Here is a 72,089-nt window from a genome sequence, read left to right on the forward strand (position 1 = left end):
TTCATTCACCCCATAATCTCAGTGGAAATTGGGGAATATGTTGTGAAATAAAAATTCAGAAAACTGGAATGTGGGGAAAATGCCCAATTTTACATTTTCTTAGTTCAAACACATCTGTGGGCTCTCTCTCTCTCTGAACAGAAACAAGTCGCGATGCAGCCCCTCCCCCTCCCCCTTCACTTCACACACACACACACACACACACACACACACACACACACACACACGACTTTGTCCCTATAATGTGCACGGGCTACTGGCACCGTTCCACTTCCTCATATCACGCAACTTCGCAAGAGACGCCACACACCAGTATAGAAGAGAGATAGTCACAGGTCACTTTGACACTTACTCACTTGTTGTAACTTGTGGGGGCTATATTGTCTTCCATGAAAAATATTTCGAAGCGATGTTAAACTCCGCATGGCTCATTTCCATGCCATGCGTCACAGTCAGGGACCCTGCCGATGATTTGGTCCACTGTTTACCCTCCTACTGCTATCAGCGCTGCATGCAGATCGGCTATTTTACCGTTTGTATGAGCGCGCGTTATTACGCGGCGGAGCCGCGGAGAAAATTGTTATTTATAATGCGTGTGAAATGGCATGTGTGGCGTGGTGCGTGGTAAAGGGTTACATTGCGTGACTGTCACACTCAAAGGGTGAGACATGGCAGCCCTGGGTTACGTTCCTTGAGAGCAGTCAGTTTACTTTGTATGCTTGTTGGTTGTTTGTCAGCTCCGCTGCAACATAGGCCTACTTCAAATATACCAAGCTCAAGTAACTCTGGGTGTGTGATTGTTGTTTTCAGGTATTGACTTTAGGCCTATTACTACTAGGAAATTGCTCCGCTTCTACAGTAGGCTTCAGTGAGTACACTCCAAATTTGCTAGTGTTGCAGGATGGACGTGCGATGACACGGCCCATCTCCCACCCCTGTTGGTGGATGGATTCGTATCACAGCCACCCTCCTCCCACTGATTAGTGGTTTGATTAGTGGCAGCGGTGGCCGAACGTTTTGCGGAGCGGTCTTGATACCGGAATGTCGCCAGTTCGCATCCCCGGACCGGCACGTTAAAATTACCACCGCTGAAGTGCCCTTGAGCAAGGCATTGAACCCCTACCATGAAATGTTCTATGAGCAGGGTGTGGCTGTAAACAAGTCCTTGGCTTAGTCCACTTCCCTGGGTAAACAAAGAACTTTGCTTTGCTTTGCACGGTAGCGTTATAAGGCGGCATGTCTGAAGGGTGAATTCTAAGCTGCCCCATCGGGTGACAGCTTGTTGATGTGCACAGCCATGCAGGTACGTTCCTCCTCTTGCTGTTTAAACGATCAGCTGCATTTATTGTTGGTTGTTCTTGAACTTGACCGACTCTTGTCTCTTTAGCCTCGGGGCTACTGACTCTACCTACTCACTCCTTTTGGAGCCCGGTGTGCGGTGAAACTTCACCACGCCACCCCGTTGTCCTCTTACCTGGCCACCGCCGCAGTGAGCACAACGACGTATGCGTTGGCCTCATTAAAGCCGGTAAGTTTCATTGTGCCTCTCTGTTCTAGCCTCGGCGAACTGTAGTAGCTGAATACTATTCTAATACGGCCATTTGTGCTTTTAGGGCCAACACCACACCTGCTGCTTTGCTGGGGTTTACAATTGGGACAGAACATCATCTCCCGTATTATACTGCCTGTCGTGACGTGCCTTGGCTTAAGTTCACACCCTCCCACTTATGATCACCGTGTGAGAGAGTAATCACACGGCACGAGGAGTTCTCTCCCTGGGTTGCTTGGAGGGCTTGGTTTATTGTAACCCTCTGTTATTTGATTTCCTCAATTCGGCTCATTCTCTTCTACATTATTGTATTCTATGTTCTATTGCCTTATACCATAATATACATATATATGGTGTATTCTATATTATGGTATGGCTAACTTGGATGCAACAATAACCCGTCTGATCTAAAGAAAGGATACTGTCAGCCTATACCTTCTAGTGTGAAGTACTGGCCTGTATGTGAGATCTCTGTACTTATGCACTTTATAGTCTCCTGTAATTGTATCCCTGTTGACTGTATCTAGTTTAATGGTTGAATAATGAAATGTGTTAATTTTATAACGACTGCATACTTGCTGAAGGATTCATTTAATAAAGCCTTTTGTACTTTTGGTTACACACATTTCTGCCTGCCTATATATCTATATATTGTATAACGAATCTGTGTGGAGGTGTCATTTAAGTGCTCTGGGTGTTCAGTATTATATCTTAGTAAATATCTCCTGGGGCGCAACTCCCCAGGTGGCGTATAGTTGGCTATAATTCAGATCATCCTGTCACACTAGCAAATAATTATATTTTGTGCAGAAAATGTGCCACAGTGATACGACAGTCGTACGTATGTTCGGACCAAAATGGCACCAACGATATAGCCTGGTTAATAAACCAGACTAATATCGCACGGATCCGCGGGATATTAGTCTGGGGAGGCTCAGCTTGGATTTAATTTCCAGGGAAACATTTTCTCTTTGACGCAATTGGTCAGAGCTACTGTCAGTCAAAGGTCTCAAGCATTGAACGTCACTGTACCAAAGCCCGCCCATATTGCATACCGTGTCCCTATTGGGCGCACACGTTTTCGTGTGTAGAAAATGGGCGTACAATTGAGCCTCTCCAGACCAAAATCCGCCGGTAGGCAATTTTTTTTTGCCAACGGCTGATTCGGTCTGGTTTATTAACCAGGCTACCAACGATAGGCTTCTGCAGCACTATCTAGTTGCAGAGGGCGCTGTTTCCATTTTTTGCAGATGGGTTCCCACCCAGATTGAGTTGCGGTTGACACAGCATGAGTTGGCATCTCTTGGCATCAAGGCTCTTTGCTATAAATGTATGATCTGAACACTATTAGCGCTAGCAGTAACAGCTACAGCTGTGTCAAAGGGAGCCCAAAAGGCATTGTTGTAAAGTAACTAAGTCAATTTACTCAAGTAATGTACTTAAGTACAATTTGTACATACTTTTACTTTACTGGATTATTTCCAATTGTAATACTTTTGGTCAGAAAACCAGAATCTTAAAGATAACACACACACACACACACACACACACACACACACACACACACACACACACACACACACACACACACACACACACACACACACACACACACACACACACACGGCACATCATGTAACACACATAGATAAATGTGCTGGAAGCCACACAGTGGGAACAAATGTGTCTCAGCTGGTTTCACGGTTTCCACCTGATGGCTCCATGCATGTGCTTATCTTGACACTTTTACAACCATCTCTCATCTGTTTGTTGGCCTCGCATGGATGCTCATCTGGGCTCCTGACTACAGCAGGATATTTCCAGCAAACTCTACGTTTAAGCTGACAGTCAATGTGTTATTCTACTTATTCATGTTCTAGGCCTATAGAGCATAGCAGTGGGCATGGTTTTCTGGCCCCCTGAAATTTATTTTTTCCCATAGAGATTTACAGAAATCAATTATTTTAAGCCTATAATCAAGCCATCCAAGGAACCTGGTGAATCATGACCATAACACCTTTGATTCTGTGAAGAAAGAAAAATGAAAAGCGCTAAACAAAGGGTATTTATTAAATGTAGTATATCATATAATTATTAATTATTCAAACTTCAAAGGTTTCAGGAATCAAAAGGTTTTATGGTCATGATTCACCAGGATCCTGGATGGCTGGATTCTAGACTTTTTTAAGTCTAGAATTGATATAAATATTATTTGTAAATCTCTATGGGAAAAAAATAATGGGCGATTTTTCAGTGGTCCCAGAAAACCACGCCCACTTCTATGCCCTATTGCCCCAACATGTCCAACCTCATTCAGTAACAGTTGGCACTGAGCCCAGTAGCCCTGTGTCCTCATTAATGACTCAGAAACTGTATCAGAAACGTTTAAGCCACTAAGAAATTATACACAGCAGATATTTTATCCACATTAACATACCGAGAAATTAGGCTATAAGTGTGTGTGTGTGTGTGTGTGTGTGCGTGTGTGTGTGTGTGTGTGTGTGTGTGTGTGTGTGTGTGTGTGTGTGTGTGTGTGTGTGTGTGTGTGTGTGTGTGTGTGCGAGGGTGTGTGTGTGTGTGCGCGTGCGTGCGTGCGTGCCTGTGTGTCCAGACTTTGGTCAATGTCATGACTCATGTCCAAATACAATAATTATGAATTATAAATATGCATGAAACGCTTTTGGTAACAGCCTGGCGAGATAAGAGCTAGGAGAATGGTGTCACAGCGCCCTCAAGTGGACGTTAGCAAAACGGATTCTTTACTCCTTGTCCAGATTTATGATGATACCAAACCAACTCTATGTGATGAACCCATTGAAGTAGCTAGCCTAGGAGGATGCAGTGATGCACCTGATGTTGTCTTTGAAGGTTACATTTTAGTTGACAGGGAGTGGAGAGAAACAAAAGACTCCTGGATTTTTTACCTTGTAATTTACATTGTGTTATGCTGTGCTGAAAGCGATACTGTAGGCTTGTTGTCATAGTGCTATACTAAATAATAATAATAATAATAATAATAATAATAATAACAGGGAAATAATAATAACTATTGCAGTAAGACACCTGAGGGCGAGAAGCGGTCGCGTGCACACATCCGTCTCGTTGACGGCAGACTGCTGGGCGAGCGCTGGCGCAACATGGAATTAATTCTGTACTGGCCATATAAGCATGTCTTGAGTGTACAGGGTTTAATGAGGTCAGATCAACATAATTATGGAATGTCAGAACAGATGAGCTCCATACAGTATATGGAGATCTTAAGGGTGGTAGCGGGGACATTCTCTTGAGTATACAGGGTTTGTGGAGGCCCGTCTAGAGTTTGACATTTGAATGGACAGGTATAAGTGGAAAGGGAGACATCGAAGAGGAAGGGTGGATGGGGAAGGATCCATATATGGGGGTTTGAGGTCAGGTGTAGAGTTGCTGGCCGATATTGATGACATCAGGGATCTCCATATATGGGCTTAACTGGACAGCAGGTCGCATTTATGCACATCTCCATCCCTGATTGATGTCACATGATGTCACGAGACCTGGGCACCATATATGGTGCCCGACCAACACACTGATGGTACTCAACCAACACACTGACGGGAAATGAAGGATTCCATAGTTAACTGCGACCGTCGGTCGCAATTATTAATATATTTTTAATTGTGACTGATGTGTTAAATTTTGGATGCCAAAACATAATTATAGCCTGAACCATATTACACGAACCATATACTATATAGACCATATTATATACCCCCATTTTTTGAGATGGGAGCAGCCAAATACACATTAACTTAGAGGTCCTTGCATGAAAACGTTTGAGCACCACTATAGGCTACTTGCAAAATGTGTCTGATATACTACCAAATTGTTGTAGCCTATATAAGTGGTTCATGCAGGACCCCAAAAAAGATGTATTTTGCCGGTCACCCATCAGAAAATATTGTGTGCCAGGTTTTCCTAGATTATATATTTTAATAGCAGACTAGGCCGGAAACATATCACATTATAACTTATATTTCGGGTATTTTCAAATGTATAGGTTGAGGTGGTTAAACGGATTAACTAATTTAACTGGGGTCCCCGAGTCAGAAACCACTTTGAGTATCATGTCTATCAGTCTGTATGGTTAGCTCTCCTATGGGAAGTAGCCTTAAATGTCCAGCAGGGAGAAGTGTTGTACAATATTTTAGAGGCAACTTCAACAGAAGCCTGCAAGAGAAAATTGATCTTTAATGATGTTAAGCGCTTTAAATGTTGATTTAAACATATCTGAGAGCAGCTGCGTGGAGTGGTGGTATTCATGGTTTAACTTTTGTACACTTTACTTTTTTGGAAGCACAGTTTGCAATAAATATGTCTTGTTTAATTTGTTTAAGGAGACACACTTATTGATGGATGATGTACGAATCAGTTAAATTCTGCTGAACTAAGCACAGGTGGTGGTTGATAAAACATCGTTTCCATTATTGATGTAGATCGAAGTTTGTCCCAGAATGACTCACACCCCAGATTGTCCAACAGTGTAATCATCTATGTGGACACTCAGCAGCAGTGGCAGGGAGCGGAGAGGCAGCCTGTTTTTCTGGGTGGGAGCTCTTCAAAGAGAGCTAGAGATATAACTCCTCCGACAACTTGTGTTTATCTGCAGTTTTACATCATGCATCAAACATATATAGCCAAGCATGGCCATTAATCAGCAGATCTGAATAAAATCTAATCTATCTATTTATCTAGCTCTGGTCCATAGCCCTAATTCTGCCTAAATTTAACGGCATTATAGAGGCTATCTAGTATCTATCTGTCTGTCTGTCTGTCTGTCTGTCTGAAGCTAAGGTAAGACAGTCAAGACGGGCAGAAGACGGGCAGTGTCGGTAGGCCAATCAGAGGCAGGCGGGGCGTTACCATGCCTATGCTCGGACACAAACGAGATATAGGCGTCAATCACACCATAGCAGTCTCTCCGGGCTATGGGATACTGACTCTTAAATATTGCATTGAGAACTTTTCGCCTTATACAAAATAATATTAGACACCTTAACAGAGCGGCCTACAACCCAACCCACTTTGATATTCAACATTATTATTGCTCAGCTATTGTGGTGTTGGAAGTTTGAACTTTTGAAAAATATTTCTGGTAGACGACTGCAAAGTAAAACTAAATGTATGTGAAATTAACGAGGAAGTCCTGCCTTAAGGTTCAGGGCAAAATAAAATACCGCGTACAAAATCAGCATTGCTTCTGCGCGAACTTGAAACGAATGGCGGGGTCATGTTTGTTAACTTTGCTACATTTGATTTTACATCTTAGGCAGAAACATTGTTTTTAGAAGCTTTAAAAAAAATGGTGGAAGGTCCGGGGTGCACGTTAAACGGAGAGAAGATTCGTTCAAAGGTCCAGCAGGGACAGACATTGAAAGAGGTCCGAGGCACTTTGACATCGACGTCACAGCAGGTATTTGCCTATTTGGAAGCTATTTGTAATGTTAATTAATTCGTATGGAAATAACAATGCTAATTGCTAACACACACTGACACACACACACACACACACACACACACACACACGCACGCACGCACGCACGCACGCACACACACACACACACACACACACACACACACACACACACACACACACACACACACACACACACACACACACACACACACACACACACACACACACACACACACACACACACTTTATTTGGATCTGCACAAGAGGCGCAATACAATAGACCCAAACACTGATCAGAATTAGGTTACATTATATGGTCCAACCAGATATAACTGCTGCACATGCTTAACACACAGAGGGAAAATAAAATATATATAGCACATTGATGATATACTATTACTTGACACTACTAGACAGGATGTTTGTTTTGGGCTTGTTAAGCCACCTAGGGATAAATTAAACAACGCCTTGTCCACATAGACAAGACAGACTGCCCATAATAGCTGAGAGAACAGTATTTAGCCAGCTTTTTTGCATTTGTCTTTTGCAATCCACCCAATTGCAGACCCCTGAGCACAAGTTTATGGACATGGCCCAGACTTCCAAATACAAGAACTATAAGTTGACAGTTATATCCCAGATAATACGTTCCACCAGAAGCTGATATTTCATAAGTTTGGATGTAAAACAAGTGTCCATATAGTACAAATCAAAACACACACACACACACACACACACACACACACACACACACACACACACACACACACACACACACACACACACACCTAGTGTGTGTGTGTGTGTCATTTTTAATAAGCTGTGTGTTTTGAAATGTATGTCAGATCAGCCAATGCAGGGAAGCTGGAAGTACCTTCACAAAAAATGCAGGGACAGCGCTCCACACGTCCCAAACTTCTCTCTTCTGGCTCCAAAACTATGGAATGCACTTTCCATTGCAGTCAGAACTGCAGCATCACTCCCAATCTTCCGCCGTAGTCTGAAAACCCACCTTTTCAGAATCCATCATGGCCTGTAGGACTTAGATAGCACTTTATGTAGACATAGACTTGGATTGCATTTTATGTAATCATAGCACTTTATAGTACATATGTATAGTATAGTATATATATATATATATATATATATATATATATATATATATATATATATATAGTTTCATTATATAGATACTCCACTGTTACGCTCTTAGCTTACCCATGTTTCATGATTACTTTTTATGTATGTGATGTATTGCCATGCTCTTTTGTTATTGCTTAATGTAAATCGCTCTGGATTAAGAGCGTCTGCTAAATGCCTAAATTGTAAATTATGTGTAGCAGTGGCTCAGAGCCTCTGCCTGATGGCCTCAAAAGTCTAATATCTCCCCCAGTCCATAGGGATATCCCTTTGGTCTAGTGCAGGGGTGCCCACACTTTTATGACGTGATCGCTATTTTCAAAATGATCAGCTCAACAAGATCTACCCACCATTGCTGAAAATTGTTTAAATATGTACCTAAGGGTGCTTTAGAATAGTGGCGCTGGCATTACATATAGGACAAATGCACTTGGAATGGGAAATGGAGGGGGAGAAATATAATAGTTAGGGGGGGGTTTGTAATTTAATTTGTAATGCTACAGACATTTGTGCACCGCAACACTGTTGAAAACAAAATATTGCATTGAGTTTGAGCTTACAGGCCCCTTTTGTCAATCAATCAAGTCACCTTTAACTCAAGTGGCAGATATATTTAAATTAAATAAATATTCTTTAGGGACATGTCCTGTGATCTACCTGTACAGTTATCTACTGGTAGATCGCGATCTACCTTTTGGGCACCCCTGGTCTAGTGGTTAAGATATTGGACTTTCATGCAGGAGACCCCCATTACGTACATTTATTTATTTTTAGCAAGCAGAGCGCGCAAGTATTTTCGACCGCTGTAAACTGTGGAATCTCAGTATCTCTGTGAAGGAACGTTTGAAATGTCTAATTATTAGGTGTAACTATTTGCTACGTACCTATCTACTTTATGCATGTAAACACCTAGTATTATTAAGTATGGTTCAAGTTTCTATCTATATAAGAAATACACTTTTATCAATTTAGAAATATTCTAGATCCCTTTTTAGTTTTTAGAAAAATAAATCATTGATATGTGATGAAAAAAAGGTATATAAACTGAATTAAAATATGTTATACAGTATAATTATTTTATTATTTATTGTAAATTGTCAATTGTTTTAAATGTATTTCATCTTGGACTATAGTGATATTAATACTAAATCTATGTATACATACATATACTACAGTATATATAGAGTATGTAGTTGTAAGTTGATTAGCGGTATACTGTGGTTACTTTGCGCCAAAAACCGTGCCAGCATAAATGACCATAATATGGTCATTTATGCTGGCACGGTGCTGGCACGTAAGACATATTATGTCTTACGTCATCATTTAGAGCTAGTCATACATATACACACCATGTAATCTGGTCCCAGCAAACCAGGCACAGATTTGCTGTTTTATTCGCATACGCATCAAGTGGTGGGTCGGCTGGCACGGTGCACACAGACCGGGCGAAATTATTACTTGTGCGCTCTGCTTGAGCAAGTAACAAGTGAATACTGCTGGACAACCTTGACAAAAGCACAGACAGACAGACTGTCAGTCAGTCACACACACACACACACACACACACACGCGCGTGTACACACATACACTATTTATGTAGTGTAATGAAGTCATGTTGCCTAAGCCTTCCAGTTGCACTGTCAGTATCTCAGATGACCAACATTGTGTTGATCCTTTCCACAGAGCTTCCATATGTATGTGGGTTCTCAGTACAGCGGTGTTGAAACCTTAGGAAAGGAGCTGTTCATGTACTTTGGCCACAGAGCTCTAAGGTAACCTAATACTTTCTCTTGTATTTTTGTAAAGTGTGGTGCTGCTTGTTAAGATGGGTCCCGACTCCCAAACCACTGTTAGCGAAACAGTGCTTTACACAACAGACAGTACAGAACACACATTATAAAAAGATGGAATCTGGAAACAAACTAGCCGCAATTTGCAACTCTAGATTTTTTTATAATGGGATGAATCTAGAGTTGCAATACCCTCTACTGCCCATTCATCCAAATGCGATCTGCTTGTAGTAAACAACGTTAAACTCACCAACATTGCAGCTGTAGGGCAAGCTTGAATTATCCTGCAAAGCGTTTGTTTCATATATATTCACCATAGACATCTTATGACTATGAGCAACTTTCTGTCAAGAAATTCCGTGCAGGTGGTTCTTACTTCTTTTTCTAAATGTTGGAGTTTGGAAGCACTCGTTTTTATTAACGGGTCGTGCTGCTGCTTCCTGCATTGTGTGCAAATTCGAAACAAGTGGTACGCAAGCACCGGCGTCAGTTTAGAGCTGGCCCAGTCTAACTTCGAAGAGAGGGGGAGAAAAAAACAACATAGCCTACTTTGGCAGCCCGGCCCCTTGTGCATGCAAATTTCTGACCACAGCATGCAAGCCGGCTTTGTTTATTTTATTTTTAAGATATTCTTTTGGCGTTTTTTGCCTTTATTGATAGGGTAGAGTAATTAGTCAGTAAAGGGGGGGGAGAGAGATGGGGAGTGACACGTGCAAAGGCCGCCGGGCTCGGGAGTCGTACCCGCAGCACGCTGCTGGTTGAGCTAACCGTCCGGACCGCCACCTTTGTTTTAAATGGTCCCCCCGATCCACACTACGCGCCTGTACGCAAGGCCGTTCAGTGACTTCGACGAGCGCTTCAAAACTCTAACACTTACAAAAATCACCTGCACAGAATTTCATGACAGAAAGTAGCTGATAAGTCTACGGTGAATTTTTATTAAACAAACGCTTTGCAGTTTGAAAGAGGACAATTCAAGCTTTCCCTACAGCTGCAATGTTGATGAGTTTAACGTTGTTTAATACAAGCAGATCGGAAATGCAATTTGGATCAATGGGATGTCAACAGATTCATCTCATTATAAAAAAATCTAGTGTTGCAAATTGCGGCTAGGATGAATCTAGAGTTGCACTATTCTCCATTGACTGCCCAGTCATCCAATTTGCATCTGCTATCTGCTTGTATTAAACGACGTTAAACTCACCAACATTGCAGCTGTAGGCCAAGCTTGAATTATCCTCTTTCAATCTGCAAAGCCTTTGTTTCATAACAATTCACCATAGAAATGTTATGAGGTATATTCCGAGCTGCCATGTTTTCTTAATTTTGCTTGTTTCATAAAACGCTGTGCGTGACGGGGCGTCGCCTGTGTCAGCGCCTTTTTTGGGTGTTTTACCTGCTGCGAGTGCACTGCACACTGCACACCTGGTGCTCACGCAGGTAAAACAAGCGCTCTCCCACACGACTTGTTTGACGGCTGGTCACGCACACTTAGTAAACATTGAAGATCGGAATATTCTAGGAATATTTTGGACAGAAAGTATCTCATAACATGTCTGGTGGATTTTGATGAAACAAAAGCTTTGCAGATTGAAAGAGGATAATTCAAGCTTGGCCTACAGCTGCAATGTTGGTGAGTTGCAGTTAAGATTACACTATTTAGAGCTTACTGTACACCACTCTACACTGGCCACTTGTGGTCAAGCTACAAAAAAGCATTCAGAAACTTCAAGTAGCGTATAATGATGCCATGACAATTTTACTCAAAATGCCTAGATGGTGCAGTGCGAGTGAAATGTTTGTGGCTGCAAGAGTCAATACTTTTCAAGCTGTTCTCCGTAACTTAATATAGATGGCATAGATTATGTGTCTCTTGGATGAGTCTGTGAATAGTGTCATCGTCAGTTTAAATAACCCTGTCAAAGGTAATAGATACTACTCTAGCCTTAGAAGACATTGGCTTAAAAGCCTTTATTTATAACTGTCACAAATGCCCGTCTAACATGTACATTTGGACTGTTTTTTATTGGATGTCTATGTAAATATAGTGTTTTGTATGTTTTTCTATGGACCCTGAGTCTGCAGTAAAGGCATTCATTCATTAATTAATTTAATGTCGTTTAATACAAGCAGATCTGCAGATGCAAATTGGATGAATGGGAAGTCAATGGAGGGTATTGCAACTCTAGATTCATCCCATTATTAAAAACATCTAGAGGTTCAAATTGCGGCTAGAAACAAACCATTTCCACCCATTTCCGCCCTTTTTAAAAACCTTTTTATAGTTACTGTTTTGTATAATAAAGTTCTCAGTTGTCTCTGCCTCTCTCCCCCCCCTCTATCTCTCTACACGTGTTTCTGTGATTCAGAGTGCACTTCGGGATGAATGGATCGATGCGTATAAATCCTGCAGAGAGGAAAGATGGTAAAAGCTCTCCTCCGGCGCTGGTGGTCCACTTGACTAACGATGTCATCTGCTTCTTTGACAGCACTGTGGAAATCAGGTAACGGGGCCACCAGTCTGGGCTGGGCTATAGAAATGACACATGAAGGGTGGAGTGGGTTGGTCGAGGTGAGGTCTCATTCCATCGCTCAACACGCCATGAGTCCCCCCACCATCAGACTGGGACTTTAAAATGCCGTTGAGAGTGTTGTTGGGCCTTATTAACCGTTGCGTTTCTGACAGTAGATTTAGCTTTTCTGATCTCTTGTTTGGTTACAAGAGCAGATGGCACCCTCTCACCGTGTTGCATCATAATCAAATACAGTCTGTCTCGGCTTTCCTTACTGTCTGTCTCTCCTGCACTGTCTCCTTCTCGGCCTCCTGCTGCCTGTCTCTGTTACACTGTCTGTCTGTCTCTCAGCTGTCTCTATTTCCATGTCGCAGCATAATAAATATGGGAAAGTCATTTGCCAAAGCTTCTTCGTGCAGTGCGTGGTACAATGGCTGTCAATGTGAGGCTGCCATATAACGGCTAGATGGCTACAAACGTGTACAAAAAAAGTTGCTCTGGCAACTTTACTGGTTTCGTGATGAGTCAAGTCACACGGAATCAATTGCTATCTGCAACTTTATTATTATTTATTAATTCAGTGGTGTGTTATTCCTGGATAATGAGCCACCTCCGCTTCAATTATTATTATTATTATTATTATTATTATTATTATTATCTCCCATCAATGACCAGCTGGCCAGACATTATCCCTTTACTTATTTAATTCATTATGTGGAAAATGGCAGGAGATATTTCCAGCCCGTGTCGTCTTCTGCCAGGTAAAGACCGCTCTATTAACCCATTCTGACCTGAGATCAGATTCATACGAGGTTTCCACTGGACACACACTGGTCTGATGAACCCATTCTGACCTGAGATCAGATTGTAGAAATGTCAGTCGTTCTTCGATTCTTTCAAAAATAGCAGACCTACAAGCTCGTATCGCGCCACTCGGTGGCGCGATATGAGCTTGTAGATCTGCTATTTTTCAATAGCTAAAGCATAACATGATGCTGACACCAAAATGGGTGCCCGTTCAGAATGGGTTAAAAGTAGATTGTCGTTCAGTCGCACAGTTTGATAGCCAGAATCAGTTAAGCTCTCAGTGAGGATAATCAGACATTTTCACACGGTTTTAACCCATTCTGTACGGGAACCCCTTTTGGTGTTAGCATTATGTTATGCTTTAGCTATTGAAAAATAGCAGATCTACAAGCTCATAGCGCGCCACCGAGTGGCGCGCTACGAGCTTGTAGGTCTTCTATTTTTGAAAAATCGTGGAAATGTGGCGCAAATCTTTGAATATATATATATTCTTTCAGAGCGAACGTTTTCTGGGGGCGTCCCTCCCTGGAACGACATATTTTCAGATGGGGGTCGGCGGCCAAATACATATAGTTTTTGGGGTTCTTGACATGAAATATTGAGAAACACTGAAATAGAAACATGAGGTTTTTCAGAAAAAAATAAATACATTTCATAAATTTCGACATCAGGCCTAAATGGGTTAATGCAGCAGGTTCCCTATTTGCACAGACACACACACACACACACACGCGCGCGCACACGTACACGTGTAGACCATAATGGAAATATGTCTTTTTGATTTGAGAGTATAAATCACAGGCATCTGTCTGCACGTTCTAAAAAGCCGTGGTCGTCCTGGCAGGCTGACGGAGGACTGTGGGCAGAGGGTGAGGGCCATGGAGAGTCTGGACGTGTGCTCCTCCAAGTTCAGCGCCGCCCGCGCCGAGGAGGCCGTGAGGCGCCAGCACGGCAGGATGCTCTGCGACGTCCTCCTCGACCAGTCCGTGCTGCCGGGAGTGGGGAACATTATTAAGAACGAGGCCCTGTTGGACTGCGGCCTCCACCCAGCCGTGAAGGTACAAGCCAGCCGGTGATGGATGGCGTTTAGTTGGGAGGAACAGAGAGAAACAACAAGGAGGTTCCTTTCCCTGTGTGTAGAGGACGCCCCTACGTGTTGTTCTAGTGGCTAATGTGCTGCATCAGTCTGTAGTCCATGTCTGTGTAAAGCGCTGTACACGTCGCCTTTGCAGCTCCCTCCCTTTTGTCATGTGTCGCATGAATCCATTTAATTTCACGTGACTTTACTCGAGCATCATCAGTAATGCTTCAGTAGCAATCGGTGATCTTCTAAGATAAAAGATGAGCTGTTATAAAACATATACTTATATTATCCACTTTTTAATTGATGCCATGCGTCATCTTCATTTGTTCATGTACTTCATTGTTTGCGTTAAAAATGTAATGTATTTTATAACTGAAGACTTTCCAGTTAACCGCATGAACGGTCTGAAATCTGATTCTGACCTTCTAACTGTATATTACACACTCAGGCGGACCAGCTGACAGACGAACAGGTCCGCTACCTGGTGAAGATGACAAGAGATTTCACACTTCTCTTTTATAAGGTTGGACATTTTCTGTTAGCTCAACTATATATATATATATATATATATATATATATATATATATATATATATATATATAATGAATGCTGATTATTATTATTTTGGCAGTTTCATTTTAGCCATTTGTCCGTTTGTACTTTATTAGTTATGGTCGTAATTGATCACATGTACCGGTAATCCTCAACATAATGGAGATTAATCAATTATGAAAATACTATAGCTACTGTAGCCGCAGCCCTATTTCTGTATTCATGATTGCCATTGGGCAGACCTAAGGTTTTGACCTAAGATTTTGTATGGACGTAGTGTTGGGTGCTTGCACATATGCACACATGGCATCAACGCATGGTGTTGTGTGCAGGCACACTACACTTTGTCTTTCTTTTATCTGTATTGTATTGTGTTTTTGTATGGACGTAGTGTTGGGTGCTTGCACATATGCACACATGGCATCAACGCATGGTGTTGTGTGCAGGCACACTACACTTTGTCTTTCTTTTATCTGTATTGTATTGTGTTTTTGTATGGACGTAGTGTTGTGTGCTTGCACATATGCACACATGGCATCAACGCATGGTGTTGTGTGCAGGCACACTACACTTTGTCCTTCTTTTTATCATTCATTTTTTTAAGAGCCTGCCCAGGGACTACAGATGAAACTTAGCTTCGGCTAACTCTGGCCCATTTACATTGATGTGAAAACTGACATGTTGATTAATGAGCTTTGTCCCTGTCAAATAAATAAATAAATAAGTAAAGAAATGGTAGCAACATTTAGTTTGAAGAGGCTTTTCAAATAGTTTGTCTGTACCAAAGTTTTTCTCTCTCCTCCATCAGTGCCGTAAGTCCAGCGCTCCTCTGTACAAACAGTACAGAGTTTACAGGAGGCCTCGTTGTGGACGCTGCTCAGCGACGGTCACAGTCTGTCGTCTTGGAGACAACGGCAGGATGACCTACTTCTGTTCCCGCTGTCAGACCGACGAGCCCGGCCACGATGACACCAGGTATACATGGAAACTAGGGGTGCAACAGAACCCATTCTGACCTGAGATCAGATTCATACGAGGTTTCCACTGGACACACACTGGTCTGATCAACCCATTCTGACCTGAGATCAGATTCTAGAAATGTCAGTCGCTCTTCGATTTTTCAAAAATAGCAGACCTACAAGCTCGTATCGCGCCACTCGGTGGCGCGATATGAGCTTGTAGATCTGCTATTTTTCAATAGCTAAAGCATAACATGATGCCGACACCAAAATGGGTGCCCGTTCAGAATGGGTTAATAGAACTGATCAATTAGCCAGCTGTGTGTGTGTGTGTGTGTGTGTGTGTGTGTGTGGCTGCAGCAGCTGGATGTACATTTTGGATACTGTACCTGTGGCATGTCTCATCTAAAGACCACGTTATACAGACTGGGAGACTGGACTTCAACAGTCCTCTATACGGAGATAGATTATTCTTTTTTTTGTAGCAGGGTTTGAATCGAAATATTATCATCACCACAGCTACAGCATGTGAGGGATAAGATAAGATGGATAACTAGTGCAGGGGGGAGAAGTTGGGTCTGGAGAAACACAAAACGCGTTCTAGAAATCCAGCTAGTCAACTTTGGTCATGGTTGTACAATGGCATCTCGGACCAAAAATAGAAGATTTGCAAATCCGCTTATAGCTCAGCTATTTTCGGTTCCTGATGCCATTCTGCAACAAGGTAAGTATAAACGGGGCTTAAGGCATATTTGTGGAGGAAATATTATCGCAAATATTATCACAATGTGGCAAGAGATGTCACGCTCTCCGTTTCTCACCTCAACTTTGTGAGAGAATTGCAATGAGTGGAAATGAATGTGCATATTAGAGAGGCAGTGTGTGGCAGACGTGGTGTGAGCTCGCTGCCTGCTGGGCTGTGTTTGAGAAGAGCTTTGCAAAGCGTTAGCGCTCAAAGCCCCTACAAGGCGTCACACAGCTGAGTAGACAATCTGTGAAAGGGATGTTTTGTTTTTCCTTTTTCTCGCCCCCCCCCCATCCGTTTTTTTTATTTCTGGTGAGCCAATGCCGCTCTTCCTCTGCTCCATGTCGTCTGCTGACTTTTTTTCAGCTTTTGAGTACTTATTGTCTAGCAATTGTTTTATTCCCAATGCGTTAACCCATTCTGACCTGAGATCAGATTCATACGAGGTTTCCGCCGGACACACACTGGTCTGATGAACCCATTCTGACCTGAGATCAGATTCTAAAAATGTCAGTCGCTCTTCGATTTTTCAAAAATAGCAGACCTACAAGCTCGTATCGCGCCACTCGGTGGCGCGATACGAGCTTGTAGATCTGCTATTTTTCAATAGCTAAAGCATAACATGATGCCAACACCAAAATGGGTGCCCGGTCAGAATGCGTTAATCTCTTTACAGAGCACAGCTTTAGGTATTTATTTTTGAGTGGTGCAACCACTCCTATAGACCACTCCTCTATCTATCTATATATATATGAGAGAGAGATTAAAATAACTATAAACGCAGTTTATAGTTAAGGGACGAAATAAAACAAGGACCTCTGCATCCACGGGATGCACTACTGTACTCAGCATGTACAGTACAAATAATACACACACTAGCTTTAGTTATAATAATCATTTCTTCAGTTTTCTACATGAATATAACCATATACATTTAAATGGTAGTTAAATGCTGCAATTTGTGTGTGTGTGTGTGTGTGTGTGTGTGTATATATAATAAAATGTGCATAAATATTTAGAAAATGTATAGAACCAGGGATGCATGAATTATAAAAATCTTATATGAGAATGTAAGGAGTATTTTAATACAAAAGTGGGAGGACATCACTGCCATCACCAAGAAGGTCTTGACGGGGGATGTTCTTCCTGCTGAAGAAATTCAATCTGCCACAGAAAATGATGGTCCAATTCTACATGGCCAGCATTTGAGTTCATCCATCATCATCATCTGGTTCACAGTGGACTAGATGTGGATTGCTCCAGCACTGGGAAGTGCAACAAAGACGCAGTAAGATAACGATTCCATCTCATCACAGAACCACCATGTGGCAGGAGGTACCGGGTCTCTCACGACCACTATGGAACACCATCACAGTTTCTCTTAAATGTATTTTTGTGTGGCTTTCGCCTTTTATTTTATATATTTTTTTATGGAGGGACAGACGGTAGGCTGACAGGAAATGGGGAGAGAGATGGGGGGGAAGACGTGCAGTAAAGGCCGTCGGGATCGGGAGTCGAACCCGCGGCACACTGCCAGACTGGATTACCAGCCAAGGTGCCTGGACCGCTGAGCCACGGCCCAGGCCACCATCACAGTTTCTTCCCCATGGCAGTGGGGGCTCACAAACAAGCCTCCTGCCCATCACTGATCCCCCTTGGACTACCACCGCAATCCTGGTGTAATGCAATTCTCAACCGTTTTCATTTTAACCCATTATTTCTGACCTGAGATCAGATTCTGAAAATGTCTTCTACATCCTGACGGTTTTCTGAATAAGCTATGTTTCATGTGTCAGTCGTTCTTCGATTTTTCAAAAATAGCAGACCTACAAGCTCGTAGCGCGCCACTCGGTGGCGCGCTACGAGCTTGTGGATCTGCTATTTTTCAATAGCTAAAGCATAACGTAATGCTAACACCAAAAGGGGTTCCCGCCCAGAATGGGTTAATGACCCTCCGTTTATCATGTGCATCACCCTCTTTGATAGCAACTCCCCCCCCCCCCCCCCCCGTCCCCCGTCCCTGAACTGCTGTCTGTTTTGAATTGTTTACAAATGCAAAGGGAGCTCTACATTTTTAGAAACCGCAGCAGCGTGAAGAGGTGCTGAGCATTTCTTTTGCGTTCGCTTGTTCATGGATGCCGTTTGTCTTTGTCCTGCTGAGAACTGAGATATTTTCAAACCGGGTGGTTAGAAGCATTTATAGGTGAGAACCTTGGTGTTTTCAGCTGGTAAAAAAAAACTGCCTCTGTGGACATGACCCCTAATGCATCTATCCCACAGTGATACATTCCTTGTGTGTTTGTGTGTGAACATAACTGGCAAATAATAATTTCTACACACATGGGAATCACTAGGTTTTGTTAATTGGTCACATGGGCACAATGAGTCATTGGTCAATGCCACTGATCTGAAAATACCAAAAATTCATTGGTTATTTGGCGGCAGCACCATCGAGGAGATATGCAAGGCCTTGCACAAAGTCTGCAGCTCCAGGCCTTCATAATGTGTACTACATACATATGAGGACGTGCATCTTTTTTAATCAGTGTGCCTTCCGATGTTACGATACCCTACGCTGCACAGTTGATGATTAATATACTGTGCATTAATAGAATACTTAGTATTTTATGTTGGCTTATAACCATAGTTATTAGGGTTTATGATTCATAAAGCTGTCACGCCCTACATTGAACAAGCACACAAGCATGAAGACACAAACATTTGGCAAAATACGGCGGGAATACTGTAAGGCTGTAAAGTCTATTACTCGCCATACGACCAGGAGAATTATGTGAGCATTTTTGTCTCCCTGATTTGTTTCCAACCACGATACACATTTCCTCCCTTTAACTTGTCCCTTTAACCATGCACAAGAAATCAGTTGTACAATTAAAATTCCAGAATGTTGCTGGCGGCAAGCGCTTTGAGTGCTATCCTAGATTAGTTTTAGTCTTATTTGATTGACTAGTTCATTTTAATGATTTAGTGATCGACTCCATCCGTGCATCTTCCTCTGCTTAGCTGGAGTCTACTAACGGTCCCAGCAGAGAGATGCAGACTTCCCTTTCCCTAGCCTCCAAGGCGTTGGAGCCAGCGTGGAGATATCTGGCTCTTGGTCTCCCAGCGGGAGGGAGATGGCTTAGCAAGCATCCGTAGTAGTAAATTAGATGCCGGAACAACCTTAACTAGTTCCTTTCCATGTAAAGGAGCAGCGTCGCTATACTTTCTCTCCCAGGTGACTGAACTTCTTCTCACCCTATCCCTAAAAAGGGAGATACCAGCCACCCAGTAAATCATCCATGTAGTAGACCACCTCCAATGGATCCAAAGTGCTGCTGACAGACATTTAACCAGGTCCAGGTCGAAGGTGTCTCATTACTCCAGTCCTGCCCTCCTGTTGTTATCAGGGTTTGGTTCAAGGCCTTGGTGCTCACATAGAACTCTGCATGGTCAAGCACCAGAATATTTAACTGACCCGCTACAACTGTATCTCTATGTCCCGGGCAGGACACTTAAGGTCAGCCGAGGTCCTGAGAGCAGCAGCCTCTGTGGACATTTTAAAGAACCACCTAAAACACTACTATTTAAACGAGGCATTTTGTTTAATGCGGAAAGCCCTTGACCCACACTTCGTGGCCAGTAGAAACGGAGATAGACCGGTTTATCAAGAGCTTTGCCTGAGCTTTGCATCACAATTTGAACTACCGGTATATAAAATTGAGGGCAAATCAAATAAACAATCGATGAAACTGTCAGGTGCTGGAAGTGGAAGCCCCTTTTAAGGTGTTTGAAACCATTTTACAAGAGTGTACCCAACACAGATTTGACACGGTATACTGAATTATGTGAATTCCTCCTCGGGTTGTTATTAGTGACTATCATGGCTTTGTCAGTGTTGTTATCTTTGTCGTCTTCCCTTTTCCTTTTCCCCCCAGCAAGCTCCCAGCTAGGAACAGCCTGATTGGGTGGGCCTACGAAGAAGGAAACGATGATCTTGTGGCAAAGGTGGAGGAAAAAGAGTGGGCATGTCTGCTCTGCACGCTGATCAACCAATCGGCGGCCAGGGCTTGCGACGCCTGCTTCACTCCTAGACCTGAGGGTAAGTCAAATGTTCTGTGTACTGTATACACTGTAGTGGCACTTGAACCATGACATTTACTGTACACTGGTGAATAATTGAGATGCAGTTTAGCAGGGTGGCGCAGTGACTCATTTACATTACAAGGGCTGCACAATGAATTGGGTAGAATTATACATTGCAATACCACTTTACCCTGTTAAGTATTGATTTAGACAATATTTGAACATTTTAATTCAGGTACAATAACTCCTGTTTCATTAGATTCATGAAGTGGTACAATAAGACACCCTAAAATCATTGAGATTAACAATTGCGTGACAATATTTTACGACATTAACATTCTTCTTCCATACTCTTGCAAGAAAGGTTTGAGTATGGTGATCTGTATTTATTGCAATCTTGAATCTAGACGAAGCAATCTATTTCACCACTATATTGTTGTGTCTGTGTGTATTACAGTATCGTGTATTGCCACTATCATAACCACACTGTAGGTGTCATATGAGGTATTATTATTATTTGTCAGGGGGAATATTTTGTCTTCAGTCTCTGCTTTCTGTGTTGAATACAGAAAGCACACTGACCATTAAGCCACGGGGCTCCCTTTGTGACTCTAATATAGCATTTTGCATTTACTATCAAAATGTGTCGCCTCCAGAGTATTTTTATACAGGCAACATTTACAGCATTTTGGATGAGTGTGTGTGTGTGTGTGTGTGCATCATCAGCACAACAGATAGGGTGGCATGTTTAATTTTACGGCACAACAACAGCAGTTCGCCGCTTACGACAGGAATTTTATGGCAAGCCTGGCCTAACCGTTTAAACGTAACAACTTGCATTTTTACGAGACAAGTCGACGCCTTATTGCAAAAGTGGGGTGTGTTGCTGAACGTGTCTCGATTGTGGCTCCCTCATCCACAGTCCCTAAAGGAGACATTAGCTCCGAATCGCTGGCCTTCGCCACAGACCTTATTAAATACCCCTGCACTGCCTTCGCCAAACCACCAGAGGAGCGCAAAGTCAACTGGAGGTCGGCGTTCGGGACCACCACCCTGCTTTTCTCTGACTTCGGCGAGACGCAGAAGGGGCCTGCAAGCTCTGTTTCGCGCTCCCCAGCGGCAGAGGAGGGTGGTTTGTATAAATACAGTGGCTGCCAAGGGACAACAAGACCCAATTATGCCTCTGGTGGCAGGCAGAAGCAAAGCTTGGAAATGTCCAACGGGGAATCGCTGGCCTCCTACAGTCACCCTTCCAAGAAAATGAGAATTGATCACGGTCCCTCTCCCAAGGCTAGAAATGGAACCCCCAACTCAGGGTGAGTAGTAGATCCCTCGCTTGGTTGTACCATGAATAAAAGTTTATAATGAGAGAAGTTTTTTGCAACTTAGGGGGGGGGGGGGGGGGGGGGGGTAGTAAAGGATAAGTGGGAGGAAAAAGTATCTTGCCTGTGGAATTTTTAATGTACAGAAGCATTGTTAGTGAAGTTTCTGATTGATGAATGGCTGCAGTAGGAAAGTGCTCAGGTCATCATCCACCTCACACATTTAAAAAACACAGCTGAAGCGATGTTTTTTTTTTTCATTTGCTAACGGACATACAACCGCATGACAGTAACGCTTGTGTAATATGTTGAATTTGTCACGAACTAATGACGCCGTTTCAATTATTTTTGTTAGATCACACCAAATCATTGCACCGAATGAAGGTGGCGCTCCCAGTCGCAATTCCAGCATCCCTCGCTGTGTTTCCCATCGTCGGCCGGCCATCCTCAGACTGGTCCATAAAGAGGGCGAGAATAAAGGGCGACAGTTTTATGCCTGTTCGCTCCCCAGAGACACAAATTGCAACTTCTTTGAGGTAAAAAAAAAAAAAAAAACGGAATACAACCTGCTACAAATCTTCATGGAATAATGTGGCTTTAGAGGAAGAAAAAAAACACAAAAACTATCCCTCAACGGGAGACATAGTTCCAACCCAAAATGTCTCTTGTTTAACCCATTCTGACCGGGCACACATTTTGGTGTCAGCATCATGTTATGCTTTAGCTATTTAAAAATAGCAGATCTACAAGCTCATATCGCGCCACCGAGTGGCGCGATACGAGCTTGTAGGTCTGCTATTTTTGAAAAATCGAAGAGCGACTGACATTTTTAGAATCTGATCTCAGGTCAGAATGGGTTCATCAGGACCAGTGTGTGTCCGGCGGAAACCTCGTATGAATCTGATCTCAGGTCAGAATGGGTTAATAATGAAATAATGTATCTGATAATAGCCATTTTCGCTTTCCTTGTCAACAGTGGGCAGACTTGCATTTCCCTGCATGCCAGCATGGCAAACGCTGCCTGATGAGGACTGTGTTGAAACTGGGACCCAATAATGGACGCAACTTCTACACCTGTAGCTTTAAAAGGGGGAAACAGTGTGACTTCTTCCAGTGGGCTGAGAGTGGACCAGGGGTCTCCGTTCTCCCTGGCTGTTAGCTCTCGCATGCTTGGGTTTACACACACTGAATTTGGATCAAGCAGGTACTGTATGGAGAACGAGTGAATTGTTTTAAACTTAACTCTAGCCATCAAATGAGATCTGATCGCTATGGTCATGAAGCTACCTGAGCACTCCTCCCTATCTGTGCTTGACCCATTCTGACCGTTTTGTTGAAAAAGCTATGTTTTTCTATGTCAGTCGTTCTCAAACACTTTCATGTCACTTTTCACGATTCTTCAAAAATAGCAGAGTGCTATGAGCTTGTAGATCTGCTATTTTTCAATAGCTAGAGCATAACATAATGCTAACACCAAAAGGGGTTCCCGCCCCAAAATGGGTTAATTATATTCAGACTTTGTATGATAAAATATAATAAAGTACCGATCGGCTTAAGCGATTAAGGACTAGCTTGTCTAATTATGCAGTGTCTACTTTTCTGATCTACTTAGACAATGACTTCACTTGAAGGAATATGCCATCTGTGTGTCACATTTGCAATGCAAAATATCACGGCTCTTCCATCTGCAGCCACAGAGGAGAGGAAGTGTCCTTTTATTCACTTATAATGCTGTCTGTGTAGTACCACCGTATTTGGCTGTGATTATCTGCAGTAATTTGTCATGTCAATAAGTGAAGTAACTTTCATATAGAACACTTGACTCGAGTACAAATATGTTTTTTATTATCAATTAACATAATTGATCATCTCGGGCATGAATGTTGGGCTATAACTAAAAGCAGTCCACAGATTTCAGCAGCGGCGTGTTTGACTGGGAGTCTGACACCATGTAGTGAAACTGGGAGAAACCAGGAAGTTTGTTGCACGCCGCACCTGGAATGAATGAAGAGAAAAAGAATATAAGTCCCACAAAACTTATTTTCGGGGGTACATTTCATACGCCTCTAGCTCAATGTCCACAATTTGATTTCCCTACGTTCAACGAGGCCAATGCTATACTTTGGCATGTGCTGCTGTGGCGTCTTTGGCAGCAGCTAAACGGTTGGTATCTTTTGAATCCAAACACTCACCATAATGGCCTGTTGTGTTAGCACAGATGACGGCCCCAAAGAACTCTGGGTAATTCCTCTTGATTCTGGAAATGGCGGTCTTGCAGGCTGCTGAGGGATCTACCCCTGCCCTCATCAGCTCCACAGCCAAGAAACTGTTGGCAGGAAAACGGGGAGAGCGTGAGCGGAGCTCCTTCAAAGCCACCAAATCAGATGAACAGCCATGAACGGGTCGTGCTAACCATAATTATAGAATTAATTAAGCAGGAGGGATGAATGCTTAAAGTTCAACAAACTAAAGAGGATTGACTAACTTGATTTGATATTGCAGCAATTTATATATTTTAAATAATCTGAAGGCTTATTTAAATTGTGTTAATACGGGGTGTAGTGTAGGTAAACACGTTCAACCCTTCCATTTCTAGATATACACTATGTGAAAAAAACAAACAAACTGATAAATCAGGCTAACAGTACCATCTGCCGTATCGCTCCTTAAACAGAGGGGTAAAGATTTTGGACCTCCTGCTTGGAGATAACTGGGCAAGGAAATTTAACCACGCATTAACCCTGGCCCTATTTTGGGCCTGTAGAAATGTTTTCAGGTTGGGTTTTTTTTTCACAACGTGCCGCAATCTTGTAGATCAGCCATTTTCAAACGGCTGAAATATAAAATGGGGTTTAACTGGTTAAGAAGAGTAATGCCCCTTTCTCCCTAAATGACCTATGGTATGTTCTAGGTCAGTGGTTCCCAAACTTTTTCATGTCAAGGACCCCCAAATTGACACTAATTCGCCCCGCGGACCCCCATTTGAAAAGATATTCCAGGGACCCCCATAAGAGAAGATTTTCACGGCTCTAGCAGTGATTCTCAACCTGTTTAATTTCAAAGACTCCAATGAATCCAATTGTACACAGAGTTAAATTAACATTGATTTTACAATATAAATTGAGTGTGCCAGATATAGAAATGCCATTAAATGTGGGTCCGTAGTAGACTAATGCATGTCAAACTGGGAGTCTTTGAAATTAAACAGGTTGAGAATCACTGCTAGAGCCGTGAAAATTTGTACACACTGAGTTACAAACCCATAAAGGTCCATTTGATTCCTAATCATCATTTAGCTGGGGACCCCCTGGAACTCTCAAGGACCCCTAGGGGTCCCCGGACCCCACTTTGGGAACCACTGTTCTAGGTACCCTTGAGGCTTCTCTCCCAACTGCTCCAGTAGAGCTGCTCATTTGCCATCTGTAGGAGACTGGTTGTATACTGGGCCATTCCCAGGTGTGAATGTATCTTTACTGTCGGAGCAGAAAGCAAAGTGCTCCGAAGCGCTTCACCTGCATTCACAGCAAACCTTCCCTGGATAGAGTAGACTAAAAAAAAAAAACGCACACAAAAAAAAAGTCATTTTTTTGGGGATGTACAAATGGCATTTTTGGGGCGACTTAACTTGTATTTTGTCACCAAATGGTGGTAGTGTGAGAGGGCTAATGGCAGAAATAAGCCATTATAAATTCTAAACCACAGGTGACATAGTCACCAAGGTTCTCTAGTCTACATAATAGTCCTTCCATCACAGATAAATCTAATTTGGCGTTTTACTTTTCCCTTTGACTCTTGGTCACTTGAACCTGTGTCAACATATCCTTCCCATGTAATGGTATAAATGGGAGAATATCTAAGGTCAAAGAGAGACATTTGTTTAGTGAAGGTCCAATGGTCCTGGAACCAATGGAAGATGATTCTTCTGATGCAATGTTTACCTGGGAAGGAAACGCATCATCACATCTCCATCTCCTGTGGCTGCGGCGCCCCCTGCAGTGCTGTCTGCATAGGCCCCGGCTCCAGCGATAGGAGAGTCCCCTACACGCCTGTAGGATGGCAAATACAGTAGAATACCTTAATTTGCACTAAATTCTACCCACATATGTTTTTTCTTTGCGACTATGACTCTGAATAATACATCATCCTCCATAGCCTATAACAGCGGTTCTCAAACTTTTTAGCTCGAGTCCCAGAAGAGACGTTTGATGTCTCCCCAGGATCCAAACTAGTGAAAACATCTACAAGCTTGCAATGTGAGCTTGTAGATCTGCTATTTTAACTACTACTTAAGTTTTTCTAAATGTAATTTCTTAAGAGTCCTGTTCGGGAATCACTGGTATCAAATAACAATATTGAAAAATTGACAAAAGCCTTGCAGCAGCATCCAGGCTCAATATTTCACAAAATTAGTTAATGTATATATTGGTGGCTCAAACTTTTATTTTTAAGAGTATCTTTTCAGTACCCTGGAATTTTGTGGTTGGCTCCATTAGTTGACGTCCCAGCCGCCACACCGCCATCTGCACCCATTGCAACCATCCCTGGTATAACAATATAAAAACAGTTTAAAAGGTTAATTACTGCTGGTTTTCCGTCCTACCAGGACCACTGTTCTCTTCTACCCTACCAGGAGTACTTTTCTATAGTGCATCTGGGTTTCTGTCTTGCTAGGACCCCAGAACTTATACTGGCTTTCTGTCCTACCAGGTAATTACTAGGGGTGTAACGATATAGTAACTGTATCGAAATATCGATTTAAATTAAAAAAAGTATATTGTTATGACTTGGTATCGTATCGTTTTGCAATGGAAATTATCGGTATCGCATCGTTTTGCAATGTAAATAATAAATTATACTAAGTACTTGTGCATTGTATTTAGCAATTTTAAGAAGAAAAAAGAAAAAGATAGATGGGTTCAATTACTTTTCCATTTCATATAGCTATAATTGGTTTATTGAAAAATGTGTGTATTCTCTGTGTTAATGTCAGGGCGTGGGTTTTGATTGATTGATTGATTGAAATCTTTATTAACAGTTTGTAGAATTTACAGTACATTTTAAGCACAAACTCAATACAAAGACTGTCAACTGTGAGTGGACGACCCAATTAAGCATTACACTTGTTTACAACAGGGTCCACATTGTTCAATTCATCAAAACATATAAAGACATACAAACATTTAGAGACATACAAATAGACATTTCTCTGTAGGTAAAGAACAGAACAGGAATTCATCATATTGTCAGAGACAATGTCCATCAATTTTCCAGAGAATCACTGTTTACTCATTTATATCCATAACTACATCTTTCCCTTAAAAAACCTGCACCTAAGTTTCACACATGTAATGTATTTGCTAAATAGTTACTGTATCTATTTCAAATCTTTGAATCGTATCGCCTTGATGAACCAATATCGTCCATGTAATGTATCGTCAACCATGCATCGTGATACATATCCCTGTTAACCCATTCTGATCGGGCACCCATTTTGGTGTCAGCATCATGTTATGCTTTAGCTATTTAAAAATAGCAGATCTACAAGCTCATATCGCGCCACCGAGTGTCGCGATACAAGCTTGTAGGTCTGCTATTTTTGAAAAATCGAAGAGCGACTGACATTTTTAGAATCTGATCTCAGGTCAGAATGGGTTCATCAGACCAGTGTGTGTCCGGCGGAAACCTTGTATGAATCTGATCTCAGGTCAGAATGGGTTAAAATGTATCGTTACACCCCTAGTAATTACAGTAACCGCATGCACCTTATGTCCCTGATTTGATAGCTTCTGTATAGTAGTATAGACAAGGACACTAATTGCATGCAGTAAATATCCAGGTTTGATTTCTATCATATCCTGATGGGGTAAAAGGGAATCTTTAAGACCAGGATTGGTCTGGAAAAGCTACAGTAGTATAATGAGTAAAGGTTGACTCCCCCCCCCACCCACCACATAAAACCTACCAATGGTGTCATGGCAGTGTATGTCAATGTGTCTTTGTGCTGTGCTCTGTCTCGGGGTGGCCCTGGGTTTGTAAGGTCCACAGTACTTGGACGGATTGGGAAACACGTTCTGTTGGAAGACAGAGAATATATGAAAGCCATCATCTTTCATTTTCGACTCATTTCCACAACTCCTGGAATGATGTTAACCCATTTTGACCTGGGAACGATTCTATAAATGTCTTCTAAATCCTGACAGTTTTCTGAAAAAGCTATGTTTCTGTGTCAGTCGTTCTTCGATTTTTCAAAAATAGCAGACCTACAAGCTCGTATGAGCTTGTAGATCTGCTATTTTTCAATAGCTAAAGCATAACATAATGCTTACACCTAAAGGGATTCCCGCCCTAAATGGGTTAATGTGGTGGTGCACACGTGCACCGCAGAATGTCACTCCCCCAGACAATTACTCAAATTTGATGAGCTGTGACGAAACAAAAGCCATTGTCATCAAGCATTTCAGCTGTTACACAAGCACGGCCAGTTAAACACCACAGCAATAAATTAAAACTGAGCTGGGCAGTCTCGTATTGTTTGGATTAAACGCACGGGTCAATTATATACGTCAAAAATAAAGACCCGCCCTTTAAACTTTGACTACCAAAGCAGCTCAATCTTGAACAGTATAATATAGTTTGCTGGGCTATTGAGCTCCGTCGCACCATGGCTGCTGGTTGAGAGTGGAGTGCTGTGGGTGGGGTGTAATTTGAAATGGCTTTTTGAACTGAAACGGTCTCATTCACTGCAAGAAAGAGGTTATTTTCTGCTCTTGTGTGATCCTTGGTGCCTCGTATACAAGCTAAGAGGTGTGAAGGATTCAGTAATTTGTATTCCACTTATATCGTTCACAAGTAGACTGGTATCGGGGGGTGAATAGGTTACATGATTAATGTTCACACGGGCACTCACGAAAAATGTAGGTCAAATTCAGATTTTGCCACTTGGTCAATTAAGATATATCATATAAAATAATATCAATATAAAATATACAGTACTTTAGCCCAGCTCCTTAATTATACTTGGCCTACCTGTGTTCAAAGACATTTTAAAATGCTGTATAAAATACACACCTGTGACAGTGTGACTGCATTACATCAGTATTACTATGCCAAACAAAATTTTGTTGTACTTTTTTTTTTTTCCTACATTTTTATCCCACGATTTTGTAACCCAGTTTTATTTTCACCCAGTGCCAATTATCTAATGTAATCCTGGGCGCTACACTTCCTCTGCCAACCTGGGGGGGGCAGCGGACTGACCTCATGCCTCAGGAGTCCAAGCTGCTTCTTTTCACCTGACAGAGGGGAATTTCCCCGGCCGGACGTAGCGCGTGGAAGGGACACGTTATTCCGACCAGTTCCTTTCCCCTCCATCAGGCGCCCCGGCTGGCCAGGGGGAGGTAGTTTTAGAGACCAGGATTACGGCATGTTTTTGTGAGGGTATCTACCCTAGGGGACACGGGGAGAACATGCAAACTCCACACAGAAAGGCCCTATCGCCAACCCCTGCCTCGGGTATGGGCACTGATGACGCGGAGGAGGGGACACGCCGCCAGTGCCCACAGCGTCCCCAGCGGGAATCGAACCCAGGACCTTCTAGCTGTGAGGCGACAGCACTACCAACTGTGCCACCGTGCCCCCTTGTTGTACATTTTTGAGTGGTGCAACCACTCCTATAGACAGCTACTGTATGCGTGTCCCTGGCTGGCTGTGTCCGAGCACGAAAATAGAGTTTGGTTGGTTTACACCACAAAGTGTCACTGTTGCGCAGCCTAACACACACGTTAACTGTATGATGATTTTGTGTGTGACAGTACAGTACAGTAGAGGGACCCCCACATGGTAACTGTCATTTCTCTACCATTTCGGACGTGGGGCGGCTCGCCAGAACCGGGCCAACCCCCCCTGGGCGCGTTCATGTGGGTTCTGGAACTTCTGGGGGACCCCCGGGGCACGGAGTTGCACTACTCACTTCACACAGTTGTGATTTTTATATTAAAAAAAAGTTTAAGTTTAAAAGGTGTAGCAGCCACCTTAATTTGCAGGCAGCCAGGGACTGGCTTGTATTAATAGTAACATTAAGTGGTGCAACCACTTCATTAAGTAGCTTTGTGTGTCCGTGGGTGGGTGGCTGGCTGGCTGGGTCTGTCCGAAAATAGCGTTTGGTTGGTTTTCACAACAAAGTGTCACTGTTGCGCAGCCTAACACACATGCACACAATGCACACATGAACTGTATATACAGTATGATGATTTGGGGAGTGACAGTATGGTACAGTAGAGGGACCCCCACAAGGTAACTCTGTCATTTCTCGACCGTTTCCGACGACCTATGATTTTCATGTTGCTCTATATTTGGTAACGGTTGTTTCAAAGCAATGAGCTACACAAGGCCATGATTTACAGTAATTTTAGATCAGTTAAGTGTTTGTCTTGCTTTAACAACTCCCTTTATCTGTTCTAAATGCACTGTAACCACAGCCTTTTGGGGCTTATATGCTTTAATATGGGGCCTCAAAGCAGACTTGAAAGTATTTTCAGCCATCTGGCGAAGGCCATTCCTGCGCCAGAGGGGTTTGATTATACCACCGATAACAGCCAGTTAGGATCAACAAGTCTGTTTCATGGAGGTGTGCTCATGCATTATTCATACAGCTGTCTGTTTTATTCAAAGTTTTACAGATGTGAAAGGAAAACCTTTGACAAGTTTGCTGAAGAATGATTTTAACCAATTCTGACCTGAGATCATATTCTAAAAATGTCTTCTACATCCTGACAGTTTTCATTCTGACCTGAGATCAGATTCTAAAAATGTCTTCTATGTCAGTCGCTCTTCGATCTTTCAAAAAATAGCAGACATACAAGCTCGTAGCGCGCCACTCGGTGGCGCGCTATGAGCTTGTAGATCTGTTATTTTTCAATAGCTAAAGCATGACATGATGCTAACACCAAAATGGGTTCCCACCCAAAATGGGATAAAACAGGTAAAGTTGGTCAACAATAACCTCAGCAACATGTTGTTGCCCCTTTCTTTTTAATTAGCCGGTTTGAAAATAAAAAGGGATAGTGACTTAATCTTGGCAACCTTCAACTGCTGTATTTTAATTTGTTTGCTTGATGCACACCTGTGCCTGATTCTTTAAATCCTGGACTATGACAGATACTTTCACTTTTGAGTGATTATTTGTACAAGAAAGATTTCCCATAAGTAGTGGTTTATATTATAGTGATGATTTTAGGTTGTATTGGGAATTTACCTGTGAATGTGTATAGCAGAATAGTTTATATTTTTCTAGTAGCACGCACACCGCAAACTTGCAGTACTGTGGGTATATAATGGTTGCATTCAGAACTCCATCCAAAGTTGCTATTTATCCATGTTATGGCAACATACTAATGTAATTCTAGAAAAGAAGCAACAATGTGGCCCTGAAAAGCTTCACATCAACACCAAAGTCATCTTTGTGCTGACTGCTGGAACAGGCCCACTGACTCCCCAGTTTAATGCCAGTCTTTTAAAACCTCTGCGCCTGGAGCCAGGGAAATGGGTATGGATAGAAAAACACGCACCTTGCGATAATTGGGTTGGCAGTTCCCCTTCAGCCACTGTGTGAAAATATTCATGGATTTGTTGGTAGCCAGGTCCTCCGCAATAAAGCCCATGTTTTCAGCGAACAAAGAAGCTAGAAAGGGGAAAACATAAAGTTGAGATAGACATTGACCTTGCATTTCAGAAAGTACAAAGGGGTGTGTGTTTGTGTGTGTGTGTGTGTGTGTGTGTGAAATTCTGTTAAAATAAAAAATGCAGGTAGGAGTGAAAGCAAAAATGTTATTGGTCATTAAGTTTTAACAGTTTTTTGTTTCAATTGGTTTAATTTGCAGTTTTTGCACTAATGCTAGGACATCTTTCACTTCAAGTTCTGACACAAGCGGTCACGGTGCCAAAAAGGTTGTGGTCCTCGACTGTGTGTGTGTGTGTGTGTGTGTGTGTGTGTGTGTGTGTGTGTGTGTGTGTGTGTGTGTGTGAGAGCCCCATAGGAAAGCTGAGAGGTGGTGGGGAGACGGTGTAGGAGAGACAAAATATAAGGAGGCTGAAAGAGACAGGCGGAAGGAAGGCTGAGAGAGAGACAGTGTAGGAGAGGCACAGTAGGCAATCTGAGAGGGAGACTGAAGGAGAGAGACCGTAGGAAAGCTAAGAGTAGAACACTGGAGAGAAGAATACAGGCAAGGCCCTGTTCTGATTCATAGTGTGTCTACAGAAATGGCAATTTCCAGACAGGTGCTTGCCAAGAAATAAATCTGTATAATAATACAAAAGGGATTGACAAGCGGGATGACAGCGACTCCCAAGAATACACACCTTTTACTAGTGTGTTCTACACTTCAAGTTTTAGGGTCTTAACTCTTAACCATAACGGCATTAAAGGAACACTTTTTCTCCATACAGTATATTGCTCCTCACGAACGCTCACTATTAGATGGTTTCCCATTTCTGTCTACTTGCTCTGTTCCTCAGTGGTTGGCTGTGAATTCTTCCTGGTGATTGACATCACAGTCAGGGATTTTAAGCTAATGGATCGGAACATGTCTCTTCCTGGAAATGTACTAAAATAGTAGCTATATGGTTTTCCATCTTTTAAACTCCTTTTATGTCTTTAAATGGCCTTTTATAATGCACCTGAATTTATGTATTAAATGTGTCTATAATAAATATACTGTACTTGCCTTGCAAAACTTGAAACAATAAATGTAAAACCTTATCCTCTACTAAAGACAAAAACGTGTGTAGATTTCACCATGCTACATTTATTGGTAGCTGTGACTGTTCTGATCGGGCAGTGCTCGCGCCGTACCTGACTCTCCCACTAGCAGTGTGTGATGCGTGTGTTCCATCACAGCTCTGGCAACGCCAATGGCATTCTTGATTCTCCTCAGGTCTGCTATGGCACCGACCTCCATCGTGTCTCTGCACAGTGCACACAGAAAACACAGTAACTAGTGGTTCTTAAGCAGTGGGGCCAGGGCTCATATTAGGGAGTTGTGGTGGGACGCTCTGATTGTGGACCCGAATGTGTTCCTTTTTCCAAGCGAACATTTTTAGTGAAAACATGCATTGCAACGCGCGTAGATCGGCTATTTTCATGTTGAGGGAAAAAGGTGGGGCCAAAGTACAGACCCCTGAGGACCACCCTATACACTTGACCACTGGTCAAGTGTATAGGGTTTAACCCCTTCTGACCTGAGATCAGATTCTAAAAATGTCTTCTACTGTACATCCTGACAGTTTTCTGAAAAAGCTATGTTTCTATCAGTCGTTCTTCGATTTTTCAAAAATAGCAGACCTACAAGCTCCTACAAGCTCGTAGCGCGCCACTCGGTGGCACGCTACGAGCTTGTAGATCTGCTATTTTTCAATAGCTAAAGCATAGCATAATGCTATAACACCAAAATGGGTTCCCGCCCCAAAATGGGTTTAATTGGCTGAGTCCTTCTCAAGACCCAAAATGTCATGGTTCTCGCTCTCTTCCCTGCAATTTTACTTTGTCTTAACTCTGTATTGTAGGATTTCTCCAAAATGTGAATGCAGTGTTTGAGATCAAAGCATTACTATATAATATATTAAGTAATATGTATTGCATGTGTATTTGTGTATTCATTGACACTAAATACACCAGATTTAGCAAGAATACAAATTTCCATCCATACAGAAAACAAGCAACATTGCAAAAAAAAGAGCACATATACAGACATCAGTAAAAAGGCCTAGTTTTGACCCAAGGAAACACTCAAGAAAAACTAGAAAACCCTACATTTGAGTCTATTTAAAAATGTTAACATTATGGTCCATACTTTTAGTTGGACCTTAGAATTGAATTAGCTGAATGGGTAACCAAGCCAAACCCACAGTTAAACCACATCATTTTAACCTTGTACCCAAAAACTGTGTAAAAACTAAACTGAAAAGAAAATAAATAAATAAATAGAAACTATTTACCCATGGGGATTAATGAAGGTAATCTTCTCAATTACTAAGCAGTCATGCTGCACGCAGTCAGTGTACTGGAATGACTTGAAATGAAGTTTAGAATAATCACCGAGAGGTCTGCAATAAAGGGATATAATCAACTAGTCTGGAACAAATTTATTTATATCTATAGGCTTAATGCTGATTAAAACTAAATCTCTTGTAATGTAACTTCATTTGACAGTAACAGAATTTGTAATCCACTATTTCCCACCACACATAATCATCTACTTACTGTATCCTAAGTGTCTGACACAAATGTAATGGATTTTGGTACTCTGCAAGTGCAATGTGTCGTTTGTATCCACTAGAGGGTGCTTGTGTTCACAAGTGAAATAACAAAAAGCATGACTACATAATATTTCTACTGTGTTGTTAGCATGAAATAATGTGAAAATGCAGCAACTTTTAAAATAAAATTTGAGATTATTTCTACAACGCAAGTACCATATGTCTGATGCTATCCATTTAAAAGTTGACACAATGCATTTCACATTCACTCATTCACACATGGACAGTTTGATTCAATGTTGCACCCCTACTGTTTTTGCATTGTGTGGACCAAAGAGTAGGAGAGTAGCGGCACGCTTTGATCTCACCGCAAAGCGGGTGCCTATGGGCTACTGTATAGTTCCATACATTGCTCCTATGGCTGGAACTATATCCCTTTTGAGATAGAATGAGCACTTCCACATTCCATTGTTACAATGGGAGTCAACGCTAGTGTTGCCCTACACATTATTTTTTACATTACATTAAAAAGGGGTAATGTCCGCCTATTTTTTCGAAGATATTAATCCGATTTTTAATCGGATCTCTATTTTAAGGACCATCTACCCATGCTTCTTTAAGCTAAGGAAATGTGACTGTTCTTGTTTCTGACTGATTTGTTATTCATGCATTATTTTTCTATACCTAGCCTACTGTTTATGCTGCTATCAGTCAGAGCTCCCTTCACCTGGTGCAGAATGCAGCTGCCAAATTTTCTAACAGGCACCGAAAAATATGAACATATTACTCCAGTGCTAGCCAAATTACAATGGCTGCCAGGTTTATGCCATATTGATTTAAAATGTTCACTGATCACATTTAAAACTTTAAATGGCCTCACACAGGCTTTGCTGTCGAGAGACTCTGGAACACTCTTACCTGTTCATATCAGATAGGCAGGCTGCATCAGCAGTAGGGGTTTATCAACAGTTAATTGCAGTAATTGGTTTAATCACTTCTAACCTGGAATATATTATATATATATATATTGGACATATAATTATTATATATATGGGCACATTTTCTCATATCTTCAAAAATAGTGAAAATAAAGAGATCTACCATCTTGTAGATTAGCTAGTTTTGTTTATCGTATCCTCCTTATCAATCTAACTATTTGATCTCTTTCCTTACACCATGTACTGTATTGCTGACATGAGTGATCCATCTGGCCAATTAGCATGACTCAATGTTCCAATTAGCATGACTCAATGTTCCGAGTACATTTAACATCTTGTCTATTAAGTTCATTGATTTTGTTCTATATCTTTTTTATAATTATATTAATTGATTTTATATATATACTGACATAGAAACTGTCAGGATTTAGAAGACATTTGTAGAATCGTCCTCAGGGCTATTTAAATACTACTCTGGGAGCAGAAACATGCAGACTATCTGTCTTTAAGTAGCCTTTTCATCAGTTGATGCATATTCTACGTTTAAATGTTTGAGATTATCGCTGTCCTGCGGAAACCTAGTTTGTTGATCCAATGTAGTTATTGTTTAGTCTCAAGCTCTTTTAATCGATTAATGTTTATAAAACCCACAGACTTAACCAGCTTCAACCGAGCATCCCTATTTTGGGCATGTTATTATAGTAAGGCCAAACATTACAAAAAAATTAAACTAGCAAGAATTTCTGATATACAATCTCACAATAAAAAGTATAAAATAGCCTTTAATTAATAAAAAAAAAAGAAAAAAAAAAAAATATATATATATATATATATATTAACAACACCACCATGTTGTGGCTGATGCTCACCCATTCATGATCATGGCGTCCAGAGTGCTCTCTCCTGATTCGTCAGGACTTCCCCCATAGCCCACGCTGCCGTCACATTGGTCCACTTCGCAGCGAGCGCAGCCTTTCTGCACCGCGTCCAGCACGGAGCCGCCCGACTGCAGGGTACTCCACGCTGCACGACAGTGATGGAAGTTTGACTTAACCCATTCTGACCGGGCACCCATTTTGGTGTTAGCATCATGTTATGCTTTATCTATTGAAAAATAGCAGATCTACAAGCTCATATCGCGCCACCGAGTGGCGCGATACGAGCTTGTAGGTCTGCCATTTTTGAAAAATCGAGGTGCCGCGGGTTCGACTCCCGGACCCGACACGGCCTTTACTGCATGTCATCCCTCCATCTCTCTCCCGTTTCCTGTCAGCCTACTGTCTGTCCCTTCAAAAATCAATAAAAGGCGTAAGCCGCAAAAAAAAAAAAAAAAAAGAATGGGTTCATCAGACCAGTGTGTGTCCAGTGGAAAACCTCTTATGAATCTGATCTCAGGTCAGAATGGGTTAAGTCAAAGTGGCAAGACCAGAAATACTCTCTTACGAGTCTCAAATTAAAAGTCCAAGTATTGGCAAAAGATTATAATACTTGCGGTGCAATACGTAAATGTAGTCATTATGTCCCATTTCACGCATTTACTCTACAACGTGTCTTTTTGTTTGTTTGTTTTTTGACTAGTCGAAGGATAAAATAGGGCTTAAGTGGTTAATGTATAGTATGTGATAGTAATAAATAATCTACAGTAAATCTGTATACTAAAGTAACTAACATTTTCAAACGAATAATTGCAGTGGAGTCAAAAGTAAGCTTCAATATTTGACTCTGAGATGTAGAGTAAAGGATGTAGGCCTTGTGTTGACATTGCTTACTGTAAATCGCACTGGATTAAGAGCGTCTGCTAAATGCCTAAACTGTAAATTGTAGTAAATACAGTATATAAAGTATCGAAAAAGTAATAAATGTACCAGAAATTTGAAATTAAGTACAGATGGAGTTACTCTATCTGTACTTGTCAGTACTCAGTACTGACAAGTGACAATAATAGTGACACACATTGTAATGCTACTATAGTGTCACTTGTGTACTGCTGAGAAATATTTAACTTAATTAACTTAATATAGTGTGTACATTCGTCGAAAATGACATCTTGTGATGAGGGAAAAGTATATACTGTAGATACTGTATATATATTAAGGCAGTGGTTCCGAAAGTGGGGTCCTTGAGGGAGTTCCAGGGGGTCCCCAGTTAAATGATAGTTTGGAACCAAATGGACCCTTATGGGTCTGTTACTGAGAGTTAAATTAGCATTGATTTTACAATATAAATTGGGGGTCCCAGAGATAAAAATGCCATTAAATGGGGGTCCGTAGACTAATGCATGGCACAGGGGTCCTTGAAATTAAACGTGTTGAGATTGAGAATCACTACTACAGCCGTAGAAATCTTCTTTTATGGGGGTCCCTGGCATATCTCTTCAAATGGGGGTCCATGGGATAATTATTGTCAATTTGGGGGTCCTTGACATGAAAATGTTTGGGAACCACTGGATTAAGGTAGTATAGATTATGTGGTTAAAATGTTATGGTCTTATCTTATATATAAATATATACTTCCTTGAACATGGGTCTATACATTGTGGCTTTCTCATAATAGAACCGTTTGTAGTGCCTGTTGGGATGAGATGAGATGACCAGGGCACCATATTAAAATAAGCTGAATGTAGAGACTATGTAGAGAGCTGCACTCTTTATCTGATGATATTAAACACCTTAGAAGACACCTAAAAATGAAAAACTACTATCTGCATGCCATGCATATTAATGTTCAGAATCTAAAAGTCCAAAATATTCAGATGAAGTGATCTCCTGTGAAAAGCTATCAGCATATACCGGTAATCACTTTGTTAGCCATTTATTATAGTTGTTTTAAAGTTGTTTGTATAAAATAAAGTATCATGTTATCCATAACTTATCATGCATTTGGTAGCCACAACATAGTCTTTCTTTAGTTTACATTAATGCACAGTAAATGCAAAACAGTGCATCCTATTACTCACTGTATGCACTGTTACTGTGTACTGTACGGACATGGTGAGTCTGTTATTCGGTCATATAACTATTGTTGAAAACCCATAATCTACCAGTGGTGGAAGAACTACTTTAATATAGAAAAGTAGCAATACTACAGTGTAGTACTAGTAAAAGGCCTGTGTTCAGAATGTTGCTTGAGTAACAAAAGTACAAAAGTATTGGCATCAAAATATTTTTTATTATGCCAATAGGCCTACTTTAAAGCCTACCAAACGTACTACAATGTTTGAACATGGCAGATCTACAAGCTCACATTGCGACACGTTTTTTGTGTGTCTAATAGACAATGTATAAAATGGGGCTAAAGTAGTTAATGTATATTTTATAATATAATAATTTATATCTGCAAAATTACTAGTAGTAACTAAAGTTTGCAAATTATTAGTGGAAAAAAAGTGTTTTTTTTTGCCTCTGCACTGTCTGCAGTAGCTGGAGTAGAGTATAAGATAATTGGAAATACTCCAGTATAAGCACCTCAATGTTGTTATTAAGTAGGCTACAGTAACAGGGGTGCCCAAAAGGTAGAAGGCTGTGCAGGTAGATCACATGACATGCCCCTATTTTTTATTTAAATATAAATATGTATTTATTTTGCCACCTGCCACTTGAATTAAGGTGACTTGATTGACATAAAAAAGTGCCTGTCAGTTTTCAAGAGTGTTGCACACAGTCATCAGTAGCATTGTACAGTTATATATTTTAAAACCATACCAGTTCAATTTCCTCCCCTCTATTCCTCAAGTGCGCCACTATGTACAATTTTAAACAATTTTCAGCCATGGGATAATACTGTTCTTTGTTGGGTAGATCTTCTTGAGCTCGTCATTTTGAAAGTAGCTCGCACGTCAAAAAAGTGTGGGCACCCTGGAGTTAGCCTAGACAACTTGGTTACCGTTACTTCCCACCACTGCAATGAATCTACAAGCTCACAACGCGTCGGCGTAGCATGTTATGCAGAATCAGATCGGGTATTTAATGCGCGCGCGGACACTATACATTATGAGTAGTACGTACCTGCCGCTGTTGCGTCTTTGAAGGGCCACGTATTGATAACAAGAGGCAATAACGCGTGTCCAAATGAAAAGAGTAAAATAAAAAACAGTGATGTCAACATTTTTACTTTAAGTTAAAGTTATACTGCCATATTCCAGCTGCATGTTCGTCTTCGTTCGGTTTTCATAAATAAGCTTATAACAAATGCTCGGTTGCACAAAGAAACGAAAAACACACTTTTAGTAATACATACGAATACATACAACACAAACACAACTCTATGACGACACTTCTGACTTCCTTATTTTGTCACTGAGTGGGCGTTACTGTTAATTAAAGGGACAGTACGTGAAACTACATGGGCGGCCATCATGTGACATGTCACTTTGATTGATTGATTGAAATATTTATTAACAGTTTGTAGAATTTACAGTACATTTTAAGCACAAACTCAATACAAAAGACTGTCAACTGTGAGTGGACGACCCAATTAAGCATTACACTTGTTTACAACAGGGTCCACATTGTTCAATTCATCAAAACATTTAGAGACATACAAATAGACACTTCTATGTAGCTAAAGAACAGAACAGGAATTCATCATATAGGAAGCAAAAAGGGAAAAGATACATATACAGTGAGGGGAAATGGGGTGGGGGGGGGGGGGATTCAGTTTTTACAGAGGCCAGTTTCGAATTGCAGCCATCCGTAGGTGCCCTTTGAGAGCGGTTTTGAAGGAGTCAAGGGATTCACATGTCTTAATGACTGTTGGTAGGGCGTTCCACATTTTGGTGGCATAGGAGCGAAAAGAATTTAGTCCCTTGTTTGTGCCGAATCTGGGTTGTACATGGTTTGTTGCACTCCCTCTGGTGTTGTGGGTGTGGACTTCGCTTACATTAAGGAAGTATTTAGACAGGTACATGGGTATCTTGGTGGTGTATCGAATCTTGTGGACCAGACCCATTGCAAGATGCTGTACTCTGTCGTCGACCCTAAGCCATCCCAGCCTGTCAAAGTGGGCAGGGGTGAGGTGGGTTCGGGGGGTGAGGCCAATTAGGAGCCTGACCAGTTTGTTTTGGGAGGTCTGGAGCCTTGTTTTAAGGGCCTTTGAGGTGCTGTGGTACCAAGAGGTGGATGCATAGTCAAAGAAACCTTGTACGAGGGCTCCTGTTAAGGTCTTCAAGGTGTTTTTGCTGACCAGTGACCACTGCAGGTCATTCAGTTCATGGTTTCTCAACTATAGTGGACAAAACAAAAAACAAATCACACCTGTGGGGAATTGAGTGGTGCAACAATAGTGTGTGTGTGTGTGTGTGTGTGTGTGTGTGTGTGTGTGTGTGTGTGTGTGTGTGTGTGTGTGTGTGTGTGTGTGTGTGTGTGTGTGTGTGTGTGTGTGTGTGTGTGTGTGTGTGTGTGTGTGTGTGTTGTGTTTGTGTGTGTGTGGCTGCACAACAGTGCCATCCAGTGGTATTGCTGAGGTGTTTCAGCTGTCCGTGCTCAAACAGACAGACATGCATACATATAGGGATATTAGGGACACACATAGCTACTTAATGGAGCGGAGGCACCACTCAAATCAACGAATCCTACATTACTAAATGTATGTTCAGGGACCACATGCAATACCTCCACGGACCACCAGTGGTCAATCGACCACTGGTATTAATGTATTATAGCAGAGAGGTGTCAAAACAAGCGGTAGTAAAAAAAAAAAGGAATTCCCTTTTGGCCATATGGCGGTGCATTGACACTGCATAACACCTGCTGGTTTTTGGATGTTCCTTTCTCTGTCTCCTGTAATGATGTAGTCCAGGGGAGGAGGCAGAATTTGCCCAAGAACAGAAAACGGTTGATAGAATGGGATTGTCTCATTTCATAGCCAATATGAACAAAGAGCAGTCCCGGCAGGAGAAGAAACAACAATCTAACCTTGAGAAGAACATGTCTACCTGCTTTTACATTATTCATATGGAAAATACAATTTTCACTTATATTTTATTCATTGGTTTTACCTTAAACAACGACGAGTCGTTCTTTTGACACGGCATCTGATGGAGAGTGAACAGATGAGAGACTGACTGTGTGTCATTACTTTTACCTGTGTTATTGAGTGAAATCGCCCTCGCATGATAACTTCATCAATCCCCAGGGCTGTTTGTGGCAGTAAAGTCATTTCAGAAAGTCCTTCATAGCATTGAAAATGTAAAGACAATGTCACCGTTGGTGTGAGTAAAGCCACATTTATACTTTGTCATATGACAGTGTCGCACGGCAAAATTAAGCTTGTAGATCGGCCTTTTTTGGCACGTGACACAGTCGTACGACAGAACATAAATAACAAGGTATAATAGCATTATTAATAGAATTTAGGCCACTACTTTGTGCCATATTATTGTGTGATGGGTGGTATATTTACTGACTGCATAGATAGATGCTGACCAGCTATGTTGCTGCAGGCTGTACAAATACCACACTAGCATGTGATTAGCTGCAGAAGTTCAATGTTGATATATGGTACATACAAGTGACTGCTTCTACACAGATACTTTTCAACCTGTTCATAGACAATTTTTTCCTTCACTTTCGAGGTGGAGCTAAGAATAGAAATAGAGCGGTAGTTGCTGGGGTCTATAATTTTCTCCCTTTCTTGTGCAGGGGGGGTAACGTTACCAGTTTGAAATCTTGAGCGACCTGTCCCTGTTTGATGGACATGTCTATTATGTGGATGATGATTGGGGCTATTTAGAGATGGCAGAGTCTCTCAGAAATTTGGAGGGAATATTGTCATGGCCAGTGGCCTTGTGGGGTTGAAGGGCACTCTGTTTTTTAAGTACCTCCTCAGTTGTTACCATTGCTAGTTTAAAAGTCTTTACAAACACCTAGGTTTTCGTAGAAGGTTTTGATGTACTCTACACCAAAACGCCCAGAGTGGGAGGGCAGTTTGTTAACAAGCGTTGTTGCAATGTTTGTAAAGAAGATGTTTAAGTAGTTGGCTACATCAAGCTTGTCAGTGATGAGGGTGTTGTTCGATTTGATGTTTATGTTTGTAAACTTGGTTTTAAGTTCCTGACCGCAGCTTAGTTGGTTGTTTAGTAGCTTCCAGAGCTCCCGAGGATTGTTTTGGTTTTCCTCTGCTTTATCATTGATAAAGTAACTTTGTGCTGATTTGGTCATGGAAGTTACAATGTTTCTTAGCTTGTTTCATTGGGTTTTTAGGATGCCCATTTGGGTTTGGAGATCACTGTCGGTGCGCTTGGCTAGCTTGGACTTGCATTTAAGAAGTTAAGAGCATTTTTTGTCTCTGGCTTTCATTGCAGTCAGTATGTCCGAATTCATCCTTGGCTCCGACTCTCCGAGCTGGTTTGGACCCTGATGGTTCTCAAAGGAGCCATGTTGTTTAGTACAGATTTTGAAGCCAAGCCATGCTTCTTCAACTAGTGAGCTCCTGAGCTCATCGGACCAATCCAGATTATTCAGTTCAAGGTTACAGGCCTCGCTAGAGTAGGTTTTGAGGTCCCTAGATATGACTGTTTTGTGACAGCCGGACTTTAGTTTTTGCTTTTTGCGCGTACAGAAAATCATAAAATTATCGCTAAGCCTGCATACAATAACACCTTTCTTGGAGATTCTGGAGGTCAGAATGAGATCAATGACAGTTGGAGTAGAATCACACACTCTCGTGGGTTGGGTAATTAGCTGACTGACACTATGCAGATCACAGAATCTACTGAATGACTTAAACACAGGTGCTTCCTTACGTTGCATGTCTGTATTATAATCGCCAATCAGGATTTTCTCTACACATTCCCCCCCAGCTAAGCACCCCTCAAGTATATCATAGAACCATCATATCAGGATCATAATAAAACAAGATAAAGTTATCTCTCCTGATAACGATACTGATTGATTCAATGTACAGCATCTGTCGTTTACAGAAACATACTCTAGTGTACCTCCCAGCCCTGGCAGAGTAGTTCTGGAGTAGTTCCAACGGATTGTGTGGCCCTGGTTTTGCCCTAGTGGGACTGATTGAGGGTAGCTACTGGGACGTAAGTCGGGACTTGATCACTCCCGGAGGAAGCCCAACAACCGTCGTCATATGGCAACTTTTCTTATCTGGCTTTTGGGTTACTAATGCACGCATTTACTTAAAGGGACACTTCACCCCTTTTGCAACCAGATCTTATTTGAATGTTTGGGAAACAAGAAACACTTTCCTGGGGTTTTTTATGTGGGAATATGTTTTTAGATATTTCAGTATTCGTCAAGTGTCCATGGACTCCCATGATGTCACAGACACTGCATGGGCTCACTTACTTCCTGGACTACATGTTGTCTCAGTAAGACAGCCCTCCTCCTATCCACAAGGAGGAGCAGTGAACCAAAGCATTATGGGAATTGTAGTCCAGGAAGGAAGTGAGCCCAGTGTCTATGGACATGGAGTCCATGGACACTTCCAATACTGAAATACCTAAAAACACATTACCCACATAAAAACCCCCAGGAAAGTGTTTCTTGTCTCCCAAACATCATTAAAGTAAGATCTGGTTGCAAAAGGGGTGAAGTGTCCCTTAAAATGCTTGCATTTAAGTAAAACTCTTGAGTTCATCTTTGGAATACCACCTCAATTTAGAAAATTCAGCCAGTTGAGCCAATTCAATCCCTGATAACACAAATAAACTACAATAAACAACCACTGAGTCCTCAGGAGACTTAATTATTTCCATGTTTAGAATAATTGTCAATTGGGCCCATTTGCAATATTGTCGGAAACAGATGGTCTGCTTTTGTTCAGAGATCTCCCTGCAAAAGAGTGAAGTTCAGATAGAGGGATGTATGGGTTTGTTGGAAGGCACTCAACGTTTCAAAGCAAAGCTATGTGTAAAATGGCAGGTATACAGTAATCGCAGCTGTTGGACAAGAACAAGAAAAAATAAAGTGCTTGGTGGCTGGCACAGGAAGAAGTATATTTGCAATTGATCCATCTTCAAGAGGAAGCTCAACCCAAATGGGTTGATGATGTTCACCGGATTGAAAGTATTTAAAACAAATGTCTGGTTACAAAAATAGAGATAGGCCTTTTCCCAAATTCATTCCCTTGAAAACATTGCCAAAAATACTTTGCTAGTTGCTAAAATATTTGTTTGACAAAAACTTCTGGGAACTCAAGATTACCAAACTCATCACACGTTCATCCCCTGGGTCAGGGAAGTAATTTATTTCTCTATATGGAGAATGACATGGGGTCATCTTAGAATCATCTTATATAAGAATAGTGATGCAAAAATAAACCATTATCCCAATGCTACTGTCAGGGAGGTGGCTCTGTATCGTTTACGATAGACATTCGCTGATATTTGGTAACATTAACGTTTTCTTGCCAACAGTTGATGCTTCATATCCATGAGTCAAACCGCTGTGCTAACTTGTTTAATTTTGGTGCACAGTTCTTTAAGATGTGTGATATTAAACATGTCTATGGGAATTCAGAATGAGGGAAATACCATGACCCAGGTAGATGCGTAAATTATGTCAGACTTTGTGCTCTATTCGTTTTTACTAATACTATTTTCACTTGTGAACTGTCTTCAATTGCAGAGATACGCTTTAGCAGCATGATCAAATACATGAATTTAGTCACTTTCTCACTATTCACTATACTTGCTACATACTGTACATAGAAAGTCAAATCACTTGTTCACAGGAAGTTTATTAACTTGAAGTTGCAAGGGTTTATGAGTGCGTAGGACATGCAAAAAAAACCAAACAAAAGGAAAACATCCTTATAATCCATATACAATAATAATGAAAACCCACCATTCAGGCTGACATTTGGACAAGGAAAACCAACAAAAAACAAACTCCGGATAACGGACAGCCTGAAGCCCCACCCCTACTGTATGTCGTACTTGATAACGGACAGCCTGAAGCCCCACCCCTACTGTATGTCGTACTTGATAACGGACAGCCTGAAGCCCCACCCCTACTGTATGTCGTACTTGGATAACGGACAGCCTGAAGCCCACCCCTACTGTATGTCGTACTTGGATAACGGACAGCCTGAAGCCCCACCCCTACCATCAACCCAATCTCTCAAGAATCGGAGCTGCGCTACCGAATCCGTTGGCAGGGGACATTCAGAATGTGTATAGTATACATTGTCATTGGGAAGCGCAAGGGCAACATCCTGCTATCCACATTTTGTTTGGTTCCGCCCCCCAGAGGAAAATTCAGAGGAAAACAGGGCACTGTTTTTTGCTGATGGGTTCCCCGATTGCCATCAATCTTGCTAGGTTGATAGAAGAACATGACTGACATTTTTCATGCTGCTCATCCCACAAAATGCACAAATACACGTTCCCTAGAAATAGGGCACCATTCAAAAGCGAAATAAACAGGCTTTCCAACGGTATAAAAGTTATTGCCAAGAAACATTGTTTCTTGGCAAATAGAGCATTAATCTACCAAACTAACTGCTAGTTATTAGTCCAAAAAGGACTAGGCGAGGCTTGGTTGTCGAGCCTGAACATTATTGGCACTCTAGAACTGGTTCCATAACTTCCATTCTAGATTCTTGGTGCTTTCAGGGAACCGGCAGCCATTTCTTTTAGTTCCAGTTCCGAACCAACTTTTTGGGTTCTGAACCAATTCATTTTCAGTGGAAACACTGTACTGGTTCAATATTAGGCGGGGGGAAAAAACGGAACCGGTTCAACCCTGGTGAAAAAGCTGGGGCCTTTGTGGTCTACCGGGGAACGATGAGTCTGTGGCTGAATGTGCTTCTCATCCCCACTAGCAATGATAGACATACACACACACACACACACACACGCACACGCACCTACATACACCTACCACTAACTACTCACAATGAGCAGGTTTGCACCTTGCATGGTTTCTCCCACCATCTGTGTTGAATGGGCAAATGTAACACATTGCATTTGTCACATGCCATTCACCAAGGTGAATGGCATGTGACTTGTGGACATTCAGTGTGAAGTATAATTATATTGTAGTCTGTGGCTGAATGTGCTTCTCATCCCCACTAGCAATGATAGACATACACACACACACACACACACACACACACACACACACACACACACCTACAACATGTCCTATTCGATGTTTTCATTTTTTCCTTTTGGTGGAAGCTTGCCAAACAGTCTGAGGGTCAGGCTGGATTTCAAACAAATCCAATGCATGCACGCTATTTGAACAATATGGGCAGCAGTGGCGGAGGATGTTGTGTGTCCATCTTGGAATGGAACGTTCCCAGTTCAAACCCCAGCTTCTCCAATGGCTGTGTTGTCGAAGTGTGCTTGAGCAAGATACTTAACCACTAACTACTCCCAGTGAGCAGGTTTGCACCTCGCATGGTTTCTCCCACCATCTGTGTTGAATGGGCAAATGTAACACATTTGCAAAGCGCTATATAGAAATGAACCATTTACCTTTTCGCAACAACGGCACCCATGGTGAATGGCATGTGACTTGTGGAAATTCAGTGTGAAGTAGAATTATATTGGTTGACTGTTAAGCTGTTTTCTTCTTGCCTAGATAATCCATGTTGCAGTGTAATAATATCTAAAACGGTTTCTCTATTTGACAGCTTTATTGTTAGTGCCATATCATATTAATATCACGCCCTTCAACATCCTGGAGAAATGGACTTCTAATTTAATTCATATCCGAGTCTGTGCCTATGCCCTTCTGACATACGTTTGTGTAGAAGTGTTCTATGGGCTGACCATTTTCTATACAACTGAAATGGGAACAAAATAAGTAAAGTGTCCATTTAACTCTGAGAGGTCACAGATGTGTAGAATAAACTGTGCTCCTTATGGATTATGATGAAAAGCATACAGTGTAATGTAACCCTCCTCTTAGCCATAGTCGGCGTTAACAATAAAGTTAAGTCCCTTGGCCCCAGACATGGTTATAATGTATCGGGTACTTTCTCTGGCACACAGCCGTTTTTAGATAGTTACAATCAGGTGTAGCGTGTTTTGTGAGGATATGAAAATGGCACTGGGGAGTGTTCAGTGTTCCTCATTTGTCTACTTAAAAGTGGTAGAGTACATTTCCTAGAAATCAATTATAATGAAAAGTAAAATTATTATTATTATATCAGAGGAAATAGTTGGACTTTGGGCATAACCAAAGTCAACTTTGGAAACAAAGTTGCCATTGTGACAAAACTCAAATACCTCTCTGTTCACTTGAAATGACTCATTCTACAACTACTGTAGTGCATAGGCTATAATGATCAAGCTTCAAAACCAAGGTTACCAACATTACAAGCAGCCAGTAATAACAAGTACAATTAACTTGATAATATTCCTGTGATTCTAGAAGGAAAAAGACGAGAGCAATGAAGAGTTAATGAAGGGAATCCAAGTAATTCATTCACAATGTAATTTAGCATCTGCTCCAGTGGATGGGGCTGAAGCCTTAACCTTACACTGCTGGGACTTGGACACAATCTGTCAGATGTTACAATCATAGACCTGCATTTAAACTCTGTTGTGGAAGCTGTTTTGTTCCGTTTTTTTAAGTCGAAGACAAATGCATTACCAGTACACCAAATACAATGGACCTTTTCACAGCAACAATATTATAATAAAATGGCAGGTAAACACTGCTCCAACTGAACCTTCTTAGTGTCATTGTTGTTTTGTTTTTAGTTTTTTTTTTGTAGTATACATGACATTGTATTCAAATTTTACAAAGATGATACAACCCTTTGGTTTTATATTTTCCTTTTGCAACTCCTTCCACCCTTCCACAACCCTCCCCATCCACCCACCATCCTTCCCCACAATGCCAGACATACAAACAACTAAATATATGATTGTGGGGTCAAAGCAAGGTCTCCAGCACATGGTACCAACTACAATACAGTACTTCATAAAGGCACATCCTGAAACGACTTCAAACTACTTTTGATGTCTTAAAGGACTTATAAAATGTGTCATAGAATGCTAGGTATTACCCCAGAGATTCTAACACCTCTAAGAGCTACTTTCTCTGATGTGACTTTTCTGTTCCTCTCTGCTCCCCCGTTAAGACTGTATTAGGAGACATTTCATTGAGTCACTGGTGAACTGATTATTCAAAATGTTAATTTATTAAGTTTAACTTTAATAAGTTGCAGCATTTGTTTAACTATAATTTCTGGGAAGCTTTTATGCTTAGTAGATAGTGGATGTAGTGTGACTGATTTGTTTTCCTGACACTGTATACAATCACACCCGTGTGAAGTGAGTGGTGCAACTCCCGGGGGGGGGGGACGCACCCAGGGTGCCGGCCCGATTCCGACGAGCCTCCCCGCGTCCGAAACCGTTGAGAAATGACAGAGTTACCGTGTGGGGGTCCCTCTACTGTACCCTGTACTGTACTGTACTGTACTGTACTGTACTGTACTGTACTGTCACACCCGAAATCACCATACAGTTAATATGTGTGTATATAATAATAATAGTGCGTGTGTGTTTGTGTGTGTGTTAGGTTGCGCACAGGTGGTGAAAAACAACCATGCCGTTTTAGTGCTCAGACGCACCCATGTGAAGTGAGTGGTGCAACTCCCGGGGGGGGACGGGGGACGCCCTGCGTCCGAAACGGTTGAGAAATGACAGTTACCGTGTGGGGGTCCCTCTACTGTACCTTCTACTGTACTGTACTGTACTGTCACTGTACTGTACTGGCACACCCAAAATCACCATATATACAGTTAATATGTGCGTGTGTGTTTGTGTGTGTGTTAGGTTGCACACAGGTGGTGAAAAACAACCATTCTGTTTTCGTGCTCAGACGCACCCAGCCACCCACCCACACACACACATCAGCCGTTTCGACCGAAAATCAACCGATAATTCCCAGTAGGTTACTTATTACGCCGATCTTATCCAGCCGATCATTGATGACACGTTAACCGATCTTATCGGTCTAGTCAGGTCTACTGAGCCTAGTGAAAATGACAAGCCTCCTCATACCCTCCCCTAAACATAACCGCAAGCATGTCGCAGCGCGGTCCTAATATGCATGTTCGCCAACCTTAATCCTGTCAGGGTTTTTTTCAGTCGGCAGACGCCCATACCCGTCGAAAATAATCGTACTGATCCTAAGTGATCACTGCGGTCTTGTCGATTGATATCAGTCGAAACGGGTGCAAACATAGCTCCGTAAGGGAGTGGTTGCACCACTCAAAAATGGAGTGTTAATTGCTACCGCAGGTCACATTTATAGATCATTAGATCAACATATGGGATGTCAGAACAGGTCAGCTCCATATATGGAGATCTAAGGGTGGCAGCCGGGGAAGTATCTTGAGTGTACCGGGTTTGATGAGGGCCCAGATAGGGCCGGGCCTTGATTTTCGGGCCTGTTGTGAACTCTAGCTTTCGCCGTCTACCGGGCACGGCTGGCGGCTGCACTAATAACTTTAGGCCAGGCCCGTCTAGAGTTTGAATGAACAGAATCAGTCGAAGAGGATGGGGGAGGATCAACATATGGAAGACCAGAACAGGTCAGCGATATATATGGAGATCTAAGGGTTTGAGGCTTAATATTGAAGACATCACGTGATGTGATGAGGCATGACCATATATGGGGCTTGACCAACTGACTGGCGGGAAATGCACTATATCAGGCAAAGTTGAGGCTAACAAACTCACTAATAGACTACTCATGAAGAATGTTTGCAAATTGCAAATATTGTGCTGGATTTTCAACAAATGGTTAATTAGAATCAAGCAATTGGAAAGTACAAGAGGAGCATGTTTTTGTTTTTTATATCAATCAACGTGGAAAAAGTCAAATAGATTTCTATGAGTCTAATAAACCTGCACTGAAGGTCATAATGTGTCACATTTATTATATTTTTCTTGCCTATGACAAGGACACAATTATTTTATTAAAATCGATTATCATTTTTAATAATCAATTATTTCAATTCACTATTTCACCCCTGCTTTTTGACCAGATTGTCTCCTTTCCTGTTTGTTTCTCTTGTTCCTTTTACCTTTGGATTGAGATGGACAACATTACAAGCACCTGGATCTGTGTGTGTATTTAACTCACAAGGCTTATCAGATCAGGGTCTGGGCTGCATGGATTTGATTCAATGCAGTATTTCTCGCCCAGTGAGTCACACAACAAGCCAAGGTTTGTTTGCTGCCCTGCCGGTGTTGTTCTGACAGGGCAGAGTGCACGTTTCCATTAACCCATTTTGGACTGAGGTCGATTAAAAAAAAAGGCTTCTAAATCCTAAAAAAATTCTATGTCAGTGGTGCTCAACCTTTTTCATGTCAAGGACCCCCAGAATTATCTCTATTGGGCCACAGACCCCCATCTCAAAATATGTAGTTCCAGGGACCCCCCCAGAAGCAAATATTTTAGTTAAAAATGTTCGCTGATGTTCAATGATTTGTGCCACATTTTAACGGGTTTTTCAAAAATAGCAGACCTACAAGCTCGTAGCACGCCACTCGCTATGAGCTTGTAGATGAGTTTGTAGATCTGCTATTTTTCACGAGCTAAATTATAACATAATGTTTAAAACACAAAAAGGGATTCCCGCCAAGAACGGGTTCAATAAACATCCTGGCAGACATTTAAGTCCGTAAATAAGCCCATGGAGAGAAAAGAAAACTCACGCTGTGTATAGAGATGGAAACATTTCCTAAATCCTACAGCAGTAGAAAAAGAAAAAAAAGCCTCTATACAGCCTCTCTTCAGCTGATGCAATTCATAGTACAGTATGTCACACACTGTAGTGTCGACATGGTAACAGCGGATCTTTGACTGGCTACTTATGGAGCAATTTGTCAGAAATCCTGACAACCTCGACTTGACTTGAAATATTGCACTAGAACGCTGTGTCAGTCCAGCCCTTCAAAATGAACCGCTGTTGAAGGCCAGAGAGCATTTCAGACCTTTACCTGGGGGAATATGGACTCGTATAAAATTCAGTTGGTCAGTGCTATTCCACAGTGACGCTGGATCAAGACGATATGCTTCTCTTTGACAGCGTAGGACTATGTTATATCTCAGTGTCAACTGGCAACATAATAGTCAGACGAATACATTTTTCATGCTACCGTATATCTGACAATTACCATAACAATTGTGTGATAATATTTAAAATCATTTGAATGTAGCGTTTTCCTTTGCCCGGTTTCGCGCTCTGGTTCTTATCAGTTCATTTCCAGTGGCTTTGAGACTGCGAAAACGTTTTCCATGCGGCAGCATCTCAATCAGTCTGCAGTTGGGAGGGCTTGGGTCCTTCATAATTCCACAAGCTTTGCTCACACAACGTTCATCATAACAGGTCTTCGAAGGGGGGAGTTCACATCCGCTGCTTTTTATTGTTTTAACATCTTTTACGTATTGGTTAAAATAGCATTTTATTCATATTCAAATAAATTGTGGATTGTAGCTATAGCAAAATGTTACAGAATACATCCAAGTTGAAGTGACACATTCAACACTACAAAGAACAGTAATGTTAGCCTGTGGTGAGTGCAAATGTCTGGAATTAATTTGTGCAATTTGGACTGTTTCAAACGGCCTTTTTAAGTAATTTCTCCACTTTGTGCTGTGTTTAAATACTCTTAGGACAGGCTTTTGAACAGATGCAAGGTGAAGTAATCAAATCAAAGAGAGTGTTGTTTGAACGCTGTCCACAGTTACTGCCGCTTCCTCAAGCACAACACAATTCAATTGAAGTTAATTAGAATGAATGTACAAGGAATTATTAGGCCCAATTGAGACAGATAACCAATCTTCAAGGCACAATTGAATTGTTTTGTTGGCCACATAGCTCCCAATAAGAGGTGGAACCCCCACCTCACCTCTCCCCACTGACTTCAGACGCCAGGAGACAATGTATGCTCATTTGTTTAGTAAAGATTTCTTTCTTTCTTTCAGTAGCACTGATTTCCAAATTCAATTTATAGCCAATTACGTGCAGGAGGCAGGAGGAAGGGATCTTGTGGTGCATTGAGAGTATTGTGCTCCATGTTCTCCTCACTTGTTTTCTTTCGGGTTGGAGGGAGAGGCTTATTGATTTGGATTCAAATTAAGAGGCGGGGGGGCGGGGGTGGGGGGGTTGTGGTTAGTTGCTGGCACGCTCCAAATAATCAGAGGCATAATGAAGCGTGGTGACTGTGTTCTGTCGCCGTCCAAGTCATCAGCGACAGCGCTGTGATTGGCACCTGTCGCCCCAATCAATGTAATTGACTAACTTTTATGCCTCGCCATCTGTCTCCCTGTTCTGTGCAGGCTAAAGATAATTCCCTTCCCTAATTTTGGTGTTGTGGTCAAGGTGCACGGACGGCTGCACATCTTGATGAGTTTTCACCGTGCTGATCATGCAGCACAGACCGACGTGCCGTAGGTTCGGCGTCACACTGTAGCGCTGATCTCCCATAAGCCCCCTCCGAATATAGAAACTCCTCGGGGCACAAAATCACCATAAACATAGTCGGTTAACTCGGCATAGAGATGGTATAGCATTGGAATGCTGTGACATTTGGTTGAAAGACTATAGAGCTGGTTTTCCCACGAGGGGAAGGTTATCCTTTAGATCTTTAATTAGGCAGAGAGAACACAGTAAAGTGTAATCAATCCCCTCACCTCTGGGGGTTCAGCCGGGAGAATATGCAATAAGGTACACTCAAGCCCATCGATATTCTATTTCATTTTATAACAATTATTTATTTCAAATCAGCTAGGTGTTGAGTTTCACAATCCAATCACAACTCCATAATTAATTGTTTGCATAATAATTGACATTGTAGGAGTATAATGAAGTATATTTCTAACATCCTCAGCCCGATACAAGTCCTGACGTCACTGTCAGTAGAGGGCACCAGTCCACAGGTTTGTGTACTTTCAACTTTGTATTTGCATTGAAATCCCCATAGGGGGATTTTAGATCTCTTCATATAAGAACTGTGTTTGAAAAATAAACCGATCATCCCGGCCTTTTCACTCATATGGATATGAAGCATCGACTGAAGGTGGAAATGTGCAAATATACCCAAAGAGTAACACAATAAGCGCTAGAAACGAGTCAAACAACCCAGAGACTACATTTCCGGGTATAGGCGGGATGGCTGCAGCTCGCAGCCCGTCGCACAACATAAACTGACAACGCAGCAAAGCATTTCTTCTTAAACTCATTATTGTTGTTCCTCCCAGACAGTGAGGGAACGAAGCCTCCGTTTATACCACAAGAGGTTTAGGATACCTTTAATTTATGGAGTACCGAGAGAGCTGCAGCTCTGCCATGAGCAGCAGGGGGTCTTTGAAATCCAGGCAGCATTTCTGCATAGTGATGCTCAGAGTCCCCGCCTCCCCCAGAGCAGGATGAGAATCAAAAGGCAGAAGGCTAATATGCCTGACGCGCCACTGTGCTCTTTCTTCCAAAAACTGTCTTGGAGCCGTTGGAAGTTTGCCTGACATGGTTGCTTTGAAGTGCTATGCCACTGCACTAACAAGTGGATGTATGTTTCCGTTTTTTGTCAATGTCGCAGCACAAGTTGCTAACCTGCAACAAAAGATTGTTGTACACTCCTCCATGTTTCACGTGGTTGTAGCTAGAATGAGTGTAGCTGGAATGAACACGTGTTTTTTATTGATGTGTGTTATCAGTATGCATAGCCAGAATGACTGTGTTAGTCGGTGTGTATTATATGCCTCAAACAATTGAAGACATACCGTATAGAGCCTAGGTGCGACTCCTGTTTAACACCCCTTGCTGCCGGGCAGCGGCCCAGCCCATAGGATTTGCTGAGGCCTCATACACACGTATCAAACACATGTTCTGTATCTTGTCTGTGTTTAATGGCCACCACAATGCAATTCCAATGGGAGTCACATGGTTTGACCAAACATTATTTTGTGTTTGATGGGTTACCCTAACACTTAACCACAATTCCGCAAAGCAATGCAGAGGGTTGTGCGGATGGCCGGACGGACGCATCAGCGTCCCCCCCCCAATCGAAGCCCTGTATGACGAACGTTGTGTCAGGAATTATGAAGGTCCCCAAGCCATCCCGACCGCAGGTTGGCTGTTTGAGATGCTGCCGCATGGAAAACGTTTTCGCAGTGTCAAAGCCACCGAAAACAGACTGCAAAAACGCTTCTTCTCCCGAACAATCGGATACATAAACTAACTGATAAGAACCAAAGGAAAACGCTAGCCCCCACCCCTCGCCCTCCTCTTGCACTACCATGATCAATTTTTGCACCTTTCTAAACTAAATTTGCTGCATATATGGAACATAAATTGCACCTTCCTGAACTAAATTGTATTGTATATATGGAACATAACGAAGCTGTTCAAAAAAGGTTTACCTGCTACTACAGGGAAAACATGCACATGTACACATTACTATTATTTTTACACTTTGATTTGCTCTTTCTTGCACTCTTGATTCTTGTTTGCTGTGCTTACTGTGCTTTTGTTGTTGTCTCCACCAGGCCGAAGGCATGTGGGGAGAGTATGTTTTGCACTTCGTCCGTGTGTCCGTCCGTCCGTGTGTCCGTCCGTGTGTCCGTCCGTGTGTCCGTCCGTGAACAGCTAATCTCGGCCACCGTTAACCCGGTCGATGCCAAATTTTGCACACACACTCCCTGGATGCCAACCATGAACCTCTGCCCCAAACTTTCCAGAACGGCCTGTTATAGCGCCACCAGGAGGCCGCTTTGTGCAAAACAAGTTTTTTCACAGTACACCTACAGATTTTGTCCAAACATCACGCAAATTAGTACACAGTCTCTCTAGAGCCATTCAACGAAACGGCTCTTTCAGATTTCTCAGACTCCATCCTGATTGGTTAAGATTGGCTTCCAAAGTTCACAGGAGTGCTCAGTTTCAAACAAAATGCTGCAAATCATGAACACATCGCGTGATTTCCGTGAAATTGTGCACGCACATTCCCACTAGGCCGAGGACGAAATGCCACATGAACAATTTCAACTCAGCCTCAAGGTGGCGCTATAACTGGCCGAAAAGTGTTTTTACCTCTAACTGCACGGATCTGTGGATAACCTGGTGGAGACCTGTGCCCAGAAGGGCACTTTTTCTAGTTTTTGAATGTTATGCTATCTATGCTGCTGCATTGTCTGTAAGGAAGCCACAACAAAAATAAGTTTTACTCTTATGTACCAGCTGTCCTGTACACAAGATGTAACAATAAAGTACAACCTTGAACCTTGATGGCTGTGTTAATTCAGCCCATCAAATACAGATACGTTGACGTATATTACGTCATCAAGAACAGTGGTCCCTTTATTGGCCAGTGGAGTACACCGACAGTAATTATAGTAACACTTTAGTGTTACTTTAGCTCAGAAGAGTGTAAAAATGAAACCAAAATGGACCCCAACGCTTGTGTTTTATTGTGCAGGGTCTATAGCAGACGTCATTAAGTGCTTTTCATTGATCGCCAGACTCTCTATCTTTTTCTTTACAAACACATGTCCTGTCTCAGCACAAAAACCAAGAGAGAGTGATTAAACGTTTCCAAGGACTGAGATCAGCACTTGCCGTGTTGCTTTTCATAAGAGTCATCTGAACTCCCTGTAGTGTTGAAATTAAACATTCCGTGTTCCAGCAGTGAGGGCAGATGTATCACTTCCTACAGTACGTCTAGTTTGCATACAATTACCAGTCACCCACCCCCCATTCGCCCATTTAACCAAGTGTGTGTGTGTGTGTGTGTGTGTGTGTGTGTGTGTGTGTGTGTGTGTGTGTGTGTGTGTTTGTGCGCGCATGCGAAACAAGAGTTACCGCTGTACAATAAAAACCTATAATGGAGAAGAAATCTCAGAGCATGAAGTCACAGCGTCCCCTGGTGGAGAAAAAACCACAAGATACTGAGGCCGCAGAGAGGTCCCTCAATGACAGTCGATTGGAAGAATTTCGACAGTCGATTGAAAGATTGACAACGGCATGCACAGAAGAATCGCCTGAAGGACAAGAAGGACAATCCTTCAATGACGATGATGAAGACGTTGATGAAGAATTTCTAACTCCCTCACCAATACATCTCCTCTCTTTCACCCCGGGCATGGTGGACCTGATAAACATTGGAATAAAGTCGACCCCCCTTACCAGACGATGTCACCAACTGACGGCGTCCCATATGTCAAGCCCAGCTCCAGATAGCCTAGAAAATACATTTGATAACTGATATGAACAGGGTCCATTATGCGCAGCAACAAACATGTATGGACCCCATGCTTCTAGAAAGCCTGGTGTTTCAATCACTGCACAGGTTGAGGTCCACAACATTTCTACTGTTATTTCAAATAGAGTGTCCAACACAAGGAGTGGTCTGGAGAGAGAATGCTGTTTGGTTACTGTACCTCAGTCACAGGCATCACAGCCCCCAAAAATGTGATAACAAGCTTAACCTTGCCTTGTTTAACATCAGGTCACTAACAAATAAGTCCTCCTCTGTAAATGATATAATCTGTAAAGAGAAGCTATATAATCTTTCTAACAGAGACATGGCTTGGCTCAGATGGAGCTGTTCTCCTAGCGACATCCTGTCCCGCAAACTACAGTTTCATTCACTCTGTTCGCGAGGCTAAGAAAGGAGGTGGACTGGGAATTATTTTTTCAGACACGTTAAAATTCAAGGCTCTGACCCTTGGCAGCTTTACATCCTTTGAATACCAGGCCACTATACTACATGGTCAAGCCTCTATGCCAATGATTAGCATTTATCGCCCGCCAAAATGCAGTAAAGCAATATTTCTAACAGAAATATCAGAACTTTTATCTATCTGCTCCACTAACTATGACAGAACTCTTATCTCAGGTGATCTTAATCTTCACCTGGATGATGCTACAGATGCTATGGCTATGGGTTTCTTAGAGTTATTGCACTCCTTTGAATTTATCCAACATGTTGTTGGGCCTACACATAAACATGGGCACACTCTGGACCTGGTGATTTCTAGAGGGCTGAACATCACTGTGGAAAGGGCGATTGAAAGGCCTGAGCTATCAGACCACTATCTGCTGTGTTTTAATATGACTGTCTCTGATCTAGAGAAAAACATCACTGAATATACTATAAAAATACTCCCCCAGTGAATGATATGGTTCAAATTTTTAATCTTAAACTAGAGTCAGCTCTTGATATAGTGGCTCCTTTGAAAACAAAAAAGAAACATAACACCAGAGTAACACCCTGGATAAATGAGCATTCACGCTCACTGAAGCAAGAATGTCGTAGAGCTGAGCGAGCTCACCATCCACCTAGAGATTCTTAAAAAGTCAACAGTCGCCTATAACAAAGCCTTGCGTCTAGCAAGGCAGGCATATTTCTCTGGCATTATTGATGAGAACAAGAAAAATGCCAGAGTCCTATTCTCTACCATTGAACGACTTTTAACCCCCCCCCCCCCCCCAGTCCTACAAGCAGTCATTCCCGGCCTCTAAAGCTAAGTGTAATGAGTTTGCATGCTTTTTTGACAACAACATTTTTAACATTAGAGCTGATATTATGAATGGTGCTGCTGCTAGCGCAAACCTTACTGTACTGTACTGTACTGTACTGTACTGGCACCCCAAAAGCATCATATATACAGTTAACACGTGCGTGTGTGTTTGTGTGTGCGTTAGGTTGCGCACAGGTGGTGAAAAACAACCATGCTGTTTTCGTGCTCATACACAGACACCCAGCCACCCACACACAGCGCTCCGTAAGGACTCAAAAATGAAAGAAAAAACTGAATGTAATAGTCCAGATCTTATTTATGTTTAGGAAACAAGAAACACTTTCTGACAATAGGGTGCATTTAAAATTGTGCGATATCTACTATAAATACTACTAACATTGAGTGACTGCAGTTTCTTCCAGCCGTAAAATGTCCCTCTAACCAGCACATGCATATGTGTGAGCGCATGTTTGTGTAGTGTACTCATGTTTTATCTCCAAAGACGAGAGATCTCAGTAGCGGTATACGTCATCACTGCCGTAAAAAAAAAAAAAAAATTATAAACATGAACACAGCTCTACAATGTGTGTACTAGATTCACCAGTATGTAGCGGCGGTACATCGTTGTAAATAAACGTAATAATTATACTCAACATCAGTTTTTTCAATCCAGTGTCTGTTCCCAGTCTGCATTTGTGTGTGTATGTTGCAGTGGCTGTGCTCGTTTGGAATTCTGCACAGTTTGACCCTCTCTGCTGCCCCCCCGCAGAGCAACAAAGATGTTGTTGGTGTCCTTGTCAGATGCTCAAGGTAACTAATTAGTGAGGATCTGAAACTCGACTGAAATAATTCTGTCGCCATCGGTAGCTTAAAATACATACAAGCTGTAAACGGCAAGTCAATTCTTCACACTTCAAACACATTTTAGAGATACGGAGCCAGCCAAGCTATACGGCTGTATCAAAGTAAAGCAGAAGACCGTTGAAAGGAGATCAAACATATGATGGGCTATACTGAACAACATAACGGCGGTGATGACGTATTCCACTAATGAGATCTCTTGTCTTTGGAGATAAAACATGAGTACACTATACACAAACATACGCTCACACATATGCATGTGCTGGTTAAAGGGACATTTTACCGCTGGAAGAAACTGCAGCCACTCAATGTTAGTAGTATTTATAGTAGATATAACAGTAGCACAATTTAAAATTTGCACCCTATGGTCAGAAGAATAATGTAGTCTGTGTGTTTGACAGGGTTTTGACTGGATTGCTGAATTCCTACAATGACCATAATGCTTTGCTGCACTGCTCCACCTTGTGTAGAGGGGGAGGGCTTACAACACAGTCCAGGGAAGTGTTTTGTGTGTCCTTAACATGATATCTGGAGTATTTTTTTACTATTTTTACTAATTTTTTTAGATATTGTTTGGCTTTTTCTACCTTTTATTAGATACAGTAATCTGACAGGAAATGGGGAGAGAGAGAGGGGGAGTGAGTCGTGACACGCGCCAAAGGTCATCAGGGTCGCAATTCGAGCAGCATTAGCAGCCTAGGTGTGCAGACCGGGCCCCGTTTTGAACCTATTTTATTGGTAATTTTATGTAATTTCTACTTATAGGTTTTTATTGTACAGCGGTAACTCTTGTTTCAAAAGGTGCTGATAAATTAAGTTTACTTTCGCGCACGCACGCGCGCACACACACACACACACACACACACACACACACACACACACACACACACACACACACACTTGGTTAAATGGGCGAATGGGGGGTGGGTGACTGGTAATTGTATGCAAACTAGACGTACTGTAGGAAGTGATACATCTGCCCTCACTGCTGGAACACGGAATGTTTAATTTCAACACTACAGGGAGTTCAGATGACTCTTATGAAAAGCAACACGGCATGTGCTGATCTCAGTCCTTGGAAACGTTTAATCACTCTCTCTTGGTTTTTGTGCTGAGACAGGACATGTGTTTGTAAAGAAAAGGATAGAGAGTCTGGCGATCAATGAAAAGCACTTAATGACTGCTCATGGCATCGTCTGCTGTAGACCCTGCACAATAAAACACAAGCGTCGGGGTCCATTTTGGTTCCATTTGTACACTCCTCTGAGCTAAATTAACACTAACGATTTGACTGTGTTCGGTTGGCATCAGAGGGAATCAAATGGAATGGGTTTTGTAAATGAAAGCATGTGTGAGCCTTATGGTGTGTGAGCCTCCTTGTAGCCCTGTGGGGTGCAGCTGGTAGCGGGAGTATTATTAAAAAAAAAAAAAAAAAAGTTTTATCTCAATGAGCCCGAGGAGTTAAATAAACTTCATCTAGGCTCTGTTTGATCAGAGATGATTATAGCTGAAGCTGCTCATGTTACTGCTGTGTTCCCCGAGCACACCATCAATTCTTTAAAGGAAAACAGCCCTGTCGTTTTTCCAATACTCTCTCTTCCTCGTATTTATACTTTATGGAACGACGGTGTCATACAAAGCCCATAGCACTTGCCGTAGCCCTTACCCTAGCCTCGACGAACTACAGGCGTATGCATAGGCTCAACTTGTGTAACTTAAATAGCATTTTATGTAGACACAGCGCTCTATAGTGTATAGTATACGCATAGTTTCATTATATAGATATTCCACTGTTAGGTTCTTAGCTTACGTATGATTCATGATGACAAATTTTATGTATTACCTTTTTTTTGTTTGTTCTTGTTTACTGTAAATCGCTCTGGATTAAGAGCGTCTGCTAAATGCCTAAATTGTCAATTGAAGGGGTCTGGACATCATATTGATGAAATGACAATAAACAATGATTGTGTTTATACGATATAAGCGATCATCTCACACTATATGCACTCCTGTAACTTTCACCAAAATATTATTATATATATTATTATCAATTGTATTGATTAGTTTGATTACCTGTTACAGCCCTAGTAATGACCGGTGGTTTGGTGGAATGCTGCATCTGGGATTATGAATTCACATAATGTGAGAAATATTCACACATTATTCACAATGTGTACTAAAAACAACTATTCAGGGATCTACGTCTTTGGCTTACTGGCATTCTGCACGAGAGATGAACCACTGATTATTCCAGTGGCTTGTGATATTAGACAGTCAAACTAATCAACCTTAAAATGTCACCTTCTTTACTGTGCTTGTATTATGGTTAGATATGAACATTGAACAATATTTGTGTTGTGAGTTCTCTGGTAACTGTAGTAAAATAGCCCCCTACTATGTCTATATAATGTTTTCTCCACCAGTGACAGTTGAAGGCTTTATTCGAATGCTGTCTCCTTGCAGTGAATGTGAGCAGCGCTGGGCCTTGTTTACTGTATGCAATGCTGTTTGTCAGTATATCTCTGAGCACTATACTTATGTGACTGTCGTTACACCTCTGTCCTGCTGCAGGGAGAGAGAGGAGAAAAAGAAAACTAACATTAGTAATAACAACTAACAACTAATATTTCTTGTTTTGAGATTGGTGATATATATATGACCACATTTCTTTTTCACTTTCCACATCAATCTGTCATAAGCAGTACTGCACTGTAAATGGAAGGCTATTGCACCATGGAACATCAAGGAATTATCTGAAGTGTCAGATAAGGAGTGGATTTTTGTGGAACAGGCAGTGTTGCTCCATTTAAAACGCAAGTTTAAGGAGGTGATGTAATTGGTCTGCCAAAGAACCTGCCTGGCATGAGACATGCAAGAGCTTAAAAACATCAATTAGTAGTCGATGTATGTCCCGTCCACAAAGTATGTCTTCTATTCCTTCTCAGTAGAGCAGGTCTAGGTTAATGACGTTTCTCGCATTTCTAACTTTGAACACATTGTTTACCATTGTGAAAAGAGCTCTCTCTCTATCTCTATCTCTCTCTGGCTCTGTGCTTTCATTGGTATATATTCATACTACATTTGAAACATACATGTTCAATTTAACACTTAAACCAGCTATTAGCCCTGAAAGCAGTAACTGCAAGAAACTTAACTGATAAATGGGTCAGCCAAATGAGATATCGGCATAAGTGATATAATAGACTAATTACTATATAAAAATCACAAAGGCTAGTTTTACCTTTGGGACACGAATAAGTCGGTGTCTCCAAAAATAGAATTACTGCACTTTGGCTTTGTCAGTTGGACTTGTTTTCGCGAATAGAGAAGCTCACAACCCTTGTAGATTCGCCTATAATGTGTACCAGCTATTGGTGCGAATGTTCCCCCAGAATAGGTTTGCTGGAGTTCAAGGTTTAAGGGTGAAGCGCTTCTCTCCCTCAGGGCGTCTTACTGGTTATTATTTCATATCATTTCATTGATGACAAATATGGAGGAATGGCAGGGTGGTAGAGATTTAGAAAATGTGAAAAATATACACCAAATAAAACACAAAATGTGAAATGTATTCACAGTACACGCACACACAAACAAGTAATATTGGCATTGTATTGCCCACTAGGCCATTGTATGGCCTAGTGGTAGATCGGCTATTTTCATTTTTAGTCTAGTTTTTATTTGTTGACGAAATCGTCAGTATATTTACTATTCCGTCTTAGTTTTAGTCATCATAGCGTAGTTTTTATTTAGTTTCCATTTAGTTTCCGTCAGTGGAAAAAGGTAGTCGGCGAACATTTTTCGTTTCGGTTTTAGTCGATGAAATCAACACTGCTATGCAATGTTTACGTGTATGCAGCTGGCCGATGCTCTTTCTCAATATATCTCTGCACTACTTGGTGAATGAAGTGACTGACTGCATCTATCCTGCTGCAGGGAGAAAGAGGAGAAAAAGAAAAGAATAATAATTGAATCTTTGTGAGACTGGTCTACTACTCAAGGTTCTCTTCTTCATGTCATGAGCACCACTACTTGACTCTAGACTACATTTTCTGTTTCACTTTGCACACATTCTCTGTCATTAGCAGCACTGTAAATGGAAGGCTATTGCACCATGGAAGATCCAGCAATTATCCATCCAAGTATCTAATACCCACAGAGCCTAGTAGTCCCTCCACATGCCAGAATTGTACCTCTCAGTCCCGGCATAGTAGTTCCGGAGTGGTTCCAACGGCTTGTCTTTCCCTAGTGGGTCTGATCGAGGGTAGCTACTGGGACGTAAGTCGGGACTTGATCACCCCGGCTGGGTCAGCCGAGTGAGGGGTATGATCGCGAGACCCGAAACCCCGATGACCTTGGGATACATCACTGAGGATACGTCCCAGTTGCATCCATGCGATGTATTTTCGTTCTGTTCATAGATAGATAATATGAGGATTTTTGTGGAGGAGGCAGTGTTTTGCCATTCAAACAGCTTCTGTAGACCAACTTCCACAGGTTTAGGGACATGCAAGACTAATAGCTTCTCAATTAGTTGATATATGTCAACTAATTAACTAATTATGTCCTGTCACCATTACTCTTCATAATTGTCATTGACTTCGTGATGAGGAAGACAATCACCGGGGCAAACTTCGACTTCGACTAACCGATCTGGACTTTGCGGACGACTTGGCTCTGATTAGTCATACTCAGCTTGCACTCCAAGAGATGACCAACAATCTCCATGAGCACGGGGTAATGGTTGGATCCATCCTGAAGATCTCATGGAGAGACCACATCACCAATGAGGAGGTGATGAGAAGGGCAGGGGTAGCACCATGCACTGTCTTACATTGTCTCTGACAGGAGAAGGAGAAAGGCTGGGCACGTACGACTGCCAAAAGAGAGAGACCGGCAAGTGTGGCAATGAATGGACTGGATGCCAGAATGTGGAAAGAGAAAGAATGGTCAAAGAAGACATAGAGCCAGGCAGCCAAGGAAGTGAGATGGGTTTCAGCTGGCATGGAGCAAGAAGGATCGCCAGGCTCCAGAGCAAATGGAGGGGACTCGTCGCCCAATGTTCCAATTGGAATGGGAGGAACTAAGTCTAAGTAAGTAAGTAAGATATATGTCAAGTCCACAAAGTAAATATATTCATTCTCAAGCAGGTCTACGATAATAACACATTTTGACCTTTGCACTCTCTGTACGCTCTCTCTGGATCTCACATACTCTCTCATTTTCAATTTGAGATATAATATAATTTAATTTAAATTCTTAAATTGATTGGTATTCCCCTTTTAGGAAGAGGTCATTTGCCACAGGTAATTCCAATTTCCGTTTTTAGAGAAGAGCCTTGTCTCCTCAGAGAGATTGTTTGAGTATTTTTTATCCCCATGTTATCTCAAAGTAAGCCAGGCTGCTGAACACCCACACACACACAGCAGCTCTGATAGCCTTCCAAACTCTGCGGCACAAGGGAAGACAAAACACACAGTATTACCACAAATGTTGCAGGTCACTGCAGAAACACCTACTTAGATGGTCTTTTGGGGACATGCACAGTACACGCACGCACGCGCACACGCACGCACGCGCGCACACACCCACACACACACACACACACACACACACACACACACACACACTGCATGACATCAAGTGCTGATAGAGCACCGCCTGCTACCAAAAATTCTGCTGAAAAGTGACCCTGGCTCTGCCCTTGTCACCAGCGTGAGGTAACGAGTGAATGGAGATGGGTTTTACCTGAGTCAGGTAATCATTACTAAATGAATTTGCTCACAGGCCACGGGTATAAGTGGGATAAATATATATCTCTGAGATGAATACAAATTTCACTTATGTAATGAAAGTCTAGGATGCTTATTGATTTTTAGAGGTTAAACTCTCTGTGCCTTTCGTCGCCGGCCTGTTCCACATTAGAACGATGAGTTTTCAATTTCGGCAGCTGTTTACGCGGAGCTGTCAACAATTATACCAATAATCATATTAATGGTGCTTTGTGTGCGTTACTGTGTCCTGCGGTTCCTTCCTGGCCAGTTTAGATATGTAAATGGTATTTACTTCATGCATGCATAATGATCATAAACATGAACGCCGTCTCCCATGTTGATTTGTTAACGGCTGCGCTTTTTCACTCACATCGTCGTCATCACCATCACCTTCATTATCACCGTCGCCAACCCCATTCCATCATCTGTATTCTAATCATCATTCTAATCAGAAATATCATAATTATTACTGTTGTGAATGTGCAGGCGACGGCACAGTCATTACCATTGTTGCACGTTAATAAAGTGCCAGTGATTCATTTCCCTCTCGGTGCGTGTTTCATTACGCCTCAATAACAGATGGACCCTGTTAAACTGCACGTGTCTGACGGCTGCTCAAGTGTCGGGCCTGGGCTTGCAGAGCAGCTGGAGGACACGGCCTGTGTTTCAGAGCCCGTCCGTACTCTTCAATTATTCAACCTTTCCAGCTGTCTTATATCAAGGCCTAAAGCTCCCACACCCTCACGGGTTCCTTTCAGAGTTTTTTTGCTCGGGCACTGCGGCAGACCACCTATAAATGGACCCCTTTTTCTGTTTCTCAGTGGCCAGTTACTGACAAATCCAGTGGGTTGCCTCATTGCCCGCCCCATGTAAGCGAAACCTTTTAATAGAAATAAAGTCTCCTTTGGTCTCTTTCCCATTTCCAATTTTCTTTAAAGAATCATGGATATTAATCTTTCACTTCCTGACTTTTTTTTCAGTAACCAAAGATACGTTTAATTATTGACTGGTGGCCTGAAGGAGGGAGTGGTTAAAAACCCTGTTCTTTTTTTCTTTTTCTTTCCTTCAACCTTCCTAGAAGTATAGAATGGATCTGTGAACGTGGTGTCCTGGTGAGATGAAAGTCTAATTATCTCCCAAGAAAACGATGGAAAGGCTTTTTAATTAGGAGCCGACCGAATCTGCACACTGAGAATTTGTACATTGTGATGGATGGTGTGAGTATCTCCTCAGTGACTGCAGACAGAATAATAATGTAAGGAGGAAGGGGGGGTGGAATGTGGGCGGGGGGAGGTTTGGGTTGGATGGATATACCCAGGGATATATTACCCACCTGGAGGTGGGTGATATACAATTGCCAGTAGAGTACAGTAACTATAAGTACATTTACTTAAGTTACAATTTTGAGGTGTTTTTTCTTTATGGCGGTAATACCAATATTCAATACTCACTAGCCCCACTATAGGGCCGCCCTAGTGTAGTGGTTATGGTTAGAACATGAAAGGCCTATGCCTTTCATGCGAAAGGTTGTGGGTTCAAACCCTGCCTGGGGTTGACGTCAGGCGTCAGCCAGGGCATGCCGTCGCAACGGGTTCCTAGTGCCAAATCAAATGGGTTCAGATCTGAGTCTGAAGTCTCCTGAGGACGTGCGTCTGAACTCTGAAACCCGTCCTGGACGGAGTATCCGGATGCAAAAACAAAGCCTTACTTCTACTCCACTACATCTCAGAGTAAAATATGATACTTTTGTCACTAGTTACATTGTAGATTTTGAATATCATTACAAAACCCAATCCAGCCCTATATATATATATATATATATATATATTTCTGGCATTTGAAAATAGCAATGTGTCGCAATGCTTTTTCCACCACAGAGAGAGAGAGAGAGAGAGAGAGAGAGAGAGAGAGATTAACAATAGTGAGGTATAAGAAGAACAAGAAGAAAGGGAGAATTAAAACCGAAAGAGAGGACAATATAGAAACAGGGCCACGGAATATAGTGAGAGAAACAGAGCCACAAGCGGTGGCCCTGATTGGCTATACCGTTCTCAGCACAGTGCAGCCGATTGGTTAGCCCCAATCCACGCTACTCCCCCCCCTACCGCAACCCCCCTGAGTTCTCAGCAACCCTCTCATCTCAGCAGGGGGTTCTCTGGTCGCCAAGCCCCGTTTCAGTTCTCCTTTCAATCTCCCGCTTCATGGCTGGCATGCAGAATACATAATCACTATATAATCATAACCGTTTCAGGTTCCCTTTCGTCCCGTTTTTCCACCACAAAGTTCAGTCATGAATAAGAGATTGTGTGTGTGTGTGTGTGTGTGTGTGTGTGTGTGTGTGTGTGTGTGTGTGTGTGTGTGTGTGTGTGTGTGTGTGTGTGTGCGCGTGTGCGTGTGTGTGTGTGTGTCATATACAATGTTAGCTGTGCATGTAAATTCTGCCCCATAAAAAGAAAACACACAATAACGTGATTATGTCTGTGCCAACTCGATTACGGCCTTGAAAGAGTGCATGTGGGCTCTGGGTACATTAGGTGTGCTTTTAGAGAACATCCATGTTTTCACTCTGACTCACTCATGGTTCCATTCATTTATGCAGAACATTGCATGCAGGGCATGCTTATTGCAGATAGGTTTGCATTCTTAACCCATTCTGACCTGAGATCAGATTCATGCAAGGTTTCCGCCGGACACACGCTGGTCTGATGAACCCATTCTGACCTGAGATCAGATTCTAAAAATGTCAGTCGTTCTTCGATTTTTTCAAAAATAGCAGACCTACAAGCTCGTATCGCGCCACTCGGTGGCGCGATATGAGCTTGTAGATCTGCTATTTTTCAATAGCTAAAGCATAACATGATGCCGACACCAAAATGGGTGCCCGTTCAGAATGGGTTAAGATTCAAACCTAAAGGATTGTTTGTCATACATTCATATTATAGCCTATACAGTAACTAATGGAGTTGTTTAGAAACACAGCACAGGTGCATAGCTGGAAATAACAATATACACAGCAAATAACACGATATATTGCTATTTCTTGAAAAAATATCACTTTTGATGACAAACAAATGTTTACCTAAACTGTCTTGCATTGCTCAGGACAAACAAGTGAATAAAAACATCACAACTAAACAAAACAAATGCAAGCTCATACATAATAAAGTGTAAATGGAAACATGTGTGCGTAATGAACATTGCAATATAACTGAACTTTCCTGTCGTCTGGGGGCACACTCTCATTTTAAGTATTAAATATGAATCCATTCAAACCACCGTGTATGTTCAATAGATAGCAGGGGCCAGGATAAAAAGAAAAAAAACACTATTATGACAAGAGGGACAACACACTGAACATATTTAAGATTTTTCTTTTTGGCTTGGGTGGGTTGGATGAAATCTCTGTGAGGGGGGGACAGTTAATTCCCCCCTCTCCCTTAGCCTCCACCCCTCCAGGTAATTCAGTGGACAAGTATTAATATGGATGCTGCTTGATTCCAACCCCATGAAAACATAGCTCACTGGACTGCCAATATTCACTGAACGATAAAATAAACCGTGACATCTTCCCAGTACTCCTCTGTCTCGCCGTGTGATATAGTAGTGCATGAGTGGTACGTTAGAGCAGTACACACTACACTGTAAGAAAGGGCTCCTTAACCCATTCTGACTGACCTGAGATCAGATTCATACGAGGTTTCCGCCGGACACACACTGGTCTGATGAACCCATTCTGACCTGAGATCAGATTATAAAAATGTCAGTCGTTCTTCGATTTTATTCAAAAATAGCAGACCTACAAGCTCGTATCGCGCCACTCGGTGGCGCGATATGAGCTTGTAGATCTGCTATTTTTCAATAGCTAAAGCATAACATGATGCTGACACCAAAATGGGTGTTCAGAATGGGTTAATATAAAGCCCTGGTAGGAACTTGCATCCTGGGAGACCAGATCGTAATCCTTGCACACGACATCATAGCTTTAATCAGAGATACAATTGAACACGGTAATAAATTGCAAATACAATATGGCTCTAATCCACCTACATCAACTAGGGGATATGGGGCGAGAACTGAGTGAGAAAGAAATAATTGAAGGAGACTGCAGGAAAGGAGTGGGATTTGGTTCTAGACCAAGGAATACATTCCAGTTCAAGGGCCTTAATCACTGTCTGGAGCATCAATATACTCAAGTCCGGGCAGGGGAAGTAAGTAGGGCTGGACAATACAGGTACATTGAACACTCCAATACAGAGGCATTTGACATGTTAAATTCATTATTGAGATATCAAACAAGTTAGTATCTACACTCCATCTTTCAGCTGGCTAAATGTTATACAGATATTGGTGAATTCATTTCCTTTAGATTCCAAGTAAACTCATTTGAAAATACATTTTAATCTGCTCTATCGCTCTTGAAGTATATTCTTAACAATGTGACCAAGCATGCTTAGAGAAAACAAGCATATCAACAGAATATCAACATTTGAGTCAATAAATATTGACTTTGTTTTGGTCTCAGACACTGCATGATGCCAGATATGTTTGAGGGCCTAAGATGATTCAAGAAATGTAGAAAGAGGGGGGAAAAAGCTAACATTTATAATAATTAAATGTATTATGTCTGATCTATTATCTTGCTGATAAATGCTTTCATCTGATGAAATAATGAACATTATTCACCCTCAAGGCTTTCTCTGATGATTAATTAAATGAAGCAGCTTGAAAGGGAGAAACATAACACATTAGAAGAGGGGCTCTTCTGTGTGCTCTGGGCATGTTATTACAGCAAATGTAGAGCTGATAAACATGAGCTGTACTGACCTGGAAGCAAGTTCATTTTATAGGTGAACATTTTTCAAAGATCTTGATTCTTCAAAATTCTTCAAGCATCTTGGAAAATATGGCTTAATAATATTAACCATAGCATCCCTATTATTTTGGGCATTAATTAACGGGTGAACATTCTGCAAAAAAAAAGAAGATCTTCAGAAGGTCACGACACGCCGTGTTGATTGGCTATTTTCGTTGAGATTTGCTATAGTGGGGGGGGGGGAAAGGAGCGCAACCCAACTAAGTAGAGCCTTGGGTTAATTGTCGTGGTTAATTTATACAGCATATAGAACAACAGAGCCATCATAGGCGCGCTCTACACAGGGAGTCAAGTTGAGTCTGTAGCTGATGGGTGCAGATTCTTGAAGATCAATGGGAAAAGGGGAATATCCCCCTTATTCCATTAATTTATACAGCATCACATGAGGAAGTCCATTGCCGAAAACATCTGATCTTCAAGCTAACAACATGCCGTCACATCACATGTGTGTTAGATTGAAGATAATTTGTTTTCTGTATGGAGTATAACCCATTCTGACCGGGCACCCATTTTCGTGTCAGCATCATGTTATGCTTTAGCTATTTAAAAATAGCAGATCTACAAGCTCATATCGCGCCACCGAGTGGCGCGATACGAGCTTGTAGGTCTGCTATTTTTGAAAAATCGAAGAGCGACTGACATTTTTAGAATCTGATCTCAGGTCAGAATGGGTTCATCAGACCAGTGTGTGTCCGGCGGAAACCTCGTATGAATCTGATCTCAGGTCAGAATGGTATAAATTGGGTGGATGGGGAGGCTGCTCCTAAACACAACACATGCAATTCCCCCGGTGAGGTGAGGCACACCATGAGCTGCTCAAGTCTTGTGAAGATGGATTACTAGGATTGAGGCTGTCACCACTTCCTGTGTGATGGGGACTAATAAGACACACTCAAAGTCCCACAGCTCAACGTTGGAATTCCTATTGACCGTGATGCACACTGCCTCCATACGACTGCATGTTCCTCTGCTGTCCCAGATCAGTGCAATATACCTCTGAATTGGGCCACGGTGTGGTGATTTAAATATTCCAGCCTCACAGAGATACTCTTCACAATATACGTTATTTTCGTGAGTGTTCAGACTTGGTCTTTTTGCAAACCCCGCCGCCTCACATACGTTTTTTGATTGATTGATTGAAGTATTTATTAACAGATTGGAGAATTTCAGTACATTTGAAGCACAACTCAATACGAAACTGTTAACTGTGTGGACGGCACTTGTTTACAATAGGGTCCACCATGTTGAGAGCGGTTTTTAAGGAGTCAACGTAATGTGGACACAGCTGCAAACATACCACACGAACCCCATCCTGTGGTTTTTTTTTATTTCATTTCAGTAGCTGCAGGTCTCAGAGGCAATCTGGTGACCAGCACTGAATTGTCCGAGAGGTTGAGGTGTACCGTAGATGGAGAAATGTCCTTTAACCCATTCTGAACGGGCACCCATTTTGGTGTTGGCATCATGTCATGCTTTAGCTATTGAAAAATAGCAGATCTACAAGCTCATATCGCGCCACCGAGTGGCGCGATAAGAGCTTGTAGGTCTGCTATTTTTGAAAAAAATCGAAGAACGACTGACATTTCTAGAATCTGATCTCAGGTCAGAATGGGTTCGTCAGACCAGCGTGTGTCCAGTGGAAACCTCGTATGAATCTGATCTCAGGTCAGAATGGGTTAACCTCTGTAGTAATGGGAGTCCATCAGAACACACGCTGGTAGAATACTTCACAGAGTCATTTCAGTACTGGAAGAAATAGTAGCAATACCACAATGTAGAAATACTCAGGGTCCACGATTAAAACATATTTTTTAGTATTAATATCAAGTGTAGAATTATGCATATATTATCATATTATTTCACAATCATATTTGTATTGGTTGGTGGATATAACTGGCTGCTATTTTATTATATCACTACATAATGTTATATATTATGTCATTGACCCCACCTAGAGTATGGCCGCTGATGACGTGGAGGAGAGAACACGCCCCCAGCATCCCCGGCGGGACTCGAAGGCGGAACTTTCTAGCTGTGAGGCGACAGCAATACCGACGGCGCCACCAAAAAAAGGTAGGTCTTAATAAGTATGTTTTTTAAAAGTCCTATAGGGTGGGGGCAGCTTTGATCCTCAAAGGGAGCTTGTTTTACAACTTCAGTGCCAACACAGCAAAGGCATGGCCGCTTCATATACAACTGACTGTCAGATCTGACCTGGAGCTGGGAGATTGGTCTAATAGTTCCACAGTATACGGAGGTACAGGCTTTGAACACAAACAAAATAATCTTAAGAACCCCGCTCTACCCACCTGAGGGCCAAAGCAAAGCAAAGCAAAGTTACTATATTTACCCAGGGTAACTGGACTAAGCTCAAGAACTTGTTTACAGCCAGGCCCTGCTCATAGAACATTTCATGGTAGGGGTTCAATGCCTTGCTCAAGGGCACTTCAGCGGTGGTAATTTTAACGTGCCTGTCCGGGGATACGAACTAGCGACCTTCCGATATCAAGACCGCTCCGCAAACCGTTCGGCCACCGCTGCCTCAACCTTACACAGGCCTACGACCTGCAAAACTCCCACACAACCCCCCAAAAAGAATTGGCCATGGCTTGCGACGCCCCTCCTTCACAACTCACCAACATACACACACACACTGAACAAACGCATACAGACTGAGTTTGCTGCACTAAATAAGATGGCAATTAGTCTTGACAGAATCTGTCAAAAACTCACACAGATCGTTACACATTATCTCTGGAGTCATGTGATCAAGATGTATCGGTAGATTTCTCACATATTTTCACACATTTTAAATTACTTTATGTGCTGCTGGGCAGTTTAACCTATAATGTATCTGCAAACTAACTAAAGCAGTCAAATTATAGTATTGTAAAAAGTATACAGCTGCTTACAGAACTCGGCTCATTCCTGCAACAACGCAGGCGTGCACTAA

General features: G+C 41.9%; 2 protein-coding genes across 2 annotated transcripts; one reads left to right on the forward strand and one right to left on the reverse strand.

Annotated features, from left to right (window-relative positions):
- Positions 1 to 6,887: 6,887 nt before the first annotated feature.
- neil3 (nei-like DNA glycosylase 3) lies at positions 6,888 to 23,235 on the forward strand (the record flags this gene model as incomplete). The annotated part of the gene is made up of 10 exons (XM_083785321.1): positions 6,888 to 6,998; positions 9,825 to 9,913; positions 12,301 to 12,435; positions 14,096 to 14,309; positions 14,784 to 14,858; positions 15,696 to 15,862; positions 20,527 to 20,690; positions 21,597 to 21,990; positions 22,352 to 22,532; positions 22,973 to 23,235. 10 exons carry the CDS (start codon positions 6,888 to 6,890, stop codon positions 23,153 to 23,155), a joined length of 1,713 nt encoding a protein of 570 aa, XP_083641447.1. The 3' UTR covers positions 23,156 to 23,235.
- A 629-nt stretch (positions 23,236 to 23,864) lies between these two features.
- On the reverse strand, positions 23,865 to 39,433 carry aga (aspartylglucosaminidase). The gene is made up of 9 exons (XM_083785319.1): positions 39,191 to 39,433; positions 36,056 to 36,209; positions 32,846 to 32,958; positions 31,563 to 31,675; positions 27,959 to 28,067; positions 26,462 to 26,537; positions 25,935 to 26,042; positions 24,189 to 24,322; positions 23,865 to 23,991 (listed from the first exon to the last, which is right to left on the reverse strand). The coding sequence occupies exons 1-9, from the start codon at positions 39,288 to 39,290 to the stop codon at positions 23,891 to 23,893; spliced, it is 1,008 nt and encodes a 335-aa protein (XP_083641445.1). The 5' UTR covers positions 39,291 to 39,433; the 3' UTR covers positions 23,865 to 23,890.
- Between the last annotated feature and the right edge of the window lie 32,656 nt (positions 39,434 to 72,089).

Source organism: Protomyctophum parallelum, assembly GCF_964188405.1.
Source record: "Protomyctophum parallelum genome assembly, chromosome: 16".
Taxonomy (NCBI): Eukaryota; Metazoa; Chordata; class Actinopteri; order Myctophiformes; family Myctophidae; genus Protomyctophum; species Protomyctophum parallelum.

Bases quoted from the DNA above. Each gene is read 5' to 3' on its own strand.
- aga (XM_083785319.1), bottom strand. From the start codon at position 39,290: ATGTTGACATCACTGTTTTTTATTTTACTCTTTTCATTTGGACACGCG. The intron at 32,959-36,055 runs GTGAGCATCAGC...TGCACTGTGCAG, and splicing joins GACGCCATGATCATGAATGG to AGACACGATGGAGGTCGGTG. The intron at 24,323-25,934 runs GTAAACATTGCA...TCCTGCCAACAG, and splicing joins ATGATGCGTTTCCTTCCCAG to TTTCTTGGCTGTGGAGCTGA.